Below are 72,089 nucleotides of genomic sequence, written 5' to 3'. Positions count from 1 at the left end.
AAAGATTCTATGTGGCATTTGTCACTTTGCCAAGCTTACACCCAGAATTGAGCACAGAGGTTTCAAAAATCACTGGCCGAAAGTTTTAATCAATCAGTTGTTGATTTTATCAATCAGGTGCTGGTTGATTAAACCCTATGAACCATGATTTTCAGTATTTTTTTCAAACACAATTCTACTAACTGTAAAATCCCACTGGTATTCTATGAGGTATCAATGGATATTCCATAAAGCAAGCAAAATAAAACACTCTCAGCATTAGCAATATTTCCTCTAAAGTTACTCTACAACATGTATGAGAAAGCTATCACACACATAGGTATGGCTCCTTTTGTTTTTTGTAATAATATTCCTTTCAAAGAGTTGTAGTGAAAATGTCAAGTAGTCACTTGAGGGATGATATAACACAGACCATGTAATTGCTAGGATTTGAGTATTTGTCCCACCAAACTCAGGAATTTAGTCCCCAAAGCCTTATGTAAATGTTACTAAGAGGGTGGAAATTTAATTCAATTACAGTGTTTAGAGGGGAGGTCTTTGGGGAGTAACCCCACTGAATTAGGCCTTTAGGGTGGAGGTTCATGATTGAATCCTGGTGGCTCTGTGAGGAAAGCGATAGAGACATAGACTAGTGTGTGCTGGTTTCTTGCCATGTGATGCCCTATGTCACCTCAGGACTCTGCCAGCAAGAAGGTCATCTCCACTTGAAGACCCTAGACCTTGGCAAAATAAACCCCTTTTCACTCACTGTGATCATTTCTGACTATACAGATTAAGACTCATGCTTCCCAACTGACCTGGATGGTGTAGGGTTGGGAACTATGTGAGGTTCACCCCTTTTCATCTGTTCTTGTTGGCCTGATCATTTTCAAGTGCCTGTTATCTGAGACAAGATAGAGGATTCTAGCAACAGCTCCATTTGTATAGTCTTATCTTAGGGACATATGGACTCTTTCACACTTGGTTTTCCTAAATAGACCTTTAAAAGCAATGGCAACTTCTGTCAACATCCCACACTTGTTTGGTATCATTTTCAGTAAAAAAAAAAAAAAAAAAAAATGTGTACAATAGCATGCAGAAGTTCACTATACTACTAGTCCACTTCATGCCAGCTTCTTTTGGCTCTTTATCCATTTCCTTCCTGAAACAATGTCAAGACATATTTCCAATGAACTTTCCCACTTGAAATTAAAACCCTCTATCTACTGATCATGCTTGTCTTTTGGCCCATACATCTCATCTGAACTCTAAGGAATAGATTTTCTATATCCAACCCCTTGTTTATTCTTTATTGATTTATTGATTTTAAGATGATCATAGGCATTGCTATCATATAAGGTTATTAAAATTTTGAGTGTTGATTACAAAATAAGTAATTTTTAAAGATTTACTTATTTATTTGAAAGGTAGTTACAGACAGATGGAGAGAAATGTTTTCTATTTGTTGGTTCATTATTCAAATGGCCACAACAGCTGGAGCTCGGCCGATCTGAAGCCAGGAGCTTCCTCCAGGTCTCCCTTGAGGGTGCAGATTCCCAAGCATTTGGGCCATTCTCTACTGCCTTCCCAGGCCTTAGCAGAGAGCTGGATCAGAAGAGGAGCAGCTGGGACTTGAACTAGAGAAGAACTTGTACCTCAAGGCTCATCTAAGTGAGTTGACCATCATAGTAGCCAAGGAAATTGACAATCTTTGTTCCCATTCTACAACTAAAATCTTTCCAGTAAACCAGTCTGCCTAGTACATGAATTGGAGATAAAGCTTAGTGGCAAGCATGTTTTCATTATTGCTCAGAGGAGAATTCTGCCTAACCCAACTTGAAAAAGCCATAGGAAAATAAGCAAAAGTTATCCCAGGAGCCACAGTCTGCCAATCATACCTGATGCAACCCTTAAGGACTTGGTCTTCCCAGATGAAATTGTGGGCAAGAGAATTCACATGAAGCTGGATGGCAGCCACCTCATAAATGTTCACTTGGACAAAGCACAGCAAAGCAATGTGGAACATACTTGGTTGAAACTCTCTCCAGTGTCTATAGGAAGCTCATATACAAAGATCTTAACTTATAGTTCCTAGAGTTTCAACCATGAATGAAAATGACTAAAATATGGTTCACGGTAAACAAGAAATATATTGACACTTGAGTTTAGGAGGATTGGAAGACATACAAATAAGACAAACTGAAGTGGATTTGGTGTTTAGTGATCATTCTAAACAACCAATCTGAGCCATTCATATGATAGACTCAGCATTTATTCCATACTATAGGGAAATTTTGTCTTGGTTATCCTGGTTATGTTAAAAGATATTTTATTAATTTATATCTGATACAAAAAACTCTAAAATAAATTTGAAATAAATCATGAAAATGTAACACCAAAGTGGAATAGTTATTTAATAAGCATACAATATGAAAAGGGGAAATAGAAATTATTATTAAATTTCATAATAAGAGAGGAACAAGTGAAACTTACACTGAAATGCTGTTTTTCAACTAGAAATTTGGCAAAACTCCAAAGGCTTGAAAATACACCTGTGGAGAAATACTAACTCTCCTGCTAGGACTGTAAAATTTGACAACCCCTAGGATGACAATCTGGCAATATTAAAAATCAATCACACAGAAATCATTCCAACAATTCTATGTTTGGGAATTTATTCTACTAATATAAGCAATTTTCAAAATGGCATTTGTACAACTTTATTCCTTGACTCATTGTTTATAATAGTAAAACAATGGAAACAATCCAAATGTATACCTGCAGAAGACTGTTTATATTAATTATCTCACATCCTGACAACCAAACACTCTGCCTATAAAAGAAAATGAGGAAATTCCATACAAACTAAAAAGATTTCCAAGAAATATTTAGAGGGGGAAAAAGTGGGATAGAGACAGTCAAGGAATCAAGACCAAAGAATTACTGCTGACTAGCTTTTACGCCCTTCAATTTGTGAACCATAGAACTGTATTACCTATTTGAAAAATTTTACTACAAAAAGAAAAGACAACTTAAAGGGCCAGTGCAATTAAGCAGAATTAGGAAAACAGGTTACTTCAGTTTTCAAAGTCTACCTAACATAATACAAGTAGAGACATTGAAAGTTTTATTCCTTTTCCTTTATGTAAAAGATATTATTTATTTATTTGAGAGACAGAGTTACAGTGAGAGAGAAAGGGGGGGGCGGAGAGAGAGAGAGAGAATCCACTGGTTCACTCCACAAATGGATGCAATGGCCAGAGATGAGCTAATTCAAAGCCAGGACCAGGATCTTCTTCTGGATTTCCCATGTAGGTGCAGGGGCCCAAGCACTTGGACCATCTTCTACTGCTTTCCCAGGCCATAAACAGAGAGCTGGATGGGAGTGAAGCAGCCAGGACTCAATCTGAAGCCTGAATGGATGCTGGCACTGCAGATGGCGCCTTAACCCGCTGTGCGACAGTGCTGGACCCTTCCTTTTCCTTTTAAAATTCACTGTAGAGAAATGGTATGGGCTGCTTAATACTGCATCTTGCAATAACGTTAAGCAATATCCCAATGAAGCATGTTCTAACACATTTGAAATATTTTGGCCCTGAATAATATTTTTTGGCATCTTTTTTAAAAATAACTATGTGAGAAGTTTGGAAAATAGCAGTTTATATTTTGGTATTCCGATATTTATCCTACAGTGTCTGAAGAAATAATAGTATTTTTTTCATTTTTTGGTTAGATAAACCATTTCCAACTATATTATTTCACATCTGATAGCTGTTTGGGATGAGGATGGTACTATGTTTCTTTGGAAATTAGTATAGAGTCATATTAAGAAATTTTTTGAATACTAGGCTAGGGATTTTTTTTTCTAATCAGGCTTATAGCAAGAACTATTCAGGAGGGGGAAGAAAGGAAAAGGGAGGACCTGGAAATAAATGGATAAAGTGACAAATGAATAGATAAGTCATGTGTATTGAGTTTCTATCCTGTGCAAAATAGAATTATAGGCAGAAAGAGATAGAGAGAGATTAATTTAATATGGTTCCTGCCTAAAAGAGCTTATATTTAATACACCAAATAAGATATGTAGACAGTTAATCAAAATACAAAGCAGAATGTGGTGAGTCATTAAGGAGCAGATTTATGGAGCACATAGAAACTACTTCCACCTGGATAGCTGCAACGTCAAGAGGAAAAAAAAAAAGAATTACAAAGTAAGAACTTGCCAGCATTCCTTCAGCATTTTGCAAGGAAAAGAGACCTTCTGAGGACTGCTAAGTGACTTCCAGTCACTAATGAAGGCAAGACAATTTCCCTGGCTCTACCATTGCCTGATATATAATCCACAAGACCTGCCAGCTTCCCTTGTATGTGGTCTTTCTTTTCTCACTGAGAAACCTTGTGCTTAATGACTAAAGATGTCTTGAGCCCCAGGAATTTTCTGGAGTGATACAATTTTCAAAATGGTCTATTCTCCATTTCACACTAATTACTAAGTGTCTACAAACAAGTCTCTCATCAGTAGATAAATGTGAAGGGATTAGTCACCTCAAAACCCTATTAACCATATATCAAGAGAAAACATCAGATTTCAGACGTGCTAAGATAAGCACCAGGTGCAAAGCCTGCCGGGATATCATGAACAAGCCCACACAGGAGCAGCCAGAAACAAACAGGAAGCCACTCTCTCTCCATCTCTCCACAAGGTATTTTCATTTGATAGCAAACTTTGGGAAAATAAAAATTGGTGAATCAATAGATAGAAAACAGGAAAGTATTTTCTGAGGCAAATGCATGTTTTTACAACAATATAAATGGAGCAGCTTGAACAAGTCCAGAGCAGATTATCCGATATATATACCAGAAGAAGACTGAAAAACTTGAAAATACCATTAGGCAAAGCTGGATTTTCCCAGTCAATCATTAAATATTGATGAGCCAGTTTCATGTGTCTTTAAAAAAAAAAATCGAAACATATCATCTTAGACATTTTATAGCAGGAGCAGTCATTTCACAGATTTCTGTGACCATGAAGCATTTCTAAAATTATAATATATTGAATTAGACATTTACAGAATTCTTAGGTTAAAGCAGATAGAAAAAAGTTTAATATGAATTAATTTTAAAGTAAAATATATAGCATTATGATGATAATGACCTCATTTAGAAAAAATCAGTCATTCATACAGGTAGTTTTGATGTTTGCTGATCAGTCTGAGTCTTCCTCTCTCCCAGTGTCCCTGGAAGACTCTAGGGTAAAAGATGAACGCTTCCCAAGGGAAATTCTTGCAGATACCACTCTTTCCTCCAGAGAACTCAGGCTCCCATGGGGGCACAGCAAGTTAAGCCACTGCTTGTGATGCCAAGATCCCATATGGGCACCAATTCAAGTCCCAGTAGCTTAATTTTCTATCCAGATCCCTGCTAATGCACCTAGGAAAGGAGCAGAGGACGTCCCAAGTACTTGGGCTCCTGCCACCCAGGATGGTGTTCCAGGAGGCTGGCTTTGGCATTGTCCATCCTTGGTCATTGCAGCTGTCTGAGGAGTGAACCAGTGGATGGAAGATCTCTCTTTCTCTGTCTCTCCCTCTCTCTTTCTCTCTCTCTCTCTCAGTAACTCTGCCTTTCAAATAATTAAATAAATCTTTAAAAAAAAAAAGCTGGAATTCATGCTCCTCCTCTTCCTCCTCACTCTTCTCTTCCTGCCACCCTCTACCACAGTTTCTCACTCCATCCACACTGTTCTTTCAGCAATCAGGGTTATGAATTCTCAATCTAACTCTTGAATTTCTAAGCAATATCTTCATTATTTTGGGGTCTGATTATAGATCCTGTTCAGAGTTACATTTTCATTAAAGAGCAGAGGTTACCAGAGTTCAACATGTGTTTAGCATTATTTTAAAAGAACTTGCTCTCTGGTAAATGACAGAAAAACTTTCAGTCCAGCAGCCAAAAACATACACTACACGGATTTTCTGCTTTCTTGCAATAGAAACCTTGTCTTTCTTACAATAGGTGCATTTTCATCTGATTTTGATTAGATCAGCTTAAAATAGGAGAGAGAGCCTATATATCGCCATCATCAATAGCAAACTTCCGTTGTGAACTGAGTGCTGTGTTAATGCAAGATATGGATTCTGCCCTTCAAGGAGGCAGATGACACCAAAATGCTTTCATCCCATAAAGATTAGAGAAAATCCTGAAACACAGCTGGGAGGAGCTGCTAAGCTGAACCCTAAGAATATTCAGATGAAGGAAGATTTTGATACCAATGTCTAATAGGACACAGAGGGTCAAGTTTAATTCTGGCCCTGGTACTTTCCTTTTTTAAAAAAAAAAGTTTTCCTTTTTAATTGTGTGGCCTTGTATAGTCTCTTTGTTTAGCCAGAGGTAGATCACTACATGATTTAAAATCTGTTTCTCTCTCTGCCTCTGTGTCTCTTTCTCTCTCACTGTGTTAATAGCACTTTGCTACCTCAAAGTGCTGCTGGAAAGATTCATAAGGATGTAAGTGCTTTGAAGATGAAAAGCCATATATAAATACTTAAGTATTACTATTAAAGTTCAAGTAAATGAGCTCATAGCATGTGATTTAAATGGAATGCTTGCATGTGAACACACAATCCACAGATAGCAAACAACTAAAGAAGCTTCAGCTAAGAGCTGTATCCCTCATGACAGTAAGCCTTTAATATCACAGTATGTTCTTAGAGCTGAAAAGTTCTCAGCCGTCCATCATTCAGCATAAGTTCTTCAATTTACAAACTGAGAAAAGGGGGTCAGAAATGACCAGTTCAACAACACACAGATGGATAGGGATGGCCATGGGACAAGAAATCAAATCTCTTTAGTGTTAAGCAGGGCTTCTTACCTTTCTCCTCTTTAACAACAAGATGTCAAAGATGAAAATAAAATGCTTAGGGGTAGGCATTAGGAGTAGCAGTTAATATGCCGTTGGAACGTCTGCATCCTGTATCAGAATACACGGGTTCAGTACCGGGCTCCACTCTTGACTCCAGTTTCCTGCTAATGTAAACTGTAGGTGGCAGCAGCAATGGCCCAAGTGATTGGTTCCTTCCACCCCAGGTGGTAAACCTGGATTAATTGCCAGGCTTCAGCCCCTATTGCAGGCATATGGGGAGTGAGCCAACAGAAGGGAGCTGTGTGTGTGTGTGTGCGTGTGTGTGTGTGTGTGTGTGTATCTCAAATAAGAATATTAAATTTTAAATAAAGCATGCCAAGGTGAAATGATATTTATTGCCACATCTCTGAATGCTGGAAAATATACTGATTCTGAATTCATTTTCATTCAGATTGAATGCCTTTCTTTTGCTATATTTTGACTCATTCATATAATTGAAGTTATTTTCTTTTCTTTTTATTAAGATTCATTTTTTTTTTTGAAATGCAGAGTAACAGAGAGACAGAGGCAGAAGAGTGAGAGAGATCTTTCATCTGTTGGTTCACTCCCCAAATGGCCACAATGGCCCGAGCTGGGCCGATCCGAAGCCAGGAGCCAGGAGCTTCTTCCGGGTGTCTCATGTGGGTGCAGGGGCCCTAAGACTTGGCCATCTTCTACTGCTTTCCCAGGCCATAGCAGGGAACCAGATCCAAAGTGGAGCAGCTGGGATTCAAACCAGCACCCATATGGGATGCAGGTGGCGGCTCTACCGGCTACGCCACAACACTGGCCCTGAAGTTGTTTTCCCATTAGAGAAATAGCTGCCAGGATCTCTATATATTCTAATGGTCCTCAAAAAATAGGCAAGAGCTGTTATGAAAAGTAGACAAGATGGGTGGATGAGAGAGGTAATAATACCAGCGTCATCTGTAATGTCACAGAATGGGAGAGCCCCTAGTGTGGGATGCAGGTGAGGAGCTCATCCTGCTACCAACGCAAGAGACTGGTTCTGCTTTCCACATGCTGCCTTAGGTTCTCCTCAGATAAACTAACGGCCCTCAGACTGCTAGGAGGCATCAGCATCTCACAGAGTAGTTTGCTAAAACACAGATCTCTGGCTCCCAAGGCTTCTCATTCAGTGAAGCTCTTAGTGGCCACAAAATGCCGGTTTCTAACAAGCTCCCAGATGATTCTGCCATGATTTAGGACCACACTCTGAGAACCACGGAGCTAAAGAAAAACCATACAAATGAGAATCGACAAATTGTCAGGCTCTGGTCTGATTTGCTACCTGAGCAGAGACCTGGCCAGAGTGCAAAAAAGGAATTGGTAATTAACCAGGTCAACTTAGTCCCTGAAGACTGGAATTTACAGGGCCAAATCTGACCTACAAGTGTTTTATTTAATTCACATAGTATTGTTTTTGAAAATTGGATGGTTGGCCTTAAAATTCATGACACGTTATAAAAATCCAACCTCTGGTTTCTCTTGATAAATCCACCATGGGACAACATAGGCTGCTGTTGCCCTCTTTAAACATGGAGCCAGGCCCACAGCCTCCACCTGGCTTGCATGTTGACTCCGACTACCTCTGCTTTTGACTTTGTGTTTCTGTGTAGATAACGAATCTAAAAATTTCAAGTCTCCAAATAAATACTTTTTCAGTTTAGTTATCTTGCTGTATACACTTTTATTAAATAAAACAGGTATGCCACTGCTCATTCCATTTTATTGTATTCTGTTTGAAAGCAGCTTACGTATATAAGGAAGAACGGAATGGAATCTCACATCATTGGCTGCTATCCCAAGGTTGAGCTGGGAAATTTTCCATTTGGACTTCATTTTAGAGCAGCTAAGTGTTATATTACTTAAGTTTCAAATAAGTTTCACAAATAAGAAAAAAAGCTCAAAACCAGAATTTGCTTTATAGAATTAATATTCTCAAATTTATATTTTGATAACGAAATACATTTTATTTTCTTTTTCTTCTCAAAATAGTCACTTCCTATATGGACGAGGGCATTAAGAAAAGCTCATAGAAAATGGAATTAAAGGGTAAGTTTATTTTGATGCAAAATATTTAGAAATTTCTAAATAGTTTTGAATACACAGTTTCTGTGAGCTGTTTGAAGTGCTCTTTCATGTATTGCTCTATTTTACTATTCAATCTTCATTTTTCAGCTGAATTTTCTTACTTAATTTAATTTTTTCAAGATTTATTTGAAAGGCAGAGTGACAGAGAGAGAGAGACAGAGACAGAGGGAAAAAGAGATCTTCCATCCAATAGTTTATGCCCCCAAATGGCCACAACAACCAGGTCTGGTCCAGGATTAAGCCAGGAACCAGCAACTCCATCCTGGTCTCCCACATGCGTGGAAGAACCCCAAGCACTCAAGCCATCATTCACTACCTTCCCAAGCACACTAGCAGGAAGCTGGATAGGAAACAGAGCAGCCAGGCCTTGAACTGGCACTTCAACAGGGGATGTCAGCCTTGCAAGCAGCACTGTAACAGCTGCCTCATGTAATTAGCTTTGTAAAGAGGGGTATTCAAGTTCTTCCTTAGTCTGCCATGGTCCCAGGACCAGCAACATCAGCATGATCTGGGTTGTTGTTATAAATTCAAAATTTGGGGCCTCACCCCAGATCCACTGAATCAGAAACTCTGGGAATGGGCCTAGAAATCTGCATTTTATCCATTTCTCTGGGTAATTTTGATATGTAAAAGAGTTTGAGAGCCTCTACTTTATCAAATAGACATGGGAAATCATTGCACCTGTACCAATGGATAGCAAAGTATAAGGGACTTGGTGAAAGTAATGCATGAATAATTATAAAATAGGCTTCTTTGGTCAGTGTTGTTCTTCCCTATTCAGCAGTACTCATCAGAGCACAGAGACTTGCTTTTTAATCTTTCTGAAAGAACTTTTGTGTTTTAGAATTTGCTTTCATGACTAGCTTGAGAACTGTTTTTAAAGGCCACAATGTTAGTGAGAAAAGGCAAGAAGATAAATCTACACTGCAGGTTTGCCTCATTTCTCTTTGATTTTTATTCTTAAAATCCAAATGTCTGTGGACCAGTGAGGTTATAGAACTGAAGTACTCTCTTGCTTTTTTATACAGATGTTTTTCTGTATCAACAGGGGATTGTCTCTGGGACCCCCATGGATACCAGAATCCATAGATACTGGAGTCCCTGACATAAAATGGCATAGTGTTTGCATATAACTTATGCGTACCCTGCCCCCAGGATAAATCTAGATTACTTATAATGATCAATACAGCATAAATGCTGAATAAATAGTTGTTATATTATACTGGTTAGGGAATAATGATTTAAAAGTCTCTACATGTTCTGTTCAGACGTTGTTCTTTTTCTTTGTTGTTGTTGTTGTTTAGAATTATTTTGAGAGGCTGTCACTTGGCACAGTGGTAAAGATGTCGTCATTTGGATTGTTCACTTCCCACATCGGGGTGCCTGGGTCCAGTCCTAGATCCTCTCCTGATCCCAGCTTCTAGCTAACATGCATCTTGGGAGGCAGCTGGTAATGTCTGAAGTATTTGGGTCCTTATCATTCACATGAGAGACCCATGAGAAACACAGTTTCAGGCTCCTGGTTTGGGCCTGGCTCAGACCTAGCTATTGCAGCATTTGAAGCAATCTCTCTCTCTCTTCCTCTCTCTCTCTCTCTCTACTATGACCACTTTTTTAAAAAAGATTGATTTGTTTATTTGATAGTCAGAGTTACACAGAGAGAGGAGAGGCAGAGAGAAAGAGGGGTCTTCCATCTGCTGGTTTACTCCCCAATTAGCCACAACGGCCAGAGCTGAGCCGATCCAAAGCCAGGAGCCAGGAGCCTCTTCCTGGTCTCCCATGCAGGTGCAGGGGCAAAAGAACTTGGGCCATTTTCTACTGCTTTTCCAGGCCATAGCAGAGAGTTGGATGGGAAGTGAAACAGCCGGGTCTTGAACTGGCGCCCACATGGGATGCCAGCGCTTCAGGCCAGGGCGTTAACGCACTGTACCACAGCCCCAGCCCCCGACCACTTTCAAAATCCAGGGAGCTCTTAACTCTATCCACAGATCCTTATTCAGTTCGCCTCAGATAGGGCCAGGCCATCAACATAATTTTAAATTTTGTATTTATTTATTTTTTATTGGAGGGCAGAGAGAGGAGAGAGAGAGAGAGAGAGAGAGAGAGATCCTCCATCCCCCTGGTTCACTCCCCAGATGCTGTCAACAGCTAGGGCTAGAGGGCTAGGTTGGGCCAAATGGAAGCCAAGAGCCCAGAATTCAATCTGAGTCTTCTATATAAGTGTCAGGGATTCAAATACTTGAACCATCATTTGCTGCTTCCCTGAGTGTGCATAAATCAACAGGAAATTGGAACTGGAAGCTGAGCCAGGAGTTGTACCCAGGCACCTCAATATGGGATGTCATTCCCCAAGGGGCCTCTGAACTGCTGGAGCAAATGACCACTGCCAGTATATTTCTAAAAGCTTCCCAGGTGATTCTAAGGTGCAGTCGTAGCCAAGAACGCCTGTTTGTTTCCTTCCTTACCATTGTTAGTGACCTGAAAACCAAATCTCCAAGGAACATGAAGCTACTTCTCCCTTTGCGAGCAGAGATAAGTCTAGTAACTTAAAAATCTGGAACAATCAATTGAAATGGCCTAAACAGAAAATAACTGTTTATACCAAGCAAAGGTAAAATCTGTGTAAATAATTCAGTCTTCCCAACACTTTTACCAGGTATTAAAGGCAAAACAATTTTGTTTTGGCCAGAAATTATGGCTAATTAGCTAAGCTCTCCACCCTGCTCAGAGGTGCAGATAGAGGCCCACAGCAAAAATAATACATTGTGTGATTTGCTTGGCCTAAACAATAAAGAGTGGGGGAGGGAAGGGGTAATCTGTTCTTAACTTTACATCGTGGGCAGAGCACTGACACAAGCAACTCCGAAGGCCTTCTGTCTTGTGTTAGATTTTTACCTTCTGTCTTGTGTTAGATTTTTACGTCTGAAAACATTAGATTTGGATCAGAGCTCCGAAACAAAATGTTAATCCTTTCTCTCTCCATCCCCACCCCCAGCAAAATTCCTCTTATTTATTTATTCTTTGCAACTCCTGGTGGTTTTGTGACCAGGCTCTCTTCCCACTATTTCTTTGTGGCCAGCTAGGAGATATTTGGGTTTTGACCTTTTGGTATGAAAACATGCATCCTAGCCATGTTTTTGCGAGTCTTTTTTTCTCTTTGATTTAGGGAAGTGGCAAGAATGTGTGGAACGATTGCAAAGTTCACATTTCCTCTTCTAAACAAAAGGGCAGCACAACAGAGTTTCTCATTGACTTTAGGGATCTTTTCCTTAAAAATAAAAGGGGAGAGAAAGAGGAAAAGTAAGAAAAATCAGAAAACATCATTTTATGCTACCCAACACAATGACTTTGGGTAGAAGGTCAAGCAGGAATTGTCAGTTTCAGTAAAAGTGTTGTGAAAATCTGAAATGAAACTCTTACTCTGTCCAGGATCTAACTGTGTAACTTAGGGAAAATTACCTAACATGCCTTAATTTTGTTTTATCGTCTGTAAAATGCTCTCACAGGATTCTCACGTAGATTAAATTAGATAATATATGCAAAGCACTTGCTTAGTTCCTGGCAAGGAGCACATACTCCAACAGTGGCAACTCCTTATTATTACTCTAAATAATCCCCTGAAGGCTAACCTGAGCTACCTTACTGAAATTCTTCTCTGACTGCATCAAACTGAGGTATTACACAATTAAAAACAAATAGTGATTTGGGAGATTTCCTCAGTAAATGTAATTACAAGGAAAAAGATGAGAGTTAGCAAATGCAAAACTCACAGGATATATGAAAATGGGATAAACAGAAATAGCCCAAAAATATGAGGCTCAGGGGCCAGCATTGTTGAGACACCAGCATCCCATAGGACACTGGTTCGAGTCCCAGCTGCTCTACTTCCCATCTCGCTTACTGCTGGTGTGTCTGGGAGAGCAGCAGAAGATGGCCCTAGTGCTTGGGCTCTACATACATGTGGGAGACCTGGAAGAAGCCCCAGGCTCCTATCTTCAATTTGGCCTACTCCTGGCCGTTACGGCCATTTGGGGAGTGAAAAACCAGTAGATTAAAGTCTCTCCTTCTCGATCTCTTCCTCTCTTTCTATGTAACTCTGCCTTTCAAATAAATAAAAATAAATCTTAAAAAAATGTATGAAGCCAATGCTAGTTCCCAGTGATCCAAGTGGACCAATCATTACTGAACATGAGACTTGAGCTGATAAGAAATTAAGGGAGCCACTTTCACACTAACATCATTGAGTAACTAGAACATCAGGGCTGTGACTAACACACTGGAAAGAATTCACTTTAGCCATCAGCACGGGGTAAGCTACAGCCTTCCGGAGTTCTGGTGAACTCTTCAAGAAGCAAGCGCCTGTAACCTGCTGGGTTATTGGCTCTCCGCCTCTGTGGGACCATCCAAGCAAGCAGCAACCCCACTTCCTGCTGCACTCTGGGTTCTTCCCGGGAGGGTTTGCATTCCAAGCTGGTCTCTGCCTCCCCAGGGACTCCTCTAGGCTCACAGCCTGAGGAATTCTATGGCTGTAAGAAGACACTCCAAGGAGATTGAGGATGGGAACTATTTTAACTTACAAACAAATCTGAAAGGGGGATGTGGCTCTGCAGTGGCAGATGAAAGAGATTTCGGCTTGTGAATCACTGAAAATAGAAGGAAATCAGACAAGAAGGGCCTTGTCCCAGAGTCATAGCCTCACTCAGAGATTAAAATAGGGCTGACCTTTGTCTCTGGGATCGCGTTGTCTCAGTCCTATTTAGCTGCTCCAGCGGAGGACTTCTGAGAACCTCCATCTGCATGTTGCGAAACCGCATCTCTGGGTCACGGGGTGGTCTCTCCCTGAACACAGAAGGGCCACTTATTCAGTGAGGCACTTAACCAGGGCTTGTGACTTCTAAGCCAAGAAAATGAAATTCTCATTTTCTTGCTAACGTGAAGTGAGAAAGAGTGAAATTTGACAGTCAGGAAAATTGATGCTCTCGGAGTGCTGTTGAAGTCACATGACCATCATCCACTCTGTCTCTCAGCCCTGCAGGAACCTGAAAGTCCGAATCCCCTTGTGTGGCTTCCTTGCTGGGAGAGCTCAAATTCTTACTGTTTTTTAAGACTTTGAGGTACAGCTTTGCTGAGCCAGATCAGCAGACAGAGGCGAACTATTTATAGCCAAGAGGCCTTGGGCCTAGGAATCTAGAACGTTGTTTTCTACTTCCAACCCTGCCAATGAATCACTAGCTCACACCCAAATTATTCTCTGTGCCTCAGTTTCACCTTCTATAAACTGGAGATAATCATAGCCATTCCTCTCTATGTTCGTAGTATATTGTGAGAGAAATGATTACATATGTGAGCCCCAGGGAGGAAAGGCATAAATCAAAGCACATTACTGTGTTTTCTTACTGCCAAATAGTCTCCATAATAATCATAGCTTTCTTTCATTAATGACCCCTGCTACCTGTGTCCTGGTAACCTAAATATCAATATATCTACATAACAGTACAACTGTTGAGGGTATCTGTTCTTTAAGACTTTGCTTTTAATTCATATAACATCTAATTTTGCTGAGTCACTTATTTCATTTTGCAAAAAAAAAAAAAAAGTTTTTTTCCTTGAGTCATCTTACCTAAGCTGCAGCAGCAGGAGTCAAAGCCTATAGTGCACCTCCCATACAATGCAGGGGAGCTACAGAGGTAGACCTTCAGTCTCAGCACGCATCATCCAATTAGACAGAGGTGCACATTTCACTTCCTTGCTTCTATTTCTTCAATATCCTCCATTGTTCTCTCTGACTTAACACCATTCAACCACATGTCCTGTTTGAACCACCCCCGTCAACCCCAAGGATTTCAAAACCTCTTTGGCATGAGCAAGGTTATGTGGTCCACAGGGCCAGACTAACTGCCTTGAAGTAGTTCTCTGTATGTTTATTAAGACCAGCATGTAACCATCAAAGTTGAGGTTCTATTTTTAATTTTAAAAACTGTAGTAAGATTCATATAACAGAAAATGTTAATGTTAAACATTTTTAAAAGTGTACAGCTCGGCAGTAGTAGTACATTCACATTATTGTGTAATCAGCACCACCATCCATCACCAGAACTTTTTCATCTTCTCAAACTGAAACTCGATACCCAATTGTCCCCATGCCCTATTCCCTCCAGTCCCCGAAAACTACCATCTCACTTTCTGTCTCTATGAATTGACTATTCTTGGCGCCTCATATAAGTGAAATCATACATTATTTGTCTTTTTGTGCCTGGCTTATTTCATCTAGCATAAAAGTTCATCCATATTGTAGCATGTATCTGATTTCCTTCATTTTTAAGACTGAATAATATCCTATTGTATGTATATACCATATCTTGTTTATCCATCCATCTTTGGACTTTTAGGGTGCTTTTACCTTATTTATTTACTTAAAATTGACTTATTTATTTGAAAAGCAGAATTACAGACAGGCGGGGTGAGGGGGGAGAGAAAGAAGGATCGATCTCCAATCCCCTAAAAGGCTGTAATAGCTAAGGCTGGGCCAGGATGAAGCCAGGAGCCAGGACTCCGTCTGGGACTCCCATGTGGGTGCAGGGACCCAAGCACTTGGGCCATCTTTCACTTCTTTCCCGGCTGCATGAGCAGAGAGCTGGATTGGAAGTGGAGCAGCCAGGACTAGAACCAGCAGTCCTGCCTGCATTGTGATATGGTGGATTATGCTGGCATTACAGCCATTAGCTGAACCCATTGTGCCACAGCACCTGCCCCTGCTTCTACCTTTTGAATATTGCAATACTTCCATAAACATGGATGTGCAAATATCTTTTCAAGATCCTGCTTTCAATTCTTTTTGTTGTATGCCCAAAGATGAAGTTGTTGGTTCATTTGTTAACTTTATTCATTTTTATTTTTTTAAGAACTGCCATATTTTTCCACAGTGGCTGTATCATTTTATATCTTCATTGACAATGCAAGGATTTTGATTTCTCCACATTGTCTCCAGTACTTGTTCTTTTATTTTCTTTCCTTTTCCTTTATTTTCTTTTTTTTTTTTTTTTTTTTTTTTTTAACAGGCAGAGTGGACAGTGAGAGAGACAGAGAGAAAGGTCTTCCTTTGCCATTGGTTCACCCTCCAATGGCCGCTGCGGCCAGAGCGCTGTGGCCGGCGCTCCGCGCCAATCCGAAGGCAGGAGCCAGGTACTTCTCCTGGTCTCCCATGGGGTGCAGAGCCCAAGCACTTGGGCCATCCTCCACTGCCTTCCTGGGCCACAGCAGAGAGCTGGCCTGGAAGAGGGGCAACCGGGAAAGAATCCGGCGCCCTGACCGGGACTAGAACCTGGTTTGCCAGCACTGCTAGGTGGAGGATTAGCCTATTGAGCCGCGGCACTGGCCCCTTTTCCTTTATTTTCTTTCTTTTCCTTCTTTCCTTCCTCCCTCCCTTCCTTCTTTCCTTCCTCCCTCCCTTCCTTCTTTCCTTCCTCCCTCCCTTCCTTCCTTTTATAGTAGCCATCTTAATAGGTTCATTAAAGTTCTATTTTTGATTAGCAATTAGGAGAAGGAGGACTAAACTTTAAACAAGTTATAAGACATTCTTATTTTTTTTGGCAATTGGACAGGATGATGAGGACTAAAAAAGAATGATTAAGAACTGTCTCCAAGAGTTGTACTTCTTGGTTGCCCTTGTTTTGTCTAGAGAGGAAGTGTACAAAAATGGCTGCAAAGGATGGCAGATTTCCTCTGCCAACTCCAAGTCAGCAAGAGACAACTGAGCCTCAGAAGGAAGTTCAGAAACTCTTCAATGCAACCTACCCACTATTTCTGCCACACATTTGATGCAAATGTTCTGGGTGACCTTGGGATGCACTTTAGTGTTCACTGTTTTGCACAGTTTCACTATGCACTATCAGAAGCAGATAAGCCACAAAAAGGAAGAGTAGGAGGGGTCTTCTCAGGAACTGAGCAGAGAAAGGGGAAAACATACATGGCTAACCCTGGTCAAAGGTAGAAGCAAAATGAGTAAGATGGGAAGTTAAGCTTAGAAAAACGGACTTGCTTCTGCTCTTCCACCCCAACCCCAGGACAGTCACTGACAGTTGACATCAGCTCTTTGGTGTACTGCTCACTTCCCTTTCTAAAGTGCTGATGTCCTGGCTCCTCTGCAGTGGGGTCTAACACTGACATGCTACTCCTTCTCACTCCACAGCCCTCTTCTGGGGGGTGCCATCAGTCTTCATTCTCTCTTCTACTTGGGAATTCAAAAAGTAGTTACTGGATACCTACTAACTATGAAAGGCAAACAGAAATGGATAACTTCATTTTTAATTTTTCTCTTCTCAAATTGTATTTAAAGTTAAATTAATCTTTTCCAAAGTGGCACACAAAGAAAAGGGCAATGAGAGTGCCCTGCTTCCAGTACAAGCAATTTATTGTCTGTAGAGAATTTAAAAATTTTAAATAATAAGAATCTTTGAACAATAATAAGCTAAAATAAATAGTAAACTCAAAGTCACTCTGTTTTTTACTTCCTCCATGCTTGATCAATTCTGAACTATGCCAATGATAAAATAACCCCACCTGAAACATCTTGTTGGCCAAGTTTTATGCAATTTTGTGGTTACTATTGAGTTTTAATAATATATATGCATATGATGGATTTCAAAAATTTATACCAAAATAGAGTTCTTTTCAAGAAAAAAAAATGTTTTTAAATATATTAGAGAGAGAGAGAGAGAACCTATTTACTTCCCAAATGCCTGCAATGGCACCTACCTGAGGTAAAAGCCCAGGGATTGGAACTCAGTCCATATCTCCCATGCGAGTGGCAGGGACTGAATTAATTAAAATATGCCTCTCAGGATCTACAGTAGCAGGAAGCTGGAGTCAGAAGTCAGAGCCAGTTATTAAACCCAGGAAATCTGATATGGGATGCAGGCATCTTAACCACTAGGTTAAAAGCCCACCTTATTTATATTTTTGTTCTCCAATTTTCCACAAACTTTTTGAAGTACCCTTGTATGTAATCTTCAAATCATAAGAAATATATTATTCAATAGTAAACATTCTCTTCCATGTGGAAATTGTCCAAGAACCCCCCATCAGAGGCAGCCATCCCCATTCTTTTTGAAACTAAATTGAAATATTTTGGAATCACTTGGGTTCGTCTGGATAACACTCTTTGGGTCCTATGGCTTCATATGTTTAAAACCATGGATTCAAACCAATAACTATGTAACCAAAGGGAAAAATGCTTGAGTTGCTTCCATTTTGCCTCTATGTGACAACATGGAGTTACTTGTATTTAAAAGCTTAAAGTACTATTTTGTCTAGCAGTTAAGATAGCCACATCTCGTACTGGTCAACCAGTGTTCAATTTCTGGCATCAGGTCTTGAGTAGTGTTTCCTGCTAATGCAAACCCTGGGAGGCAATGATGGTGTGGAGACCTGAAGTGGGAGACCTGGACTGAGTTTTTGACTTTGGCATTTTCCCTGCTTAGTCTCAACCATTGTGGGCATTTGGGTAGTGAATCTGCCAACAGGAGGTGTCTCTCTCTCCTCCTTTATGTCTGCCTCTCAAAAAAATGAAAATTATTTAATTTGTGGTCATAGGACAGAGTACACAGCAGTACAAAAATTTTCTCCTTTTCTCAGGAAATCATTATATTTTCAGTGTTTATACAGATAATTAAGATACTTTTGTCCTCTAACATTACTTGATTTTTATTTTACTTACTTTCCTGCTTATGTATATGTTATGTTCAAGAAAACTGTATTTTCTATGCTTCTCTTCCAGTCATTATTATTACTCATTTCATATTATGATTATTACAAAATGGACTTTTCATCTGGCAGTATTAAAAATGATGAGCACTGAGTGTCAACAATACTAAATACATGACTGCTCATAAGAAGCTTTCTCCTAAATAGTATATGATTCATTATTCAGTTTTCCAGACAGTGGGTTATGTGCCAGCAGATGAAAGATCTCTCTCTCTCTCCCTCTCTCTTCTCTCTCTGTAACTCTATCTTTTGAATTAATAAATAAATCTTTAAAAAACAAAGTTATATTTAAAAGATTTGCATCTGTAATTATCATGGTTCTGCTTCAAATAGCCTCTCACACATAATATCTGACAATTTGGGATACAAGACTAAAAGAAAATACAAAAAAATAATCTTTGGCCAATACTTCAAGGCAAGAGTCCTTTCTTTTTTATTATTATTATTATTTTTATTTTTTGACAGGCAGAGTGGACAGTGAGAGAGACAGAGAGAAAGGTCTTCCTTTGCCATTGGTTCACCCTCCAATGGCCACCGCGGCTGCTGCGCTGCAGCCAGCGCACCGCGCTGATCCGAAGCCAGGAACCAGGTACTTATCCTGGTCTCCCATGGGGTGCAGAGCCCAAGCACTTGGGCCATCCTCCACTGCCTTCCCGGGCCACAGCAGAGAGCTGGCCTGGAAGAGGGGCAACCGGGCCAGAATCCGGCGCCCCGACCGGGACTAGAACCCGGTGTGCCAGCGCCGCAAGGTGGAGGATTAGCCTAGTGAGCCGCAGCGCCGGCCCGAGTCAAAGACTTTTAAATGGAAATAGTCTTGATGATAAAACTCAGATATAATTTGTGGTAAGGTGGTCATTTAATAGATATTTATAAATTTATTCAGTGTGTGTGGCTTATTTTAAGATCAAAATTAGAATGTGTTGCATGTGCTAGCCACCATTTCAGTATCTCAGTCCTTGCCATTGATGCAGCTTTCCTTTCAGCCCTGGATATACAGAAACCAAAACCGCTGAAGCCGTGCAGTCAGTGGCTCTGGACTATGACAGATTGGGATGGTCCTGGTTATTGACAGCAATTGAAGCCAGACTGAATACACTGATACAACATTAACTTATTAGAGATCAAATTCTAGGCAGCCCCAGACCAAATGCACCAGATCTCTTATTTTATTTATTCTCCCATAAAGAAGAGGTCTGGTGTGTGTCAAAAACAAAGGGCCTGACCCTTCTCACATCTACTTCAAAAGATATCTGTGAGTTTTTCTAATCCAGTTCTGTGACTATGTTTAAGAGATGTCCACAATCATAAAGCCTCCTTGTGAAATTTTAATAAACACACAATAAATAAAACAAGTCTATTTCTATCAGACAGAAGCGGACCTAATAGTACAAATTGTTTGCTTGAGTATTCTGTGTTGAAGGTGGAAAGTTACATACGCAGAGCTTCTGTTGGTTTCTGCTGTTTTTATTTGTCTTGTATTGTCTTTATTTCATTTTGTAGAAAGAGCTAGTACAGTTTCTTTCATTGGTTGAATGTCTTAGGTAGTCCACCCAAGGACGATCACTTAGTCTAATTTAACGAAGTTCATATTCTTCTTCAACTGACAAATACACTGGCAGCACCAGTTGCTGCCCTATTCCGAGATCACTTACCTGTTTAAGTAGATGCAGCAAGAGCAAGAACTCAAGCCATACTTTCCTTGTGGTTCCAGCAGAGCTGCTGGTGACACACCTCGTTTTAAGAGAAGCAAAGAAGCATGTACACAGGCCATTCAAATTTGGAGGCCTTGCTATTTTGATAAAGAGAAAGATAATAAGTCTAAAGTTTAAAAGGGGACGGGGGAGAAGAGTAGAAGATTCAATGACATCTTGAATATAATTTTATTTTTTCCATGCAAGTTGCACACACACACACATACACACCACCACTACCTCCACCACCACACAGCACACAAATACACACCTTGTTCCTTGAGGAAACCAGGATTCCCCTAACTCTTTGAAAAAAATAATTATTCAATTGAATTTAAAATATAAGAAGGTTGATTATTGCTGGGCAATTAGGAATTCCCTCCTTGGAATTATCTTCTGTAGCTGTGATTAACATGAGATTTCAATCACTTCTTGGCCTTTTGGCTAAGATCAAGTGTAACATGAGACTTCATATCTTTTTTTTCCTTAATGGAATTTGGGAGAGGGTTCTAGTTCCTATCAAATAGAGCACCTTACAATGTTCTCTGAAGAACTTACAGGTGATCCAAGGGATAACAGAATGAAATTGAGCAAGATAAATGTTATATGGGAAATCAGTGAACAAAAATATCTGTAACCAGGCCCATTATTTTGTGAAATAATCTCTCAGGGCAAATGGTAATGGCTCCATCACACATGTAATTTTAAATAATAGAAAAAAAGTGAGAATATTCCATAAGGAAACAGTACATACTGGAGAAAAAGAAGGAAAATTATATAAATTTCCATCTGTTGAAGCTGGTGCTGTAACGTAGAAGGTTAAGCCCCTGCCAGTAGTGCCAGCATCCTATATGGACAGTGGTTCAAGTCTCTGTTGCTCCACATCTGATCCAGCTCCCTGCTAATGCTCCTGGGAAAGCAACAGAAGATGGCCCAAGTCCTTTGACCTCTGCACCATGTGGGAGACCTGGATGAAGCTCTGGATCTGGCTTCAGCCTGGCCCAGCCCCAGCCATTGTGGCTTTGTGGGGAGTGAACCAAAGGATGGAAGATATCTATCTCTCTCCCTCTTTCCTTCTCTCTCTATAACACTACCTTTCAAATGAATAAATAAATCTTTTTTAAAAAGTTACATTTAAAAAAATTTCCATTTGTAACTATCATGGTTCTGTTTCAAAAGACCTCTTCACACATCACATCTGATAATTTGAGACTTAAGACTAAAAGAAAACACAAAAAATAATCCTTGGCCAACCCTTCAAGGCAAAAGTTACAGTTTCATAAGGAAATAGTCTTGATAATAAAAATCAGACATAAGTTATGATAAGGTGCTCATTTCATAGATATTTACGTATTTATTCAGTGTATGTGGCTTATTTTAAGATCAAAATTGAAGGGCCGGTGCTGTGGCATAGCGAGTAAAGCTGCCGCCTGCTGGGCCGGCATCCTATATGGGTGGCAGTTCAAGTCCCAGCTGCTCTACTTCCGATCCAGCTCCCTGCTATGGCCTGGGAAAGCAGTAGAAGATGGCCCAAGTCCTTGGGCCCCTGCACCTGTGTAGGAGACCCGGAGGAAGCTCCTGGCTCCTAGCTTTGGATTGGTGCAGCTCTGGCCATTGTGGCCATCTAAGGAGTGAACTATCAGTTGGAAGACCTCTCTCTCTCTCTCTCTCTGTCTCTCTCTCTCTCTGCCTCTGCCTTTCTGTAATTCTGCCTTTCAAATAAATAAATAAATCTTTAAAAAAAAAAGATCAAAATTCAATTATGTTGTATGCACTAGTCACCATTTCAACATCTCTGTCCCCACAGCTTCACTTGAACAGTCATTCCAACTTTCAGGCTGACACAGGAAATACCATTCAGCATTAGAATACATAGGTCAATCAGGAAAGTTCCAGAGATATAACACAGGAAACCAACCGAATATTCAAATACTCATAATATGCCTAACATTTTAAACATTTTCTTCCTCATTTAAGCAAATGCTGAGCAAAGCTTCCCATGTTTGAAAAGCAACATTGGTGGACTTTCACAATGCCAAGTCCATAATTGTCATTCCTTCTTGTCACAGTGCATTTGTTTTCCTGAATTTATGTGATTTTTTAGGGCTCAAAAACGGCCTCTAATGCACTTCCATGCATTTTTATTTAAACTCCTGTCTTCACAGAGTACATTGAGAGTAAAATCAACCGTTTCATTGACAACATGCTCCTCGGAGTTCCTACCATGCTGGGGAGAAATGGAGACACCAAAATATAAGAAGCCTGTTTCCAGTTCTTATGAGGCTTAACCACAGGCAGGGGAGAAGGAGTGATGCAATTTTAATAACATAAATACAATAAACTTCTGTCCGTGCTTCTCACCTTTGAAGCATGGGTAACGTTACTTACTTGGTGGTAAGAATTAGACCAAATCATGATTTAAAAGCACTCAGGATAGTGTCTGGCACACATTCGTGCTGTGTTAAAGGCCATTGTCATTATGGGCAAATCGCCAGATGAGTAATTTTTTAAAAATCAGACACTGGGGAAAAGCTGCAATCAAGAAGAGGTGAGACAGCCTGTGGCGGCCCAGGAAGATTTCATGGACAAAACAAGACTTAAACTGGGCCTTGAGAATTGAGGAAGAACAGCTGAAGGCAAAAAAAGTCCCTGTTCACTTCCCAAAAATGGGGTTGGTAGGACTATCCCAAGTGATGACATATTCTTTCAAATGCTTTTCTTGGATGATACTGACAGATTGATTTCCCGTGTCTTTTAAACCTGTTTATCCAGGTATGTGCAAACATGGGAATGATCTCATTGACAAGTTAGTTATAATCCAACTTTGTTTCATTCCAGCCTCCTTTGGAGCATAACAAAGTGCTTACTACCCAGTGTTTCAAAAAAAAAAAAAAAAAAAAGCAGACCAATATCCCTAAGGCCTTTGGAGAATGGTGGGGGAAATGGTTTCAGAGCGGAAGAAGCTGCCTCTTCAGCAAAAGTTAGAGATCACTCTGGGGCAGAGAAAGCCCTGCTCATTCCTTGAGTCAATGGAAAGTCATCTCTTAACTCACTTTTGGGAAGCACTACCAGTGATTCAGCTCTGCACACTGTCTCACTGGAGTATCAACAGGATGTTTCCTTCAACAGCCTCCCTACCAATTCGGTGAAAGATGGGTTTCCCAGACTCCAGTGTTACCCTTTAGCATTCCTGCTATAAGAGGAGTATTGAAGGGGCAAGGGCAGTCTCTCCTTTATTAACATGACAGAGACCCTGAAATAGACACTATCACATTTACTTTCCAAATTGGGAACCTTTTGAGAATAAAACATATCATCTCTAATAATTCTGCCATAACAAATATAAATAGGAGATTTTCTAGGTAAATCAAGACATAGGAGTCTATCTTTAGGTTTTAGGTGTTATCCTCTAAGAATAAAGACAAACACTTGCCAAGTATTTGTTAAGCACATACTAAGCAATGGATACCTTGAGATATGTTAGAGATCCTATATTAACTGGACTTAAACCAGGCATTCCAAAATGGGATGGGATACAGATTTTGCAAGCCTCACTTAAGCTCTGTGCCAAATGCCTTCCATGTGACTACTATTAAGTAAGATGCTAAAATGCTTCACAGGGCTAGCATTGTGGTGAAACAGGTTAAGTCATTGCTCCTGACTATGGCATTGCATATCAGAATGCTGGTTTGAGTCCCAGCTGCTTTGCTTCTAATCCAGCTTCCTGGTAATGCACCTGGGAAGGCAGCAGCTGACAACCCAAATACGTGGACATCTATCACCCACATGGGAGGCCTGAATGAAGTTCCTGGAGCTTGGCTTCTCCTTGGCTCAACCCTGGCAAATAAACTGCTTTGCCTTGCTAGTAAATAAGTCTAAAAATAAATAAAATGCTTTATGGCTTTTGACTCACAGATATCATTGGCATAGAATAAGTGATTTTCAAAAAACATAAAAATATGTATGTACCATAAATATTTACTTCAAATTCCATGATAAGAATATTCTTTCAGGAATGAGAGTAAGCTGCTGACTGAGATGCCCACATCCCATATTGAAGCGTTGGTTCAAGTCCTGGCTACTTTTATTCTGATTTGTCTTCTTGCTAATGCATCCTGGGGCACATATGATGGCTCAAATGCTTGGACCTCTGCCATCCATATGAGAGACCTGCATGAAGTTCCTGGCTCCTGGTCAGCCTGGCCCAGTCCTGGATGTTGTGGGCATTTGCAGAGTGAATCAGCAGAGGAAGCTCTCTCACTCTCTCTGTTTCTGTCATTGTCTCTCTCTTTCTGTATGTGTGTGTGTTTCCCCTCTGCTATTCTGCCTTCCAAATAAATAAATCTTTTAAAAATAAATAAAATAATAAAAATATATTCTTGTTAAAAGAAAATCTATATTACACTGAAATAACAGTTACCAAATAGTAACTCATTGCGATAATATCTTGAGCAGCCAATTTCTCACTAATTCCAAACAGATATTTGAAGTTATTGTAAATGTATCACTTACTAATTCTTGAATTTTTTATAAATTCAGGACTACATGCAAAATATGCAAAAGTATAAATTCAAGATATTAATTCCTAACTATATGAATTATAAGCTTCCTTGAGACTGCATATTAAAAAACAAAAACAGAAATAAGTTGGATGGTAAAACTGGCATAACCCTGAAATATTTCCTGACTTTTAATTTTGAATACCAGTGTTCCTAGTAAATCTTTGTCAACATGATTGACTATAATAAACAAATACTATAAACCCAACCTTACAAACAAGTGTGTTAATTGAGTACCATTTTCATCTATTTTACATGATGATTTTGTCAAATAGATGTGTAGGGAAAAAAGATTTTTGTTAAAAATTTGAAAACTACTTGTGTATGATATTGCTTTACAAATAAGTGTGAAATAAGACACTATACATATCCTCTCTCATTGTTAAATGATCTATAAGAAAAAATATAAAGGCAGTATAACTAGGAGAATTGTAATCCTAATCCTTTAAATAGAATACTTAGCCAGATAACCTGGAAAAGGATAGAATTAGAGTGTGGGGAGCAACTGGGAGCAATTCGGCCTAGACTGTTACTGGAATTAAGACTTATTCTATGCATCTGCTCTCCCACAATATGGCGCTGAGAAGGGAGTAACAACTTCTACGCAGCTGCCTCTCGCCAACTTGAGTGATGACCTCCAGGAGCTGATCCTGCTCCTGATTGGAGGAGAGCAGCGTACTTGGCGTGTGGGTAGCAGAGTTGGGATTGGTGGAAGAGGACTATAAAGGAGGAGAGAGACAACATGCACCAGGAACATCTAAGGGGAACATCTATCTGAAGGAACACCTGTGCAGCCCCCGAGAGAGCCGGCCGGCGGTGTGCCGCTCCCCTGCGGAAGTGGGGAAAGTGGCAGGGGGAACCGCCCTTCCACGGAGGTGGAAGGGACAGTAGCCAACCCAGGAAGAACCAGCAGCAAACCCGGGGAGGGCCGAGCAGATGAAAGAACAATGCAGGGTCCTGTGTCGTTCCTCCATGAAGACGGGGAGCGACATTAGAGACTGATATTGTCATTTGATATCTTTAGATTCCTGGTGATAAAATAACCTGCATTTTTTTTTTTTTTTGCATCACATCAAAAATCAACTGATTAACTGAAAACACTTCTTTAACATTTGAGAATCATGTGTTCAATGAAGTGGTTTCTCCTACATTTGAAGAGAAAACACCACAAAAGAAAACAGTAAGGATCAAGGAAAACAGTGGGTTTTTTGTTTGTTTGTTTTCAGGAGTTCTGACACATAAAGTTGTCAGTCATTAGAGTATTGGAGAACTGGTTTTCAGCCAGGGAAATTTTGATAACTCTTTAGTCATCTCCAATAATCAGAAACGTTGAAGACCCTAATTGTCACCATTGGGGAGACACTGCTGGAGAAGGTATTGTCCAGGGATGCTGCTAAGCACCTTAATACGCACAGGACAGCCCTCTACAACAAAGAAAATATCAACAGCACCGAAGGTCAGAAACTCCATTCTAGAAAGTTAATGGTAAATTTTAGATCATTTTAGATTCATTTCTACACTTTTTTAAAGATCTTTTTATTTATAAGAGTTACACAGAGAGGCCGGCGCCCCGGCTCACTAGGCTAATCCTCCACCTTGCGGCGCCAGCACACCGGGTTCTAGTCCCGGTCGGGGCGCCAGATTCTGTCCTGGTTGCCCCTCTTCCAGGCCAGCTTTCTGCTGTGGCCAGGGAGTGCAGTGGAGGATGGTCCAAGTCCTTGGGCCCTGCACCCCATGGGAGACCAGGAGAAGTACCTGGCTCCTGCCATCGGATCAGCGCGGTTGCCGGCTGCAGCACGCCAGCTGCGGTGGCCATTGAAGGGTGAACCAACGGCAAAGGAAGACCTTTCTCTCTGTCTCTCTCTCTCACTGTCCACTCTGCCTGTCAAAAAAAAAAAAAAAAAAAAAAAAAAAAAAGAGTTACACAGAGAGAGAAGAGGTAGAGGTATTCCGTCTGCTGGTTTACCCCCAAGTTGGCCACAACTCTGCAGCTGTGCTGATCTGGAGCCAGGAGCCAGGAGTTTCTTCCAGGTCTCCCATGCGGGTGCAGGGGGCCAAGGACTTGGCCCATCTTCTGCTGCTTTCCTAAGCCATAGCAGAGAGTTGGATTGGAAGTGGAGCAGCCAGGACTTGATCTGGCGCCCATATGGGATGCCGGTGCTTCAGGCCAGGGCGTTAACCCACTGTGCCACAGTGCTGGCCCCTCCTATACTTCTAACCTCTTTCTTCACCCCTCTCTTCTTTTTCACTGTTCTCCAGTGGGATTATCTTTCAACTTCACTTCCTGATCTGCTTAAAAATAGGAGTCATTATGCTACCATGTTTAGTCTTTTTATCTACCTCCACAAAATTCAAAACTCTAAATTATTTACTCTTTTTTAATTTAAAGAGACAGTTAAGTGGAAAGCTCTTCACAAAACAAAACTATACACAATGCAACCTTCAGTTTTAGAGGTCAAGAGACTTGGCATGGGGGCTGGTATTGTGGTACAATGGGTTAAGCTTCCACCTCTGACTCCAGCATCCCATGTGAGTTTCAGAGTTTCAGCTGCTCCACTCCCATCCAGCTCCCTGCTAATGCACCCAGGAAAGCAGCAGAAGATGGTCCAAGTACTTAGGCCCCTGTCACCCATCTGGGAGACTTGGGTGGAATTACCAGCTCCTGGCTTCAGCATGCCATAACCAACTATTGGGGCTATTTGGGGGAGTGAACCAGAGGATGAAAGATCTCTCTCCTCTTTTCTCTCTCTTACTCTGCTTTTCAAATAAATCAATCAATCTTTATTTTAAAAGAAGAAGAAACTTCGCTTTACTAATTAAACCAGATTCTATCTGTTAGGACAACAATGATTTCCATCTTGTTTCCAAAATTTCTGTCATTATTTTCTTATATATCTTCCCTCATTCACAGACTCTGTATTCTAAAATACTTTGTCCAACAAACTGAATGTAATCATCTATTAATCAAAAACATAATTTCAAGGACCACTAAATAATAACCAATGTTATTGTCCTGTGACATGATGTAATTCTAGCAAGGATTCTCTGGCTAGAATAATTGCCTAGTACAACCCTACTGATATTAAACATATGATATCTATCAAGTTTGTTGAAACATTGACAACTGAAATTTTCATTTATACTATCCTTTGACTTCCCTTTACCAGACTCTTAAATTAGTGAAATGACTTTATGATTAATTTATTTAAAAGCCCTAGAACTGCTCCAAGAGAATAGAGCATATATGATATATTTGAGATTTCTTTCCTGTTTAGATGGAATTTCAGTGAGGAACAAATTAGGGCAAAGTAAAGTTGGAAAGTTTCCGAAGGAAAATTCCATGAAACTCATTGTCATATGGGATAAGGCAGGTAGTTAGACAGGGCCATGAGCTGGAAGTCACGCCTCATACCCATCCCACTCCACCCACTATGTAGTCCCATCCACCTACCTGTTAATAAGAACCTTCTCATTCCCATATATCTCCTTTACCTAGGATGTGGGGAAGGTGCCCTTCAACCACTCCTCTTCCAACCTCATAAAAGAGGCCAGCTACTGGAAGGTTCTCTCTCTCTCTCTCTCTCTCTCTCTCTCTCTCATTCTCACTCTCTGTTTCTGCAGATGAGGATGAGATAGGGTTCTGAGACACTATCTCTCTACTTCCCTCCCCCAACACTTTCCCTCCTGGTCCACTTCACTCCTCAACTATGCCTACGTGTGTGTGTGTGTGTGTGTGTGTGTTTGCTTTCTTACTTTTAAATAAGCTTTAGCACCTTGTGCACTGTATATGTGCCTGTACTTTGAATCTTTCTCTAAGTAGAACACAAAGACCTGGAATAGGAAACTAGCTCCCTCTTCTCACACAACAATTAGATAGCACTATCTCCAAGACAAATGTAGCCCAAGGGAATCAGCATTTCATTTAGAATATTTCTGGTCCCTGACACGGGAAATTGGGAGGCAGATTGGTTCCAACAAACCGTTGCCTTTAAGTCACCCTTACCTCAGACAAATTGAGCTAGCTTCAGTTTCTCTACATCATCACATTCCTGTCACAAACTCTCTGGGAACACACCCAGTCTGAAAATGAAAACTTGGGAAACACCCTCTATTTATCAGGAAAGTGGATTTCTCTTCACTTGAATATTCTCATCCATTTTTACTAAATTGTTGATTTTTACTAAATTCAACCGCACAGAATGTGAACTTATTTTGACCTGATTCCCACATCTGGGGACTATCTTTCTACAGCCCTCTGTGTTTAACTTAAGTGCACTGACAACATAAAAAATTCAACGAACAATGCCATTTTATGTGTAATTCTACAGATAAGTACAACTGCGTGATGCCCAAAACAAACATCTGTGCCCCCAACTGTAGGTGTTCTTTCCAGATCCTCAGTTTTAATAATAGCAGGATGGATGGCTTTTCCTTTTCAGAATTTATCAGTGTTGACCAGACAGAACAGAATTCACTTTAATTAGATGTCTCTGAATCCTCACTAAAGTGAACCTAGTGGTTTTCCACCAATTTCCTTCTGAACTGTGTGTGACCTGAATGCACTTCTCAACAATACACAACACTGGCATGCTTCGCTGGACATTTCTTCTAGCTTAGCGCTGAGATGTAAGGGCTAAGATTTATTGACCATAAGTCTCACAGAAACTGTGCTGGATTTTATTATCTATCTCTTCCCTTTTTCACCTTTGCCCCAAACAGCTGGAGATCACTTTGAATTTCTGAACCTAGATTCTTCAGTCATTAGAACAAAACTCATGGCAGTCAGAACCTTCAGTTACTTTCCATTTAACTGATTTTTTAGAGGTTTTTTAAAATGACAAATAATGATCTTTATTAAATATGGCAGATTAAAATAGCAATTACCCCAAAAATGCTTTTTAATAGAAAAGTTTGGTTTGGATTGCCTGAGATATCTGAACGCTTATAATTTTTTTTATTTCCACAGTAATTAAAAAATTATAGTTATCATTCCCAATTTTAAAAATCATTAATACATTTAACGATGGCCATGATTCTTTACCAATGAATTCTCATTAATCAGGTTTGGCAGCCTAGGTTAATGGTGTGGTTCTAGTTAACGGAAGATTAATTCTGAAAAAAGGTACTCACCTACAAAAGATGATTCTAAGGAAGAAATTCTAATTTGATTACCTCATATGACACATTCTGATTTACCCAATGTTAAGAAGCCATTATCCCCAAAAAGTGACTAAATTAAAACAATTTCTATCAACATAATGTAGTCCACAGGATCTACATATATAGTGTAGTTCACTTCATTAAGACCTAGTTAATATCCTAGTTAATACACATTATAAAACAGAATCTTCACCCATCATTGAAAGCAGAGAATCCAATAGGTCAAGCCCTCAGTGCTCAGATTCTACAGGGAAGTATGCAGGAGTTTACAATCCATCCCCAGTGGCTGGAATTGTAGGAAGAGGTGCCACCAGCTATTAGGCAAGAAGACCTGAATGGATGCAGGAACTGGCAGGAACTGAAAATAGAAGAAATAAGTCTAAGATAAAAGCAGTAGCTGCGAAAACCATTCTAGTAGAAGAGGCCACTTCAGATCTTTCCAGCTATTGACAGAATAGGTCCTAGGAAGCAGAGCCAGGAATCAACTTGCAGCAGTAGCTAAGCCTCCTGGCTGTGGAAAGGGAAGAGTTAACAGGACAGCATAGCTGGTAGAAAAATTACAGCATGGAGGTTGTGAACCTTAATTCTGACCTCTGTTCACTCCATGTATAATCAAACAATTCTTAACCTCTCTGAGTTTAATTCCTTCCCTATAAGATGTGAATCATAACAGCATATTTCAAAAAGTTCATAGAAAATGTAACTAAAAGGTAAGTTTATTTGGTTGCAAAAAGTTTTAGATCCATGCATAGTATTTTTTATTACAATATACATTTCCTATGATATTAATATGAACTTCATGTTATTGTGAGTCTTAAATGAGATGATACATGTAAACAACCTGTAGAGGACCACAGAATACATCATAACTGTCCATGATTATAGTAATAGTGTTGCTATTACTGTTTTTATTATGGTCTGATCCACAAAACAAATAACTATAGAAACCATAGCTTAGGTGTGAAAGAATGTGCACTGTAGGCATATTCATGAGTTGCTTTGTCTAGAACCTTTGTAATGATGATGAACCTCTTTTCTGTGTGTTATTTTCTTCACCCAATTAAGCTAGTTGATTTCTAAGTTCATTTCCTTAGACACTTAAAAATTAGAATTCTTTGAGTCTAAATTAATGTGATATCATCATATGCTAAAAGTATTTAAGAATCTCAAATGGAAATTTCCAGGTCAACAATTTGGGTATATCTTCCAATATGCACCATGAGTTCCTGACTCCTGGCTTCAATCTGACCCATTTCCAGCTGTTGCAGACATGTGGGGAGAAGACCAGTAGATGAAGATCTCTGCCTAAGATACATAAAGAATTTTTAAAATAACATGGAGAAAGTAGTACTGCCTAGATAGTAGTGAAAGTAAATACAATAAGATGTGAAATAGGTTCTAGAATAATTCTTGCTCACAATAGTGGTTGTTTAAATGCAATTATAAATGTAGTTTATCATTCTTAGCAAAAATATTCACATTTAACCATTTAAGGTGTAAATACTTCACCATTAAAAAAGAATCAAAGGGACATTGTTTTTCAGGGAAGAATAGGCTGGGAGATAATGAGAACTCCTGGAAGATAGCACAGAGTAGGGTGATTCAGAGCTTAATCTACTTTCCTTGATGAGGTCATTTGTACAATAAAGAAAGCATCCATTTGTTTGTAAAGCAATCAGACTGAAAACAACAGGCATTGTTTCTTGAAGTATTTCTTTTCACTTGTAGATCTCCAATCATTGCTGTTATATGCAGGCTGACAAGTGAAGTGGAATGCCAACAACTTTCCCTTAACAAACTAGGAGGGTGGAAAAAGGAAAGCAAAGAAAGCACTTAGTGAAAATGGTCTAGTACTTCACACAGATGACACCCTTAGAAAATACAAACAAACTTTAGCAGAAGTAAGACAAGCCCGAGATCTTGCCACAGAAAAATTAGTATCTATCTACCCCAGAGTAGAATCAATTAATACGAACATGTTAATTGTGATCAGTCCACTCAATTCTAAGGGCACCAAGTACACCAAAACCTGAAGTGCAGGTGTGTAATAGAAAAGGAGCAACCAGTAAGATTGTTAGATAAGTTGTTCATACTTCCTTGAGATAGAATTTCCATTTCTTCCTATAAACTTGTATTCTGGCACTGCATTAAAAAACAGCTAGCTAGATACCTTTGACAGACTCTAAATTCTGATAACCCTCTCCTGCCTTGCCCAGATTCTTATCTTTTTGGTCTTTGTGTTTCCTTTCCCTTTATTACACAAATGAAGAGATTCTGTACAGCAAAGTGCATTGAAAAGAATTCACAAATGCTGTGTGACCTTGGGCAAATTTCAAAACATTCATTTGAAAAACAAGTACAATTCCTACCTCATAAGAATTTAGTGGTTTATTACATAAAAGTGCTTAGAATAGGACATAGCACATGATAGAGGCTGTTGAAATTGAAGAACCACATATCACAGCTTACCCAATGAATTTGGCATTTGTCATTCTCAAAGGGGCTCGATTTTTGTGCTCAACCTATGGGTCAATGATAATGCCACTATCATTGTCGTCCCTATTATGTTGTAAACAGAGGCCAGCCTTGTGGTGCAGGAAGTTAAGCTGCTGCTTGCAACACTGACATCCACTACTGGAGTGCTGGTTTGAGTACAGGCAACTCTGCTTCCAATACAGCTTCCCGCTAATACACCTGGTAAAGCAGAGGAAGATTGTCCATGTACTTGGGCCCCTGCCCTCCACGTGGGAGACCAGATTGGAGTTCCTGGCTCCTGGCTTTCTAAATGAAGAATGGGATGGGAGAGGGAGTAGGAGATGGGATGGTTTGCGGGTGGGAGGGTGGTTATGGGGGGAAAAACCTCTATAATGCAAAAGCTGTACTTTCGAAATTTATATTTATTAAATAAAAGTTTAAAAAAAGAATAATTCTTAAGCTAAAATTTGGCTTTTTTTTCATGTTTCCATAGATGCCATATTCAGGTGGCTGGCTAAACGTTTCCATAAGCCTTCTGTGTACCTAGTTTTAGAGCTGTATTATTGGATTCATAACTTGGGATAGAAAAAAAGCACAAAGGGATCAAAATAACCAGCTGGCTGAATTATGCACTACCTTTGACGGATTCTTTTTCTTTTTTTAGATTTTATTTTTTTTTTTTTTTGAAAGACAGAGTTACAGAAAGAGAGAGAGAGAGAGAGAGAGAGTCTTCCATCCACTGGTTCACTCCCCAAATGACCACAACCGCCAGAGCTGAGCTGATCCTAAGCCAGGAGCCAGGAGCTTCTTTCAGGTCTCCCATGTGAGTGAAGGGGCCCAAGGACTTGGGCCATCTTCTACTGCTTCCCCAGGCCATGGTAGAGAGCTGGATGGGAAGTGGGAAGTGGAGCAGCCAGGACTCGAACCGGTGCCCATATGGGATGCCAGCTCTGCAGGCCAAGGCTTTAACCCACTGTACCAAAGCGATGCCCACCCCTCCTTGACTGGCTTTCGGCAGTTTAATAGGCAGAACTGAATCAGTAGTTAGGTACCTGCGTTCAAGTCTGCTTGGCCATTAATGAGCTGGGTAGCATTAAACAACTTCATGAATCTAAGTCTACATCGTGGTAACACCACTATTGTACAAAATCATTCTAAGATATAGATGAGATCATGATTATGAAACTCAGCACAGTGAAATTCCTGCAGCTGATACATACATAATACAATTTGAATAATTAGCTATTGTATATAATTTTTAAAAGTTCCTAGCAAAGCACTGAGGGGAGTTCTTATCTCTATTTTAGAATATATTTTTATCATTGTGGAATAGAAAGAGATCAACAAACAGATGACTTTTCTCCTGACAGTAAGAAAATTCTAAACTTTATCTTGAAGTTGTCAGGAAGGCAGCTGTTGACCCAGGTCAACAAATATTTAGAAAATAATTGGCATATGCAAATTAATCTGCTACACACTGTGGGATATAAGGAAATACCTAGAGGTTGACAAGTAGCTTATAAAAATAGGAATCTAGTATATTACACAGGCAATAATGCAGAATGTAAGAACTGGTATTTAAAAAAACTATGATAAATAATATTGGCATTCAGTGAAGATTATAATATTGGGGTCGGAATTTTACACCTTTTCAAATATTTATTTATTTGAAAGGCAGAGCCACAGGAAAAGAGAGATAGAGATAGAAATATATATATACATATATATATAGAGAGAGAGAGAGAGAGAGAGAGAGATTTTCATCTGCTGGTTCACTCTCCAATGGCTGCAACAGTCAGATCTGGGCCAAGCTGAAGTCAAGAGCCAGGAATTCCATTCTGGTCTCCCACTCGCATGGGTGACAGGGACCCAAGGGGGCCATCTTTGTTTGCCTTCCCAGGCACAATAGCAGACAGCTGAATGGGAAGTGGAGCAGCCAGGACTTGAACTGGCATTCCAATATAGGATGCTGGTGTCACTAGCAATGGCTTACCCCCTTGTGTCGCAACGCTGACTCTACTTTTTTCACTTTAAAAAAGTTTTATTTATTTGAGAGAGAGACAGAGTGCTCCCATCCTCACTACTCAAATGCTCATAATGTGAGGGGGTAGAGCAGTGGTGGAGGAGGCCAAAGCTGAGAGCTAAGAGACCAGTCCAGATCTCCCATGTGAGCAGCAGGAACTATACTACTTGAGCTGCTGCCTCCCAGGGTCCACATTAGCAGGAAGTTGGAATCAGGAGCCAACGTAGTCTGATTTGGAATAAGGGCATCCTAAGTAGAGTGTTAACTTCTTGGCTAAATACCTGTTTCTGTGGTTGGGATTAAAGGCCTCATGAAGATAGACCTATGGATTGTGACAATTTCAGTAGTTTTGAAGGTATGGATAGGCAGAGACGGAAGTAAGAACATTCGATGTGAAGTTGAAATAAGGACTTAATTCTAAACATTCAGCTCTTGGAAATAACCTGAAAACTTCTTTCTAAAAGATTCAGTAGATGTCTTAAAACAGGACAAAGACATGAGCCGGTGCTGTGGCGCAGCAAGTTAAAGCCCTGGCCTGAAGCACCGGCATCCCATATGGGCACCGGTTCTGGTCCCGGCTGCTCCTCTTCTGACCCAGATCTTCTGATTCAGCTCTCTGTTATGGCCTGGGATAGCAGTTGAAGATGGCCCAAGGCCTTGGGCCCCGGCACCCACGTGGGAGACCTGGAAGAAGCTCCTGGCTCCTGGCTTTGGATTGGCGTGGCTCCGGCCATTGCAGCTATCTGGGGAGTGAACCAGTGGGTGGAAGACCTCTCTCTCTGTCTCTATCTCTCTCTGTAACTTTGTCTTTCAAATAAATAAAATAAATCTTTAAAAAAAATAGGACAAGGACAATCCTTTGGTGCAGCAGTTAAGACATCCCATATCAGGACAGCTGGTCTGAGACATAGCTGCTTCACTTTCAATTCCAACTTCCTGCTAAAGCGCATCCTGGAAGGCAGCAGATGATGACTCAAGTACTTGGGTCCCTGCCAACTACATGGAAGATCTGAATTGAATTCCAGGCCCTGGCTTTGGTTTGACCCAACCTGGGCTGCTGTGGGCATTTTGGGGAATGAACCAGTAGATGGAAAATCTCTGTCTCTCTCTGTCTCTCTCTGCCTCCCAAGTGAAATGAAAAATAAAAATAAAATTTTTAAAGCAAGAAAGAGAGAACAAATGACTTAGCACCCAAGTTGTGTTTTTTCACCATTAAGAATTTACTTTCCTCCACTGTATTACTATGAGTGAGAATATTCAACACCTAATTGTCCTTTGCTCTTACAGTGTTAGAACAGATGACCTCTTGAAGTTCAGCTCTGCTGAACGAATATGCCACAGGCATTTTCTGGAATGAAAAGAACGTAGAGTCTTGCTACTACTCCTTCCAGCAACTCTGTAACCTACACAGTACTCCAGCTTACGATACTTTTCTCTCCATTTCAATGGCCTGCACATTCGAGAGGGGTGGGTACTGACTGCCACTGTATTTTCTCCCCTCTATTATCTTTTCCTTTGCTGAAAGGGAATGCTGGAGACATCCCTATCTGACTAAATCATTTCTATATCCAGGAAAATATGCAACTACTGTAAGGAGAAGATAAAGACCCTATTATGCCTCTATTTTTTTTTTCTAAAATCTGAACTGTGCAATTGTGAAAGTAGGAATTCCAACATCACATTAATTCTATCATTTTATTAGTGCTCCCCTCCCCCGAGGAATTCAAATTTAGCATAGTTTACCCCTTAAAAGCAATGTAAAATGAAACTTCAGAAAATGTCATGGCAACACATCAAACATTTAATGTCAGGATCCCTTATGCTCATTGCATTGCAAAAGGCAACCACCAATTATGCAATTTTGAAATGATATTTTACTTCGTAATTAAAAGTCAGGTTCCTTGTGCTTGGTGTTTGTTGAGCATATGTGCATCTTTCCTGGGAAGGAAAGATGCTATCTCTGCACTTTGAAAGACCTTTGTCTCCAATGCTCTTATAACTATGCTCCCCCACTTTGTTAGTATCAGGCACCTAACATCACACTTAGATATGTTATTGAGTAATCACTTAAGAGCATGTAAGCAAAAGCCAGTTGTTCAGAGCCTAGTGTGTATTTTATGAGTTTCTTTGTTCAATATGACTAGCATTGCCCTTATTTATTATAATGCTGAAAACTTTAGCCAATAGATTCTCAGTAAACTGACATTTTTGGACTATTTAAATATGCCTTGAATAACAATGTACCAATTGATCTGGTACTAAGGGATGAAAACATCTATAACATGGCCAAGAATACATCATCTTGTTTATGGTCTCTCCATTTTTCTTACAGGTGTCCTACAAATAAGTGAGAGGAATACATTTTAATTAAATCTCTCCACTGATGTCTGTTCACCTTAGTGACACTACCCTCTATGCTAATATTACAAGGTTTTCCTTATTCTGATACAATATAGCTTTCTTTTTGCCTAAATAGAATACTACGTACAAGTAACTGTTGTTTTATAATTCAAAAACAATCAAAGGAATAAGTGTTTTATCTTACTGAGATCCAACAAACAAAGGTATAATCATAAATGTAGTCATTTTTACAGATTAAATATTTTAATTGGGATAGTAATAAATTCTTGGAGCTGATGTTGCTGTGCAGAGGTTTAAGTTACAATTTGCAATGCTGGCTTCCCACATTGAAGGACCTGTTTGAGTCCTGTGCTACTCCACTTCTGATCTAGCTCCCTGCTAACATTTCCTACCATCTTATATATGGCATACTGATCCCAATACATGTTTCCAAAAAAACTCAGGTTCATTTTTCAGCATTGCTTATTAATAATTCTAATACAGGAATGATCTCAAGACATAAAGAATCAGGTGGGACAGTTTCCCCTGTTACCAAATGTTCCAGACAACTGTTTTCAAATTCTTGTAGCATTTTATGGTCTTGCTTCCCTCCTACCTGAGAGTTTAAATTTTCCTTCTTAGTCGTCTTGGAACCAATTATGAATCTTGAAAAAAATATGAATTTTCAGTATATAGACAACAAGGAAAGGCTGAGGAAGTCTGAAATCAACCTGAGAGCCTTCCCAAAGGGGTTTTGTAACATTTAGTTAGCCTATTCAGAAATACTAACGGCTGAGATCCCAGTTTATTGTTTCTGGTAGGTGGACTACTGATTCATTGAGTTGTCTGTATAAAGAATATTACCTCTGGAACCATTGTTGTGGCCAAGCAGGTAAAGCTCCCTGCAATGCTGGCATTCCATATGGTGCTAGCTCGAGTCCCAGCTGTTTCACTTCTGACACAGCTCCCTGCTAATGTGCCTGGGAAAGCAGGGGAGGACAGCCCAAGTCCTTGAGTCCCTGCACCCATGTGGGAGACTCTAAAGAGGCTCCTGGTTCCTGGCTTTGGTCTGGCCCAGCCCTGATTGTTGCAGCCATCTGGTGAGTAAGCCAGCCAATGAAATATTTCTCTCTTTGTCTTACTATCTCTCTGTATCTCTGCCTTTCAAATAAGTAAAATAAATCTTAAAAAAAAAAGATTATCACTATGATATAATTGATTCAAATTTTACAAAAGACAGTTAATTTATTGTTGGTTTCTAAAGAAGAATTATTGACAAGAACAGTTAGATTTTTTTCCCTCAGATTTATTAAGGAATAATTAACACATGAAAATTATATGTATTTTCAAAGTATAGCATGATGCTTAGATCTATTAAAATTATTAAATAAAGTTAATTAAAGTATTCCCCACCTCATCTATTTATCTTTTTCTGTGCTTGTGTGGTGACAGCATTTAATACCTAATCCCTTGGCATACAATACATTAACTACAATCACATTCAATAGATTCTAGAATGCATTCACACTAAGTTTCTAACTGAAACCTCATGCCTTTTAACCAGAATTTCTCATTCTCCCCATCCAAGTTTTTCTTTCCTTAACTATAAAAATGTTTAAAATACTAAATAGAAAGAAAAACAGGAAAAAAGTACAGCTAATGATTGATTTAAAAACATTCTCCCATGATGAATAATATACTAAATTCTAAACATCTGGCCTATTTTAAGATAGAATTGGGGTAAGTGTTCCGTATAGTGGTTAAGATGCTGCTTATGCCACATACGATGCCATATTCCACATCAAAGTGCCTGGGTTTGAGTCCCAGGCCTGCTTCTGCTTCTAGCTTCCTGCTGGTGTGTATCCTGAAAGGTAGCAGGAGATGGCTTAAGTAGTTGCATCACTACTACTCATGTGGGAGACCAGGATGGAATTCCTGGCTCCTGAATAGCCTAGCTGAGCCCCAATGTTGCAAGTATTTGGGGATTAGATCAGAAGATGGGAGATCTCTGCCTATCTTTTCTTCTCTCTGCTTCTCTGTCCCTCTGTCTCTTGGCCTTTCAAATAAAAACCAAACAAATAATAGGCCTGTTTTGGAGACTATCCATGGTGCTGAGATAATAGAAATGTAAATTCTCATTTATATCATAGTTTCCCAACATGACCTCGAAAGGTGATATTTTGGCAAAACTCCAGTGTCAGGCTAGGTTCTTGTTCAAGTCTACACAGTGCAGAATTAAGAATATAGCAAGGGCCGTTGCCGTGGCTCACTAAGCTAATCCTCCGCCTTGCGGCGCCAGCACACCAGGTTCTAGTTTCGGTTGGGGCGCCAGATTCTGTCCCGGTTGCCCCTCTTCCAGGCCAGCTCTCTGCTGTGGCCAGGGAGTACAGTGGAGGATGGCCCAAGTCCTTGGGCCCTGCACCCCATGGGAGACCAGGATAAGTACCCGGCTCCTGGCTTCGGATCAGCGCGGTGCGCCGGCCGCAGCGGCCATTGGAGGGTGAACCAACGGCAAAGGAAGACCTTTCTCTCTGTCTCTCTCTCTCACTGTCCACTCTGCCTGTCAAAAAAAAAAATAAAGAATATAGCAAGCACTACAGGGGTCAGCATTGCCACACAGTGGGTTAAGCTGCTGCCTGCAAAGCCTGTATCCTTTATGGGGGCTGTTTTATGTCCTGACTGCTCCACTTCTGATCCAGCTCCCTCTTAATGGCCTAGGAAAGCAGCGGAAGATGGTCTAAGTGTTTGGGCCCCTGCCGCCTAAGTGGGAGACTTGGATGAAGCTCCTGCCTCCTGGCTCCTGGCACCTGGCTCTGGCCTGGCCCACTTCCAACCACTGCTGCCATCTGAAGAGTGAACCAGCAGGTAGAAGATCTCTCCATCTCTCCATCTCTCTGTAACTCAATTTCAAATAAATAAATAAATAACTCTTTTAAGGGGGGGGGGCAGTGCTGTGGCAGAGTGGATAAAGCTGCTGCCTGCAGTGCCAGAATCCCATATGGGAGGTGGTTCAAGTCCTGGCTGTGCCACTTCTAATCCAGCTCTCTGCTATGACCTGGGAAAGCAGTGGAAGATGGCCCAAGCCCTCGGGCCCCTGCACCCTTGTGGGAGACCTGGAAGAAGCTCCTGGCTCCTGGCTTCAGATTGGCACAGCTCCAGCCATTGTGGCAAATTAGGGATTGAACCAGCGGATGGAAGACCTCTCTCTTGCTCTGCCTCTCTTTCTCTCTCTGTGTAACTCTGACTTTCAAATAAATAAATCTTTAAAAAATAAATTAATAAATAAAGAGAGAGGGAGAGAAGAAAGAGAGGATATGGCGTATAGCACTATAGGAATTGGTATTTGTTCTAGCTGTTACAGACACTGATTTGAATACCTATGTTCCATATAAGAGTTCCTGGGTTCAACTGCCAGCCTTAGCTCCTGATTCCAGCTACTTGCCAATAAAGACTTTGGGAGGCAGCAGCTGATGGCTCAAGTAACCAGGTTCCTGCCACCCATGTGGGAGACCTAGGGTTTCCAGTGCCCAGCTTCTACCTGGCCCATTCCCAGCTATTGCAGGAGTGAACCAGTGGTGGTGGTGGTGGTGGTGGTTGTTCTTCTTCTTCTTTTTCCTCTTCCTCCTCTTTCTCCTCTTCCTCTTCTTCTTCTTCTTCTCCTCCTCCTCCTCTTCCTCCTCCTTCTTCTTCTTCCTCCTCCTCCTCCTCTCTCTCTCTCTTCTCAGTAAATGAAAGAAAGCAAGCTAGATGGAAGACGGGAAGAAAGCAAGCAAGGAAGAGAATCTAGCTCTGTAGAAATAAAATGCTAAACTCCAAACACTTAACTGCTCTTGTGAAAAGGAAAATGAAGTGTGACTTTTATTTTATATTTGACTTTATTTTTTTAAGATTTATTTTTTATTTGAAAGTCAGAGAGAAAGTTACACAGAGAGAGGAGAGGCAGAAAGAGAGAGAGAGAGAGAGAGAGAGAAAGAGAGAGACAGAGAGAGAGGTCTTCCATCTGATGGTTTACTCCCCAGTTGGCCTCAAAGGCCAGAGCTGCACCGATCCCAAGTCAGGAGCTTCTTCCAGGTCTCCCATGTGGATGCAGGGGCTCAAGGACTTGGGCCATCTTCTACTGCTTTCCCAGGCCATAGCAGAGAGCTGGATCAGAAGTGGAGCAGCTGGGTCTCGAACCAGCAACCATATGGGATGCCAGGGCTTCAGGTCAGGGAGTTAACCTGCTGCACCACAGCACTGGGTCCTTATATTTGACTTTTAAAACAATACATGTGATTATGTAAATTTGTATTATTCTTCAGTTAAAATTTTTTGATTATAAAAATTAAAATCACAAAAAAATTCATATTTTTTTGAAATAAATAAAATTTCACTTTATTCCAGAGGATAGCTCAAACACAATTAGAATTTTTGCTTCCCACTCATTCCTTAAATTTCTTTAGGTTGAATGTTGTGTTGGTCTGCTTAGGCTATAGTCAGAAAACACCACAAACTGGATGACTTCAGCAACAGAAATTTATTATGCCACAGCTTGGATGACTACATGATCAAAATCAATGTGGTGACAGAATTGGCTCCTTCTGAGGGCTGTGAGGAAAGTGTCTATTCTGGGATTCTCTTTGGCCAGTAAATGGTTGTGTTTATGTTCATACACTGTCTCCCTTTGTGTCTGTATTCAAATTTCACCTTTTTATATGAACACAGCCATATTGGAGTAGGCTCCACTCTAATGACCTCAGTTTTTCTTAGTTGCCATTAAGAAAAAACCACATACTAGGAGTTGGCATTGTGGTACAGAAGGTTAAGATGCTGTTTGTAATGCAGGGATACCATGTAAACACCAGTTCGAGTCCTGGCTGCTCTGCTTCCAATCCAGCCCCGTTAATGCATCTGGGATGGTATCAGAAGATGCCCCAAGACTTTGGACCCCTGCCACCTCTGTGGGAGACCCAGATGGAGTTCTTGGCTTCTGGCTTCAACCTGGCCCAGTCCCAGCCATTGTGGTCATTTGGGGAGTGAACCAGCACGTGGAAGATCAATCTCTCCTTCCTTCTCTCTGTAACTCTGCATTTCCAATAGATAAATAAATTTTTTAAAGCCACATAAGGTACTAAGAATTAGGATTTCAATATATGAATTTTGGAAGGACTCAGTTCAATCCATAATACAATGTCAGTCCATTTGTGTTGTTATTGACAAAATACCATAAGCTGAGTATCTTATAGGCAAAATAAATTTATTTTCCACAACTCTGAAGGCTGGAAGTCCAAGTCAAGTCACTGGAAGATCTGATGTCTGGTGAGGACCCATTTTTTTGCTCACAAATGATGTCTTCTTATTGCACTTCACAGGAAGGGAAGGGGCATGGGTATCTCTTTAGGTTCTTTTATTGGGTGCCAATCCCATTCATGAAGGCTGTGCTGCCATACCTGATCACTTCCCAAAGGGCTGGTATCCTGATACCATCAGATATGACTCATCAATATATGAATTACCTACATTATTAGCATTAGAATTAGAATTAGCATTCCAACACATGAATTTTGGGAAAACACAAAGTGTCAACAATCTAGGGTCTCCTGGAGACCTGGTGAATCTGACCATTTGCCGAAGCAACTCCAGGGCTACTAACCCCCAGCCACATGTTTACCTTCTCGGTTTTTGCTCTTGCTTCTTCTCTCAACTCCTGCAGGATAGCAACAGCCACAGACCACCCCTGCCAACAAAGGAGTAGTTGTGATAATCCCATTTTCATTGTCTTTTCCTTGTTTTCAGGGAATTAATGCAAGGAGTATCTGGAAAGTTTGTTTCTATGAAGACAGAAATATTCCTGAAAGTTTAATCCTACCCACACATTTCCTTCGTAGACAAAACCAAAGCTTCATGTTTTTTCTTGGAAAAACTTGATTGCTTGAAAACTAATTTTGTTAGGACTGGCACAACAGTGTGTTAAAAGATATTAAAAACAAAAATTCAACACATGCACATACTGATGGTGAGATTCTCATTTTACTTAGTTGGTAATGAGAATTGGTATAATGGAAATATAGAATTTTAGTTAGCATCCACTTATAATTTCTTGATTCCTATTTTATTAAGTCCTTTTAAAAATTATTTAGTTATTTATTTTCACTTTACTTGAAAAGTAGAGAATCCAAGAGAGAAACAGGAGAGAGATACAAAGAGATGTTGTAGGGCAGCTTTGTCCAGGTTCTTGTCTTTGATACAAGAAAAGATTTTGAAGACTAAGCACTGGTTAAGGTCAGCAGACAAGCGGGATTTCTTTGTATGCAAAGTGAAAGTACACACTCAGAAGAGTATGTGTTTGCTCAAGAGAGTCATACTCCTGGAAGTTCAAGTACATCTCTTTATATCAACTGAAAGGTGCTAGTGTTTGGGATGAGGCTTCATTGAATATTCACAAGCAGTGGCTTTTGGGGTGGGGCTTGAATATCACCCATTTCCTTGGCTTTTTTTTTTTTTTTTTTGGAAATTTCAGAAGTGTCACTGTATCAGGTGCATGATGGGAGTAGTTGTGTCAGCCATGGTCAGTTTACTACAATAACCTTATAATGAGCTTAAGATCACTGTAGGGATGCAGCCAGCAGCCATGTTTGGTTATGTTTAGCCGGAACCTGTTGTAAGTGGTGAAAATGGGAAAGCCGATGTTTTCTGATGCGTGAAAAGGTGGGGGAGTTGGGCGATGCAGGCAAGGCTGCAATGTAGGGGGCTCTGTAGCACAGGTAGAACAGTAGAGAGAGGCTGGTAACCTCAGCTCTTCTTTGCAAGTAACCATCCTGCTTACATCAGAGAAAAATCTTCCATTCCCTGGCTCACTCTCCAAATCCCCAGAACAGCTGGGGCTCAGTTAGGCTGAAGTCAGGAACTGAAAATTCAATCCAGATCTCCCTTACGGGTAGCAGGAACACAACTGCATTAGCAGGAAGCTGGCTGGGAAGTGGGGCGAGGACTCAAACCAGACATGCTAATGTGGGATGCTGGTGTCCCAAGTAGCACCTTATGTGTTGAGCCAAATATTGATCCCCAGATTTTCTTAAGTTCTTATACTAAAAGATCCCTACCTTTCCATACATCTTATTTTAAAAGAAAATTTCAAAACAATTGCTTTTATAAAATCAAAAATAAGAAAAGGATCCTTAGCAATTAGTCTGCAAGCCTTCATTTCACAAATAAAGAAACAGGATCCAAAAGGTTTCTAAGTCCTGCTTGGTTTTTGTTGCTAAATAAAAGCCTGGGAGCTATTGGTCAAAGGAAATATCTTTATACTGCATGCTATCGTAGTATTTAACATTACAACTCAGCTCATAAGAAGGAACACTTACACAGTACTTAGAAAAGTAATCAAAATGTGGACATCGTCATGCAGTGTTAGAATTTGAGTGATGTGCCTTACACTTAGAAGTTAGCAACAAACAAAAATATTCACAACACCCAAGGTACATCAAAAAGTTTGTGGAAAATAGGATTAAAAGGTATCAGGTTTGGTGCAAAATAATTGAACTCCATCATAGCTTTTTTTTAATATATATATTGAATGAACTTTTTTGAGAACCTTTCATGTATACCCAAAATCCACTTTAGTTTTAAGTAAAGCCAGGTATAAGAGGGAGATGTAATTTAACACAACTAAGTGCACATTTACATACTGAACACATCCATGAAAATAGGAGATTGCCAAAGAAAACAGAGCACATTAAATATTGAAATATTAAATATTAATACAGATCTCATATCAATTTAAATAAATAGCTCCTTTTTAACACAATGTTTTTTATCAGCTTTTCCTATAAAAAATCTGTTTTAAGTATCACTCTTTAAATAAGCTCCTCACTTTGATATTCTACTCTTCCATCTTTTTTCCTGCCAAACCTGTGATCCACCTCAACTGTGGAATGGGATGGGTGGCCAAATTTCCCTTGTTAGGAATATTACAAAACCAGAAGATAGTATTTTTCCAGGCAATTTGGGACCTTCTTATTGAGCAAATAAAAACTGAAAACAGCGAACAATAAAGCCAAACAACAACAAAAACCAGTACCTACACTATGATAGAGCACTTCCTAGAAGATTTGAACATTTCTCTATGTTTTTCCCTTTGACTGCTAATGATTTAAGGAAAGATAGCACTTTTTTTCCAATGTCAGAAATAATCTATAATGTATTTTAACATTTAAGGAAGTCCAGGTATATAGGAGGAGGTCAAAAGAGTATTCAGGGAAAGAATGCTTGAAATAAACAAGATGTAAGAGATATTCCATGTGTACAGATCTAAGTGAAATCTAATGACATTTATTGCAATGGATACATATCTATCTATTTAAATACATACACACACACACTTAAAGATTTCCCCAGAGAAACTGTTTCAAATAATTCAAAACACAATTAACTGTCCCCACTAAACATCTGGAAAGAACTGAAGAGAGCTAAAAGAAGTTTCCTGAAATATTGTAAAGAGTGTTCTGAGTTATTGATAATAAAATTTAGCTAACATTGCAAACAAATTATTTTTTTAAGATTTAATTTATTTATTTGAGAGGTAGAGTTACAGATGGAGAGAGGGAGAGATAGAAAGGTCTTACATCCACTGATTCACTCCCCAAATGGCTACAATGACTGGGGCTGGACGAGTCCAAAGCCAGGAGCCTTGAACTTCTTCTACGTCACCCACATGGGTGCAAGGGCCCAAGCACTTGGGCCATCTTCCACTGCATTCCCAGGCCATAAGCAGAGACCTGGATTAGAAGTGGAGCAGCCAGGACTCCACACAGGTGGAGGCCTAGCACACTAATCCACAGTGCCAGCCCCAATAAATAGTATCTTAAAAGACAACAATTCACAAGGGCCAACATTGTGGTGCATCAGGTTGAGCCACCATCTGCATGCTGGCATCCCCATATCAGAGCACCTGTTCAAGTCATGGCTGCTCTGCTTCTAATTTGTCTTCCTGCCAATGTGCCTGGGAAGTTAGCGCAGCAGATAGTGGCCCAAGTACTTGGGTCTCTTTCATGTAGAAGACCAGGATGGAGCTCTCTCCCTGTTGCTCTGCCCTTCAAACAAACAAACAAATAAATAACTCTGTTTTCAAAAAAGATAATCATGTAAGGTAGATGTCCACTGGCTTCATTCCCCTGATAGAGAAGGGACAAAAGCTTTTCCTTCTTTCTTCCCTTGGCAACAAGGTACACTGACTGCAAATAGACTATGCGTGGACCCTGCCTAAAGAAACACACACACTGGTCTGGCAGGGCCTGCAACACCAAAGCTGGCTCTCAGGAAGGCAGGCACTGTGAATCCAGCAGTCACATGTGTGAGGGCTGCTTCAGTCCATGGCCAGCAACACATTCTCAGGTCTCCTCCTGTGCTTGGCAGGAGTAGAAAAGTCTCCAAGCTGCTGTCATCTATTGTTTATCTCTCATCCAGCTCCACTTGTGTCCAGTCTCATAGATTTGCAGTGTCAATAACAAACATGTTCCAAACAGTAAAAGATTTCAGAGTCCCCAAATCAAATATTATTCAACGTCATTTATAAACTTGATGAAAATTCTCAGCCACAGAAAAGGCAGAGTTTTATTGGTGCTTTGGAAAGGATTCGTGTTTTCCAAAAAGCTATTTTCTTCCAAGGAGTAAAATAATATCTTCTTTGCTTAGTTACAGAAAGTTAGACTCAAATGTCCCTTTTTACATTCATGACTTCCCACTGGTCCAACTTTTTATTGCAAATATGTGCCAAGAACACCATAATATGTTATCTGGCCAGGTATTTTAGGGATAGTCAGTATCTTTCTGCATGACTTTGCTTAATCTGTGTCTTTGTGTTTCCAAAACCCTTCTATTTCTGTTATTTATAGCATTTGCCTGTCACATCAAATCTTCTCTTATAGCTACAGTAATATACTAAATAACATTTCAGTCAATGATGGACCCCATATACTGCAGTGGTCTCCTAAGACAATATTGCCCAGCGATGTCATAAGGATCTTAGTCTGTGTAAGTAAACTCTTACAATGTCACAGAGTTAAAAATTCCCAAGTGATGTGTTCCCTAGAACATCTCGCTATCATCAAGCAATGCTTGACTATTTGTTTACAATTTTTTTCTCCTTTACTAGGTAGACATTTCCTCAAAACAGAAACAGTCCCACTCATTCTTGTACTTGTAGATCTTTGATAACTTAGAAGGTTTTGTTCAACCTTGGTCCTCTGTGTCATGCGATGTCTTTAAAAAATATTTATTTATTTATTTGAAAGAGAGAGAGAGAGAGAGACAGAGAGAGGTCTTCCTCAATGGCTGGAGCTGGGCTGATCCGAAGCCAGGAGCCAGGAGCTTCTTCTGGGTCTCCCACATGGGTGCAAGGGCCCAAGGACTTGGGCCATCTTCTGCTGCTTTCCCAGGCCATTAGCAGGGAACCAGATCAGAACTGGAGCAGCCTGGACTTGAGCTAGCGCCCATATGAGGTGCTGGTACTGCAGCCGGTAGCTTTACCTGCTATGCCACAGCACCAACCCTGTCAGGGGATATCTTGTCCTGCTCACTGTCAGGGATGCTGCAGAGATCATATGAAATTAAAGATACAAAAGTATTTTTGAAAACAGGAAAAAACATCCAGTCTGAATGCAAGGCAGATTTACTAATCTTCAGAAAATAATAAAAATGCCCTTTTTGAATGATGTTTAATTTGTCAGGATGGTTTCATAAGTCAATTATGATAGCTTTGCATTAATACCTTAGATATTACTCAATACAGAGAAAGGCATGGACATTTCAAAAATTTCTCTAAAAAAATTACAAAGGTTGTGGAGGAAAGACTCAAAATTGATGTATGACAGAGTGTGCATGATTCATGTTAAGTGAATCTGAAACGCAAAATTAGTACAAAAGAATTCTGTTAACCAGTAATGGACAGGTGATAGTATGGAGAAATCAACTTTAGAAGACAGAGTTTCAGGAAAGAACGGTTCTGACTTTACAAGTTCCAGGCTGTTGCAAGCCTCTCTGATTATAGAACAGACATTCAAAAATTCTGAGTTTTAGAAATTCTAAGTGGAGTCCCCCGATCCTATTTTTTCTCTTCTACTCCAAATCTAAACCACCAAGCTGGCTGCATCTTCAACACATAAACAACATCCAGTCTCACTCACCACGGCCATCACTTCCATGTTGGGTCTAAGCCACCACTGTCTCTTACACAGATCCACCAATGGCCTCCATACTGGCCTCCCTGCCTCAGCCCTTGTTCCCTTTTAGTGTACATCGGATCATGTCACCCTCTGCCCTAAACCCTCAATGGTTTCCCATGTCGCTCAGAATCAAAGCCCTAACACAGCCCTTGTTAATTTTCTGAGTATACCCTCTCGTGATGGCTCCATCCACCCTTGGAAAACCCTAGCCTGTTGCCGCTTCAGATCCCTTATACTTTTTTTTTTTTTTTTTTTTTTTTTTTTTTTTTGACAGGCAGAGTGGACAGTGAGAGAGAGAGAGACAGAGAGAAAGGTCTTTCTTTTTGTCATTGGTTCACCCTCCAATGGCTGCCGCGGCCGGCGCGCTGCGGCCGCCACACTGCGCTGATCCGAAGCCCGGAGCCAGGTACTTATCCTGGTCCCCCGTGGAGTGCAGGGCCCACGCACTTGGGCCATCCTCCACTGCACTCCCGGGCACAGCAGAGAGCTGGCCTGGAAGAGGGGCAACCGGGACAGAATCCGGCGCCCCGACCAGGACTAGAACCCGGTGTGCCGGCACCACAAGGCAGAGGATTAGCCTAGTGAGCAGCGGCGCAGGCCCCCTTATACTTCTTGTCCTCTGACTGGGCTCTTTCTCTGTTCTACAGTGACCATACAGGAACATCTCACCATTCAGGTTGCTACTCTAATGTCACCTCTCCCAGGAAGCCTCTCCTGATCCCCTAGCAACTTCTCACCCAGTCATCCTAAATCCCACCAGGTAGTTTTATTTTCTTCTCAGCACTTACCAGGTTCTTATACTGTTTTTATTACTTGTTGGATTGTTTGTTTGGAGGGGATTTTTTTCAGGTGTTAATATTTTGTCTTTTCTGCTAAGATATAAGCTTCATTGCGCGAGTGATCACGTCTGTCTTATTTATTATGCAGTCCAAGGATCTAAATCATGGCTGTTGTGAAGGCTTTGTGATAAAGCTATAGTCCCCTGGGTTTCCTTTCTACCATGTTTCACCACAGAGAACGCCAAAGGGATTTGCTCTTATAGGACTTGGGAAATGAAAAGGGGGAAGCATCTATTTTGCAGTAGACACACACTATCTCCCAGTTATTCAATCAAACATTAATCTAGAAGCTGCTAGGAAGTAATTTACAAGTGTAATTAAAGCCCCAAATGAATTGACTTTAAATTAATCTGAGGAGAGATTAGGTTTGTAGGCCTGACTTAAGCAGTGACAAGACCTTTAAAAGAAGACTCAGCACATCCCTTAGCTAAGATACTCAGAACCACAGCACCACAGCTGGATGTGCAGTTGTTCCCTACCTTCTGCATCTCCCTTCCTAGCCACTGCTGCCTATGGACTCCAATCCTCAGCTCATACCTATGGGACTCTAATTTGCTCACTGCCTTTCTTTCCTAAATGGCTTCCCTGTGGACTTCAGCCTTGCTTAGTGAGCCCCCAGACTCAACTGACATTGGTCAGTTCCCTATAATGATTTCACATTCCTAAATACACACACACCCCACATCTATATACCTACATTTCCTTTTGCTTCTGGCAACCCTGACTAAGACAGCAAGTGTCCAATGAACATCCATTTACTGAATGAAGAAACACATTTAATAAAAAGACAAAGATTGGAAGCATATTCTAGTGACTTAGCTTTTGCCAATAATGAATCATCTCTGAACATAGTGGTTACAAATAATAATTATTTATTATTTCTTATAGTTTTTATAGGTCAGGGATTTGGGAATAGTTTAGCCTGACAGTTCTTACTTGGTTCTCTCATGAGTTTCTTTTTTTTCAATAGATATTTATTTATTTGAAAAGAAGAGTTATAGAGAGAGAGGGAGAGACACATAGAGAGAGATCTTCCATCTGCTGGTTCACTCCCCAAATGGCCACAACAGCCAGGGCTGGGCCAAGACTAAGCCAGGAGCTTCTTCCAGGTCTCCTATGTGGGTGCAGGAGCTCAAGTGCTTGGGCCATCTTGTGCTGTTTTCACAGGCCATTATCAAGGAATTGGATTGGCAATGGAGCAGTAGGACTCAAACCTGCACATATATGGGATTCAGCGCTGCAGGCTGAACCTTGACCCACTACATCACAACGCCAGCCCCCTCTCAAGAGATTGCAATAAAATGGTAGCTGAGGCTGTAGTCTCCTGAAAGTCTGACCAGGGTTAGAGGACCTAGTTCTTCCTTTTTTAAAAAATTTTATTTATTTGTTTGAAAGTCAGAGTTACATGGAGGAAGGGAGAGACAGAGAGAGAGATTGCTCTTCCATCTACAGGTTCACTCACCAGATGGCCACAATGGCCAGGTACTTGGACCATTCTTCTGTTTTCCCAGGCTTGAGTCCTCATTATTCTGCTTCTGATCCAGTGTTCCTGCTATTGCACCCAGGAAGGCAGCAATGGATGGCCCAAATGCGGGGGCCTCAGCCACCCTTGTGGGAGACCAGGATTGAGTTCCTTGTTCCTAGCTTTGTTATGACCCAGCACTGGCTGTTGCAGTTATTTGGAAAATGAACGAGTGAATGAAAGATTTCTCTCTTCGGGGCCGGCACCATGGCTCACTAGGTTAATCCTCCACCTGCGTAACCAGCATCCCATATGGGCACTGGTTCAAGTCCTGGTTGCCCCTTTTCCAGTCCAGCTCTCTGCTGTGGCCTGGGAAGGCAGTGGAGGATGCACCCGCATGGGAGACCAGGAGGAACCACTTGGCTCCTGGCTTCGGATCAGCGTAGCTCCGGCCGTAGTGGCCATTTGGGGAGTGAACCAACAGAAGGAAGACCTTTCTCTCTGTCTCTCTCTCTCTCACTGTCTAGCTGTCGAATAAAAAAAAAAGATTTCTCTCTTCAAATAAATAATTAAATGCATAAATAATGTCTTTTTAAAAAGTATGTGTATGGGGCTGGCACTGTGGTATAGTAGGTAAAGCCGCTGCCTGCAGTGCCAGCATCCCGTATGGGCACTGGTTCAAGTCCTGGCTGCTCCAATTCCCATCCAGCTCTCTGCTATGGCCTGAGAAGGCAGTAGAGGATGGTCCAAGTGCTTGGGCTCCTGCACCCACATGGGAGATCCAGAAGAAGCTTTTGGCTCCTGGTTTCTAATTGGTCCAGCTCCAGTCATTGAGGCCATCTGGAGAGTGAACCAGCAGATGGAAGACCTCTCTCTCTCTCTTTCTCTTTCTCTCTCTCTCTCTCATAGCCTCTGCCTCTCTCTAACTCTGCCTTCAAATAAATAAATAAATCTTTAAAAAAGTATGTATATGGCCCTGTGCACAAATATCTTATTAATATATGTAAAAGTATATTTAAATAAGTAGACATTTTCTGTAAAAAGTGTTGCCAAGTTATATATTTACACTTCAGTTATTATTTTTTAAAGATTTATTTTTTTTTGAAAATCAGAGTTACAAAGAGAGAGGAGAGCTAAAGAGAGAGGATCTTCCATCCACAAGTTCACTCCCCAAATGGCTGTAACAGCCAGAGCTGGGCCAATCGGAAACCGGGAGCCAGGAGCTTCTTCTGGGTCTCCTACATGGGTGCAGGGGCCCAAGGACTTGGGCCATCTTCTGCTGCTTTCCTAGACACATTATCAGGGAGCTGGATTGGAAGTGGATCAGCCAAGGGTTGAACTTGTGCCCACATGGAATGTCAGCATTGCAGGCAGCAGCTTAAACCATAGTGCTGGCCCCTGCTTTTATTACTTTTTATTTCAATGACCTTCTCTGAAATTCCATAAAATTCTCCAAATTGATGTGAATAACTTGTCATTTCAATTTTGTGATTATTTATATAGTACTATTTGTGTGCTCATAAAGGACTTTTTTCCTTGTAGGGGTTAAACATTGATATCATAATCTTGTACTCCATTCTTTATAAACTTGTTTTTTGTAAGAGCAAGAGTAGATATCAACGTCTATGTGTATATTACAAATGGAGTCAAAATGAAAGCAGTTTTGCTGTAACATAGTATTATGCCCAAAGAGATAAATATATACTGAAGAAAGAGGAAGGCAAGCTAAGAATCAACAGTAAAAATGTATAACTCATCAGTTTCGATCACAGAAGTGTCACATAAAACTTTCTTCTCTGTTTTGAATAGGTTTTGGATTCTGACTTTCGCTTGGGGTATAAGTTTCAGTCTGAAAGATCACATACCAGTTCTCTGGGCCTGACTTTCTCGCTTTGACAGAAATACAAGACAGCTTAGACAATTCAACTGAACCAACATTAGGCAAACGCTGGAAAACTCTCAACACACCTGGCCAATGTTTTAGCTGTGTGACAACCTGGGTTTCAAGCTTCACTGCTTGGGAAGGCACTGGAGTAGGGAAAGGTATGGAGGAATGTGGGGAATAGGACAGAGAGAGCAGCTATTGTTCTTCAGATGGGCTATGTAATCAGAAAACTTTACTTTCACTGCTAAAACTACTGTGCCAACTGAAATGACATCCATGTGTCAATTGAACATGAGTAGAATATTAACAAGCTACTGCATGGGAAGCAGTGTTGTCTTAAAAGCGTATCTAACAGAAAGGACCTGGTGACATGGAGAAAATAGCTAATAAATTCTGAGAGGAAAATAGGAGTCCTGGAAAAGCCATCACAAAACTGCAAAATGACTGCTTGGGACTGAGAGATTTCATGTGGAAACTTCTGCAGCTGTGGTCATTTGTCTGTATTAACAACAGACCTGTTTTGTTTGGGGTTTTGACAAATGACAGTATCCTGAATTGTTCTTTTGCCTCCTGGAAAGAGAGGAAACTGTTACTCTATCGATTCATCTTGTAGTTTTATATTTTCCCCAAATTCTCCTGAGCTCACCCGTAGTTGCAGACTGGATGAGAGAGGCTTTACTTTTCAATGGTAAATTCAGAGACCTGGGTCGGGTCTTAATGATTCTACGTCAGTCACTAATGGAAATGAAAGCTGGACCCTCTGGCAACGCTGACTTAGGAGCTGGAAGATCAAGTGCAAATACCGGAATAAGTGGCCGGATAAGCTGGAACAGCTTTCCCATCCCTTTGCCCAGTCTCCCTTCTCCACAGTTTCCATAGCTGCTTATCCCAACCCCACTTCTCGGCTTGCTGTCATCCAATACAAATGAATACTTTCACCAAAAGTATTTGCTAAGCACCTACTTGATGGAGAAGGCAAGACACTATATCAAGAAGTTGAACAAATAGTTTCCTCTCCTCTAGGACCCATGGAAAGCTGTAAAGCAACCAAAATCAATTCACAAATCATTCCTTTTCAAGGACCAGTAGATGAGATCCTCCTGTGTTTTAAGCTTGAGGAGGAAGATTTGGCATAATTCCAGCAAAAAAAAAAAAATGAGAGAGAATATTCCTTATGCTTAATACTTGTCCTCTACCCCATGCAATTAATATTGATTTTGTGTGTGTGTGATAGGGAGACAACTGAATTAAAGAGAAATCACTTACTAGTGCATGTCTATCACCTTCTGCTCAGTGTTATTACAGGGCATCTAGAAGAGACAGGAGAGTTTCTGCTTATTTTTACCTGATGGATGCCACCTTTGTTTTTTTGATAGTCACTCTACTGAGCTGAATGATGGGCCCCAGCAAGACATGTCCCTATCCTGACCACCAAGGCTGGGGATGTGATTAATTGAGAAAAGAGATTTTTGCAGATGCAATTAAGTTAAAGAACTGTAGTAATAGTTATCAAGATTACTCAGAAAGGCCCTAAATCAATGTCGAGTTTTCCTTATAAGGATACAACAGAAGACCATAGGAAGATGGAGGAAGAGGTTAGAATGAAGGGACAGAATTCCATGAACAACCGAAGCCAGCAGAATCCCGAAGCGTAAAGGAAAAGGTGATCTCTTAGGGTCTCCAGAGAGTGTGAGATACTGCCAACAGCTTGATTTCTGACTTCTGGACTCCATTTTCTGGTGTTTGAAGTCACCAGTTCCACTTGTTACAGCAGCCTCAGGAATACAAGAGTATTTCAAAAGGTTCACGGAGAATGGAACTAAAAGAGTCCTTAAAAATTTCATGAAAACATAAATTTTGAAAAAATTATACATGGAATCCAATTTTTTGTACCAAAATAGACATATTTTTTTTAAACTTTTATTTAATGCATATAAATTTCCAAAGTACGACTTATGGATTACAATGGCTTCCCCCCCATACCGTCCCTCCCACCCACAACCCTCCCCTTTCCCACTCCCTCTCCCCTTCCATTCACATCAAGATTCATTTTTGATTATCTTAATATACAGAAGATCAGCTTAGTATACATCAAGTATGGATTTCAACAGTTTGCTCCCACACAGAAACATAAAGTGAAAAATAATAGATGATTTTTTTTTAAATGATGATGAAATCAGAGCAGACCTATTGTCATGTTTAATCCCAGTGAGAGTCAAGTTGGGAATTGATAATTTCTTTTTCTTTCTTTTTTTTTTTTTTTACAGAGGATCAGTTTAGTATGCATTAAGTAAGGATTTCAACAGTTTGCACCCCCATAGAAACACAAAGTGAAATATATTGTTTGAGTACTTGTTATAGCATTAAATCTCAATGTACAGCACATTAAGGATAGAGATCCTACATGAGGAGTAAGTGCACAGTGACTCCTGTTGTTGACTTTACCAATTGACACTCCTGTCTATGGCATCAGTAATCTCCCTATGCTCCAGTCATGAGTTTCCAAGGCTATGGAAGCCCTCTGAGTTCTCCGACTCTTATCTTGTTTAGACAAGGTCATAGTCAAAGTGGAGGTTCTCTCCTCCCTTCAGAGAAAGGTACCTCCTTCTTTGATGACCTGTTCTTTCCACTGGGATCTCACTCGCAGAGATCTTTTGCCAGAGTGTCTTGGCTTTCCATGCCTGAAATACTCTCATGAGCTTTTCAGCCAGCTCCGAATGCCTTTAGGGCTGATTCTGAGGCCAGAGTGCTATTTAGGACATCTGCCATTCTATGAGTCTGCTGAGTATCTCACTTCCCATGTTGGATCACTCTCCCCTTTATTTACTCCATCGGTTAGCGTTAGCAGGTACTAGACTTGTCTATGTGCTCCCTTTGACTCCCAGTCCCTCCACCATGACCAACTGTGAACTGAAACTGATCACCTGGAACAGTGAGATGGCATTGGTACATGCCACCTCGATGGGATTGAATTGGAATCCCCTGGTATGCTTCCAACTCCACCACTTGGGGCAAGTCAGCCTGAGCATGTCCCAAATTATACATCTCTTCCCTCTCCCATTCCCACCACCATGTTCAACAGGGATCACATTTCAGTTAATTTTCAACACTTAAGAATAACTGTGCATCAATTACAGATCTAAACCAGTCATATTAAGTAGAACAGATAAAAAAACTACTAAGAGGGATAATGTATTAAGTTGTTCATTAACAGTCAGGGCTATGCTGATCAAGCCACCGTTTCCCATAGTGTCCACCTCACTCCAACAGGTTTCCCTCTTGGTGTTCAGTCAGTCGTCACCGATCAGGGAGAACATATGGTATTTGTCCCTTTGGGGACAAAATAGACATATTTTAATTCAATTTCCTAGAACTTTTTGAACCACCTTCATAAAGGTTATTTAAGGGCTTTATCAGTTTCTGCTTCCACATTTTTTGTTACTCATTCATTTGCTGAGAAAAGAAACAGGCAATGAATGTGTCAGGCACTGAACAATGCAGAAGGCACACAGAGGAAAAAAAATCTGTCAGGAAGTTTATAAACTGGTAGAGAGAATCAGACATGTAAAATTAGAAGTACAATAAAGTATGACAGTATGATGATTATGTGTGGGCATGAGAAGAATGTGGTTGCTGCTTCCTGGGATGGTCACAAATGGATTCAAAGAGGCAAGGCACAAGGAAGGTGAAAAGGTGTTTGCTAGCCAAGTGGGTTGAAAATGGGACAGAGAAAATTCCTGGAAGAGAAAGCAGCATGAACAGAGATACGGAGGTCTGAAGCCATGTAGCCCCTTTGGGAATCGACATTTTTAACTAAGTCTGGTAAGATTCCAGAGTAGACTCAGTGAGAGAAAATGCTAAAGGGTAGGAAGGCCAATTTATAGAGAACTTTGTTAGCCAAGCTAGAGGGTGGTAAATGTGCAGTCACTTGGGGGTTTCAAGCAGGGTAACAAGGTGATTGCACTGTGTTTCAGCAAGATCATTCTGGAAAGAATTGGAAGGATGTATTGAAGACACAAGATGGAGACAGGGAGATTCATTAGAAGAAAGTACACCAAGAATTTTTTGAACTACCTTCATAAGGGTAACTAAGGGCTTTATCAGCATCTCATATAGGCTCCAGTTCACGTCCTGACTGTTCTTCCAATCCAGCTCCCTGCTAATGGCCTGGGAAAGCAGAAGATGGCCCAAGTGCTTGGGCCCCTGCACCCGTGTGGGAGGCCTGGAAGAAATTCTTGGCTTCGGATCGGCTCAGTTCTGGCTGTTGCAGCCATTTGGGGAGTGAACCAGCAGATGGAAGACCTTTCTCTCTTTCTCTCTCTCCCTCTCTCTCTGACTCTGTCTCTTAAAGAAATAAATAAGCTCTTTAAAAAAGAGAGAGAGATTATGCATTAAACTAAGTTACACTTTTGAGGCTGGTGCAGAGGAATAGCAAAACAGAAACTTACAAAGGAGTCTGGAAAATACAAGATTTCAAAGGTTTGTGGAAAACAGAATTAAAAGATGAGTTTACTTTTGTGCAAAAAGTTTTGAAATCTGTACACACATGGAATGTTCAAAAGATTCATGGAAATGTGTGTTATGAAAAAATTATCCATGGATTTCAGAAAGTTTTGCACCAAAATGAAGTTATCTTTAATTCCTTTTTCCCTGATTTTTTTTTTTTTTTGACGTGTCTTTGAACAGGCTGAGTTAGAGAAATAAGAAGCAGAGTAAATCTTACAAGTTTAGCAGCAACCAAGCGACATGAGGGTATCCAGGAGGGAGTAAGAGCAGACAGAAGCCACTGAGAAGCCAAGTGATGTGAGAGAAGTCCATTGGGTTAGTCAATAAAGCAGCCACTGGCCACGATGTGGGGGTAGTTAGAGTGGTGCAACTTGCTGATGGATCAATTAGCATCAGTAAAACAAAGGAGCTGGTCCACCCAGCAGCAGTTGTCAACATAGGTTCCCACCACTTTCCCAGCATTGTCTGGGAACTTAGAAATGCAAATGCTTAGGTCCCACCGCCCCAGACTGAGATACGCTGGGGTGCCTCTGATGCTTGCTGAAGCTTGAGAATTGTCTATCCACATTGCACAGGGCCTTACTACTGAGGACATGATTCACGGACTTAGATTGTAGATATTTCCCGGAAGTTTGTTACAAATTTGGAATTTTGGACCCCACACCTGACCCTCTGAACCAGAGCCTGCATTTTAACAAGGTCCACAGCGATTCCCATGCACACTGAAGTTTGAGAAGTACTGGTTTGAGCATCAGAGAGCCCTCATATAAAATACGTCTACCTGCATTGTCTTCTCTTTGAATAAATTGCCTTTTTCACTCTTTTCTCATTTAAGTGTTTTTATTTATCTTTTATGTCCTTTCATGGCTCCCTCTCTCCCCCTTCCTCTTTCTTCTTCCTCTATCCACCTATGTCTTTCTGTTCTACTTTTTCACTTCCTATTTCTTTCCTAGCTCACTGTAGCTTTGAACCGCCTCCGCTCTCGGAGATGAATACAAATCTAGCACTTCTGCTCAAAAGTTTGCCAGCCTAAGCAAGTCTATCAGATACCCATGCTCAGCAGTACAAGGGAAACAAAACAGTACATCAGCCGCTTTGTTCTTCAAACAATGCAGCTTGCGAGAACAATGGTATAGGCCCAGTCATTGCACAGTTCCGTGGTATTAATGGAACTTTAATGATCAAGAGTACTCATGACTATCATGTGGTATTCACAGAAAGTCTGCTGGCCTGGGAGAGCACAAGATTTTCAGTCTACAGGAATTTACTAGAACATTTAGGCCCTGTATTGAGTGTTCGTTCTTCACTGTCAAGGGTGGATAATAACCACAGTAGAAACCAGCATTAATAACATTGATAGTAACAGAACAGCTTTCTTTTGTTTAACTGGAATAGTTTGTCTACCACTAATAATGTTGATATTTACTTATAATTAGTACTAAATATGACCCTGAACTTTTTCTATGAACTTCACAGTTGTTAATGTATTTATTTATTTATTTTTTCACTGTTCAAGGTTTATTTGGTGATTTAGTTGGTATGACGCATGGATAGCTGGTTGCATTGCTATATGTAGATCTTTCTTTTTACATTATGTGCAGTGTACACTACTCATACATACAATACACAAAATAAGATCCTTTAGAACAGTTATGCACAAGACATGCAATATTGAGTTTATACAATATTGGATCCCAGGTTGTGACTGACTGGGAAGAAAAGTTGGACTAAGCACGTTTGGTGAAGGGAGCAGAAGTTACGTAGCACACAGTAAACGCACGTCTAGTCGGAAGGGCAACTGGAGCTCATGCAACACAGGCAGTGGCACCTCAGAGGTGGGGAACTCTATCTTAGGCTGACCAGCTCAGGAGGACATAAAGTCAGTGTCACCCAGTACCTGGATGTAGCTGTCAGATTTTGTAAACCATTCTATTTCTAACTTTAGGAAACATGGCTTTTTCCCTCCCTAGGCCATTATGATCTCACTGCTTCAATCATGGATCAGATTAAAAAGGACTACATGCACAACCTCCAACTAAAACCCTGTTGTAGCCTAGACAGTGAAGTGGTAGGATATTATCCAAAGACTTTAAAACTGCAGCTCTTTTTGGATTCCCCACAGCGTGTCCGCGCTCTTCTTCAAGTGGGCCTCTTCTTCAGAGGTCAGAGTCACCTCACAACGTCTGAGATCCCATTTTGTCCCAAGACGCAAGGAACACTAAGGAAGACATCCTCCTTTATTCCATAGAGCCCCTTAATCATGGTGGAAATCGGATGCACCCTCCTGAGATTCTTCATTATGCTTTCTGCCAGATCTGCCACAGACAGTCCAATGGCCCAGGATGTGTAGCCCTTCAGCTTGATCACCTCATAGGCACTGTCTACCACTTGTTTGTGAACCTGTTTCCACTGTTCCTTGTCTGCATGGGTGCCTAACTCCGGGTGCAGAGTCTTCAGGGAGACACCAGCAACTTTCATGCCGCTCCACACAGGCACACTTGAATCTCCATGCTCGCCAAGGATCCAGCCGTGACAGCTCAGCGGGTGAACTCCCAGCCTTTCCCCCATCAGGTAATGGAAGCGGGCTGAATCCAGATTGCAACCACTTCCAATCACACGGTTTTTGGGAAAGCCACTTATCTTCCAGGCCACATAGGTCAGGATATCCACTGGATTGGAAACAACAAGCAACTTGCAGTGGGGGCTGTACTTGACAACATTGAGAATGATGAATTTGAAGATGTTCACCTTACGCTGGACCAAGTTCAGACGCTTTCTCCCTCTTGCTGCCGTGCCCCAGCCATGATGATCACCAGCTTGGAGTTGGCCGTCACACCGTAGTCCTTGCCAGAGACAATTTTGGGGGTTCTAAGGAAAAGGCTGCCATGCTGGAGATCCATCATCTCTCCCTTCAGTTTATCTTCCATGACGTCAACAAGAGCAAGTTCATCCGCCAAGTCCTTCATTAAGATACTGATGGCACAGGCCATGCCCACAGCACCAACCCCCACAACCGTGATCTTATTTTGGGGGACATGTTCTTCCTTCAGAAGGTTGTGAATCAGCTGATCCTTGAGAGCTGCCATTTTGGACCTGGAACCAAAAGGAATTGGGAGTGCACGTCGGACAGGCGCTCGGGGCGCTCGGTAATGGTACCCGGGCTCGGCGGCAGCGACTCCAGCACTCCTGTTAATGTATTTAAATCTCCCCACAGCTTAGATCTCTTCACAGTTAATGTTTTAAAATCTCCCCACAGTTCTGCAGGATTTTAGTCTCCACATTACATTTGGGGTCTAGATCACCACTGTGTTACACTGCTTCTCAAGTGAGAATGAGTCGAATTATACACAGTGTACTTGAATTTCACATTCCTTCACATTTTACACCCGGAGTCGAGGTTCGTTTGATATTTCTATGTTGCAACACTTTCAGTTGCAAACGGTATGGTGTGGTGAGATAAATGCTAGTCTGGGAGATCGAAGTCGTTTATTTTAATCCCAGTATCATAGACTACTAGCATGATAATTATGGGGAAGATCATGGGTTTAATCTCAACAGGTCACAACTTCTCTTACACAGAGACAATGTTAGACTTTGTTGGAGTGTATACTGTGATTCTTTCCAGATCCAATATTCTGTGAATTCTAAGAATGAAACAGTCCCATGAAATAATTAGATCTAAGACTATTACAGTATATGGAAGCATAACTAATCAATTTTCTAATTATGCCTTTAGCTATAATACAAACAAATAAAATGGAATAATATTTGGTTGTTAAGACAGAGGTGTTCACTACTATGTGAGCAACATGCATAGAAATGAAATAACTAATATATATATATATATATTTGTTTTATATAATAAAGGCCGGAGATGAATGACTGGTTTAATCTCTTACTTTTGTTCTAACAAATTATCAGATTTGTGGCTTAAAACAATACAGATTTATTATCTTCTGGTTCTGGAGGTCAGAAATCTAAAATGTGACTCAGGACTGAGATCAAATGTCAGCAGGTCTGCACTTTTGGAATCCTGGGAGAGAATCCCTTTCCTTTCCTCTCCCAGCTTCTGTGGGCTGTCTGTATCCTTTGAATGAAGATACTCTTTCTCCATCTACAAAGCCAGGAACAACAATTTGACCTTTTCCACCTCCCTCTTCTATTTTTAAGGACCCTTGTGATTAGATTAGGCTCACCTTCACAATCAAAGTTAACCTTTCTATCTCAACATCCTGTTTTGTTTTGTTTTGGTTTTGGTTTTAAAGATTTATTTATTTATTTATTTATTTGAAAGTCAGAGTTATGGAGAAAGAGGGAGAGAGATAGAGAAAGAGAAAGAGAGAGGTCGTCCATCCACTGGTTCACTCCCTAGATGGCCGCAACAGCAGACTGGACCAGACCAAAGCCAGGAGCCAGGAGCTTCATCTGGGTCTTCCACATGAGTAGCAGGGGCCCAAGTACTTGAGCCATCTTCTGCTGCTTTTCGCAGGCCATTAGCAGGGAGTCAGGTTGGAAAAGGAGCAACTGGAAGATGAACTAGTGTCATATGGGATCTGGGCATTTCATGCAGTGGCTTTACCCACTAGGTCACAATGCTGGCCCCCTCAATGTCCTTAATTTACCATATCTGAAAAGCCCTTTAGCCATGAAAGATAACTCAACAGAAGGTTTCAAGGATTAGGACACAGACATCTTTGTGGGGCTCTTATTCTGCCTACCATGGCTATCTTTTAGGATTCTCCCAGAACACTTCTATTCCATAAATTTAAAAACAAAACAATATTTACAATAAAATGAAGAAAGATTCTGTTTGAATTATTGTTAAGACCTCTTTCAGCTTAGACAATGAAGTTCACACTAAACATAATAACTCCACAAGTCCTTTTATTGAAGAGTGTCTAGAGAGGATACTGCTCAGGGCAGATGTGTGGCCTGGCAGGTTAGACCCCTGTGTCCCAACTTGGAGCATGTGCATTTAATGCCCACCTCTGGCTCCTGACTCCAGCTCCTTACTAAGGCGATCCTAGCAGGAAGCAGGCTCCAGTAACGGAGCCCCTGCCACCCGCATGGGCGATTTGGATTCAATAGCCAGCTCTTGGCTTTGACCTCAGCCCCGCCCTGACCATTGTGAGCATTTGGGCGGTGAACCAGCAGATAGAAGCTCTTTCTGGCTTTCTGCCTCTAAATAAAAATTCAGAACAATGAAAAAGATACGGTTTAAAGCACAAAAGAAGTGAGAGCCAAAAAAAGAAAAAAAAAAAAGAGAAAACCCGGACAGACAATGTGGTGAAGTCAAGCCTCCTCATTTTCCGTATGAGGAAACAAGACCCAGGGAGGAGCAAAACAGAGAGGTGAGCAGAAAGCCTCTAGGCTTGATTCCCAGGCCTGGGTGTCTCCCTTTCTCTAGGCTGCCGCCCATTTTTTCACTCTACCAATCATTTCTACATCTTCTCTGTAGCTTAATGGTTAAGGAGGAATCTTAGCTAAACGTCCTTCGGCATTCCAGGCAACTCAGACACTTTCCACAGCTAATACTAATTACTGAAGCAGGTCTCTAGCTCTTCCCTCTTCCCTGGGGAGGTACAGACAAGAGCCAGATGCTGCAGGAGAGAACAATGCTTCTGGTTCTTTGATTGCCATGAGAGGATGATGAAGAGTAGGGGGAAAACTATGCTGTGGTAAGGAAAGTAGCTGAACCACAGATGAGGTGTTCATTGGAAAAACATTTTATAAATTCTATTTCTTCCCCTTAACGGGTGTCAGATGCAATGTGTTTGATGTCATGAATATGGAGATTGAATTTCAATTGGAATTTTTACAAAGCAAACATTATATAAAACACAAAAATGTAAGGGTAATGTTAAAACTTGATTAAATCCTTAAAATATGTCATAGGCTAAATTGGAGTCCCCTGGTATGTTTCTAATTCTACCATTTGGGGCAAGTCAGCTTGAGCATGTCCCAAATTATATATCTCTTCCTTCTCTTATTCCTACTCTTATGTTTAACAGGGATCACATTTCAGTTAAATTTCAACACTTAAGAATAACTGTGCATGTACCAATGCCATCTCACTATTCCAAGTGATCAATTTCAGTTCACAATTGATCATAATGAAAGGACTAAGAGTCAAAGGGAGCACATAAACAAGTCTAGTACCTGCTAACACTAACCGATAGAATAAATAAAGGGGAGAGTGATCCAACATGGGAAGTGAGATACCCAGCAGACTCATAGAATGGCAGATGTCCTAAATAGCACTCTGGCCTCAGAATCAGCCCTAAGGGCATTCGGATCTGGCTGAAAAGCCCATGAGAGTATTTCAGGCATGGAAAGCCAAGACACTCTGGCAAAAGATCTCTGTGAGTGAGATCTCAGTGGAAAGAACAGGTCTTCAAAGAAGGAGGTACCTTTCTCTGAAGGGAGGAGAGAACCTCCACTTTGACTATGACCTTGTCTAAACAAGATAAGAATCGGAGAACTCAGAGGGCTTCCATAGCCTTGGGAACTCATGACTGGAGCATAGGGAGATTACTGATGCCATAGACAGGAGTGTCAATTGGTAAAGTCAACAACAGGAGTCACTGTGCACTTACTCCTCATGTAGGATCTCTGTCCTTAATGTGCTGTGCATTGAGATTTAATGCTATAACGAGTACTCAAACAATATATTTCACTTTGTGTTTCTATGGGGGTGCAAACTGTTGAAATCTTTACTTAATGCATACTAAACTGATCCTCTGTAAAAAAAAAAAAAAATTATCAACTCCCAACTTGACTCTCACTGGGATTAAACATGACAATAGGTCTGATCTGATTTCATCATCATTTTAAAAAAATCATCTATTATTCCTCACTTTATGTTTCTGTGTGGGAGCAAACTGTTGAAATCCTTACTTAATGTATACTAAGCTGATCTTCTGTATATTAAGATAATCGAAAATGAATCTTGATGTGAATGGAAGGGGAGAGGGAGTGGGAAAGGGGAGGGCTGTGGGTGGGAGGGACGGTATGGGGTGAAGCCATTGTAACCCATAAATCGTACTTTGGAAATTTATATTCATTAAATAAAAGTTAAAAAAAAATATGTCATAGGCTTTCTAGGCCAAATCTTTGTTTTGCAAAGGAAAATCTTAACCTCTACAGAGCCCAAAGCAGAGAAAGCTTCACTTTAACCTATACACAGGCAGCAGGAACAGCATTGTCAGCTGTCCCACTCCAAATTTTCCCTTTTCCTAAAAATTAGAAAATTTCAGCATCTCCTTAGAGAAGGACAATCAGCCATGCTAAAATATTCCTGTTAGAAAATGCCTACCATTCAGAAACTACACCAATAAATTATAAGTTTAAAAGTATATGATGAGTTCAATAGGTGCCAAGGAAGCATTTGTTGAAATATAAAATCTGTTCCTGTTTTTTTGTTGTTGTTGTTGCTTGTTTTATAATCCCTTTTAGCAAGCTGGTAATGGAAAGAAGTGTGGTGGTCCAGCTGGTAATGGACCAGTGTGGTGATACAGTGGCTCTCTGCTAATACTCCTGGGAAAGCAATGGAAGATGGCCTAAGTACCTGGTCCCCTGAAACCCACGTGGGAGCCCCAGATGGAGTTCCAGGATCCTGGTTTCAACCTGGCCAAGCCATAGCAGACGAAAGAGCTTTCTCTTTCTCTCTCTCTCTCTCTCTCTCTCTCTCTTACTCTGCCTTTCAAATAAATAAATCCTTTTAAAAAGAAACATTTTTTAAAAATTATTTATTTGAAAGGCAGAGTTACAGAGAGAGACAGGGAGGGAAAGACAGAGAGAGCTTCCATCCACTGGCTCACTCCCCAAATGGCTGCAACAGCCAGGACTGGGCCAGGAGGAATCCAGGAGCCAAGAACTTCATCTGAGTCCTATGTGGGTGCAGGGGCCCAAGAATTTGAATCAGTTTCCTCTGTTTTTCCCAGGCACATTAGCAGGGAGCTGGATCAGAAGTAGAGCAACCAGGACTTGAACTGACATCTATATGAGATGCCAGTGTCACAGGCAATGGCTGAACTGACTTTGCCACAAAACCAGGCCTGAAAGAAGCATTTTTTTTTTTTTTTTTTGGCAGGCAGAGTGGACAGTGAGAGAGAGACAGAGAGAAAGGTCTTCCTTTTGCCGTTGGTTCACCCTCCAATTGCCTGATCCGCGCTGATCCGAAGGCAGGAGCCAGATGCTTTTCCTGGTCTCCCATAGGGTGCAGGGCCCAAGCACTTGGGCCATCCTCCACTGCACTCCTGGGCCACAGCAGAGAGCTGGCCTGGAAGAGGAGCAACCGGGACAGAATCTGGCGCCCTGACTGGGACTAGAACCCGGCATGCCGGTGCCACAAGGCGGAGGATTAGCCTATTGAGCCGCGGCACCGGCCTTGAAAGAAGTATTCTTAAATACAAACAAGTAAACAAAACCAAAAACTTGTTGTAGAGGACCTACCATCTTCCTAAAGCAAAAACCACAATGGTGGAACCCATACTCCCAAAGATTCAGTCAGCTTTTTAGTACCTCGTTCATAATACAAACACATAGCCAGCTGCATTTGGTTTAAACCTGTAAGAAGAGCAAAATAAACAAGCCCGTAAAGGAAATACTGGGAGCAGAAGAATACATGAAAAGAGTTTTAGAAAAATAGAAGAAAGGAATGAAGGAAGAAAGGAAGAGTGGGAGGGAAGGAGAAAGGAGGAAGAGAAAACATTCAGAGAACATAAAGTTGGGAAAGTAAAACAAAGCAAAAATAAGCTTTGTTTTACTTTCCCAACTTTATAAAAAAAGTTACATATAAAGATAAAGTTGAGAAAAATCTCCCAGAAGGTAGGACAAAATGATGAAGAGACTGAAAATAATGAAGAAAAGATAAGGAGAGGGTCAATCCAGGAGAACCAGTATCTGAATATCAGGAATTCTGCTTAGAAAGCTCAAAGAAAATGTCAAGGACATTACTGAAAAATGATATAAGAAAACTTCTGAAACTAATAATCCTGAGTTTCCAGATTTCAATTACAAAGCACAAGGACACATCACTACGAAATTTCAGAGCACAGAGAACAAAGAGAAGGTCCTATAAACTTCCAGAAAAAAAAAAAAACAGATCATATAATAATGACGTTGGAATTCAAATCGTGACAATTTTTAGAAGCAGTATCTTCAAGATTTTTGAGAAAAATACTTCTGCCATAAATTCTTTATTTTAAGATTTTATTTATTTTATTTGAGAGGCAGAGTTACAGACAGTGAGAGGGAGAAACAGAGAGAAATGTCTTCCTTCTGTTGGTTCACTCCCCAAATGGCCCGCGGGAGACCTAAAAGAAGCTCCTGGCTTCTGGCTGCGAATTGGTGCAGCTCCAGCCATTACGGCCAACTGGGGATTGAACTAGCAGATGGAAGACCTCTGTGTGTGTGTGTGTGTGTTTGTGTAACGCTGACTTTCAAATAAATAAATAAATAAATCTTTAAAAAATTTAATTATGATTCCTATTTATATAAATTTAAAAAATACATAGGTTGAAAAAATATTGATCAGAGTAATATCTTGTATGACAAGCTAGATGGAGTGCACACAATTTTTTAAAATTGATTCACTTATTTATTTGAAAGGCAGAGAGAGATAGGGAGAGACAGAATGAGAGAGACCTTCCATCTGATGGTTCATTCCCAAAGTGGCCACAACAGATCTGGGCCAGGTCAAAACTAGAAGCCCGGAACTCCAACCTGCTTTTTCTTTTTTTTCTTTTTTTTTTTAAGCTTTTGGTGTTATAGTTTTTTTGTTTGTTTGTTTTTAAGATTTATTTATTTATTTGAAAATCAGAGTTATACAGAGAGAGAGAGAGAGGTCTTCCATTCGATGATTCACTCCCCAGTTGGCCACAACAGCCAGAGCTACGCCAGTCCAAAGCCAGGAGCCAGGAGCTTCCTCTGGGTCTCCCACATGGGTGCAGGGATCCAAGGACTTGGGCCATCTTCTACTGCTTTCCTAGGCTATAGCGGAGAGCTGGATTGGAAGTAGAGCAGCTGGGTCTCAAACCGGCGCCCATATGGAATGCCGGCACTTCAGGCCAGGGGTTACCCTGCTGCGCCACAGCACCTACCCCATCCTGCTCTTTCATGTAGGTGGCAGGGGCCCAGGTGCTTGGGCCATCATCAGCTGCTTCCCCTACACATTAGCAGAAAGCTGGATAGGAAGCAAAGTAGCTAAAACTTGAATCAGCACTCTAGTAAGAGATTCTGGCATTGCAAGAGATAGCTAAACCAACTGTGCCACAAGACAGGTCCCAAGAAGTATTTATTTATTTATTTATTAGTTATTTTTTCATATTTTGCATTGAACTTCTATCCGTATTTTTATTAAGAAAAAGTTGATAATATTTTGTTTGAGTTTGAAGTAGAAATAAGTGAGTTCTTAAATACAGTTATATTAAATCAAAGGGTTTTGATGTTATCATTCAAAGTTTTTCTTTGTCTCTATCTCTCCCCTTCTCACTCTCTCTGTAATTCTGCCTTTCAAATAAATAAAATATATGTTTTTTATTCTTTTTAAAATTATTTTTAAAAAGATTTTATTTATTTATTTGATAGGCAGAGTTACAGACAGTGAGAGAGAGAGAGAGAGAGAGAGAGAAAGGTCTTCCTTCCCTTGGTTCACCCCCCAAGTGGCCGCAACAGCCAGAGCTGAGCCTATCTGAAGCCAGGAGCCAGGTGCTTCCTGCTGGTCTCCCACACAGGTGCAGGGGCCCAAGCACTTCACTTCTTTCCCAGACCACAGCAGAGAGCTGGACTGGAAGAGGAGCAACCGGGACCAGAACTAGCACCCATATGGGATGCCAGCACCGCAGGCGGAGGATTAACCTTCTGCCATGGCGCCGGCCCCAATATATTTTTTTAAAAGTCTTTATTTATAACTTTAAAATTCTACTTATCTGTACCCTCCCAATTTAGAAGACTGAAAAGTATTATCATCTGGAACACTGACTAACAGGCACTCTCTTTTTTGTAATACAGTAACTTAAAGTCATCATTTTTTACCCTGTTTTTTTTCAAAGGATGTGAACAAAACGTTCAAGGTCAGTGAAACAATTTAACATACAAGTATCACCACACAGGGGATAGAGGGCAGGGAGAGGAAAAGAGAAAGATATGTAAGGCTTGATTTCCAAAGAGCTTCTGATATAATGAAATGTATTTGGAAAATTAGTATCCTTACAAAATAAACTCCTCAGAAATCACTCTCCCTGTGGGTGTTGCATAAGCCAAAGACAGAATGAAGGACAGGGAGAAAGGAAACCGCCCAGCGGAAGCTTCAACGTCTTTTCAGATTGCGATTCTCCTTCAACATTATACATCTAGAAGACAAACTCTAGGCAAATGAAACTTACTGTCACAAAAATGTACCTTTCTACCAATAGCTGTAGTGACGTTACTAGAGCACTAATGGTGACAGATTCACTTCAGCTGAAAACTCCCTCTGAATAACTTTGGAATAGTGAAATGTCTCCAGCTTCAGCATGGTATGAACCATTGATCTACAAAACATGCTACAACGTTACTTGAAATTCTTACATGGGCATTGGTTAGTTTATGTCGTTTTCTTTTTTAAAAGATTTACTTATTTGCAAGTTGGAGTTACACAGTGAGAGATGAGGCAGAGAGAGAGAGAGAGAGAGAGAGAGAGAGGTCTTTCATCTGCTGGTTCACTCCTCAGTTGGCCGCAATAGCTGGAGCTGCGTCAATCTGAAGGCAGGAGCCAGGAGCTTCCTCTGGGTCTCCCACATGGGTACAGGGGCCTGAAGACTTGGGCCATCCTCCACTACCTCTCCAGGCTATAACAGAGCTGGATTGGAAGTGAAGCAGCCCGGACTTGAACCAGTACCCATATGGGATGCTGGCACTGCAGATGGCTGCTTTACCTGCTACACCACAGCACCAACCCCTAGTCTATATGTTGTAATGTTTGGTTTGAAGGTATTGTTTTGTTATGGAGCCTTGTAGAAACTGTCCATTCCTGCGATATCAATTGACATTTTCATTTCACTATATTATTTATCCATTCAGACATAGCTGACTCACCCAAATAACCCTTAATAAGATATGTCAGTATCATTACTTAGTTACCTTTTTCTACCCTTTATGTCCAGACCTGAAGTTCAGAAAAGCTTGGGTAATAAATTGGATATTAGATAAATTTCATTTGTAGAGTCAGTTCAAAATACACTCCTTAGGCCGGCGCCGTGGCTCACTAGGCTAATCCTCCACCTTGCGGCGCCAGCACACCGGGTTCTAGTCCCAGTCGGGGCGCCAGATTCTGTCCCGGTTGCCCCTCTTCCAGGCCAGCTCTCTGCTGTGGCCCAGGAGTGCAGTGGAGGATGGCCCAAGTGCTTGGGCCCTGCACCCCATGGGAGACCAGGAGAAGCACCTGGCTCCTGCCTTCAAATCAGCGCAGTACCGCTGGCCACAGCACGCCGGCCACAGCAGCCATTGGAGGGTGAACCAATGGCAAAGGAAGACCTTTCTGTCTCTCTCTCTCTCTCACTATCCACTCTGCCTGTCAAAAGAAGAAAAAAAAATCCACTCCTTAAACCCTGAGCTTTTGTAAAACATTTATTGTCATGCTATTTCAAAGCACCAAGAGCCAAAAATCTGCTTTTAAAAAATTGTGTGATTGCAATTTCTTATCTATACTATGTCATAAACCTCAAATTAAAAATTCATGTCCCTATCTGTTTTAGCCTTTGTTTTTTTCATTTCCATGGCTAGGGTGTCTGTTTGTAAATATTTGTGGAGGCAAAGATAGTTTACTGCCAGAGGGAGACTTCCTGGTTCGCAGTAAAAACTTGGGGCTCTCTCCTGGACGGCCTTGGGCCGGGAAATGCACATGCTTCAATGCAGAGTTATCACTTTGGGATTTCATCAGATTTACTCTGGTTCAGCACCTTTCCTATTCGGTTGTCCCCTTTATGATGCAAAGGAGTGCCTCTTGGGAAAATCATCAGCACTTTTCCTGTTAATGGTTGTGTCCTTTCTGTCTGGCTAGTTGTCACTATTCTGACCTTTAAAACTGAGAGTAAACAAAACCTGAATCTGGAAAACCCAGCAGTGTCCTTGCTCTCTCTTGATACCTGTTAGGAAACAGAAAGAGCTAAAGGAAGAAAGAACTAGTCCTCCAGTACCTCAGAACTGTACAGTCCCTGAATTGAAAAGCAATTTCACCTCCTTGAAAACATCTGCCTAAGCAGGCATCACACTTACACTTCATTGGTCAACCTTTAATTTCAAAGATTTAATTGTTCTAAAAATCAATGGGTGGGCCAGCCCCATGGCTCAATAGGTTAATGCTCCACCTGCGGCGCCAGCACACCGGGTTCTAGTCCCTGTCGGGGCCCTGGATTCTGTCCCGGTTGCCCCTCTTCCAGGCCAGCTCTCTGCTGTGGCCAAGGAGTGCAGTGGAGGATGGCCCAAGTGCTTGAGCCCTGCATCCACATGGGAGACCAGGAGAAGCACCTGGCTCCTGGCTTTGGATCAGTGCAGTGCACCGGCGGCAGCGGCCATTGGTGGGTGAACCAAGAGAAAAGGAAGACCTTTCTCTCTTTCTCTCTCTCTCTCTCTCTCACTGTCCACTCTGCCTGTCAAAAAAAGAAAAAAAAAATCAATGGGGGAACTTTAGCTGTCAGTCCATCTGAAATAAACTGTTTGGAAAAAAACAAGTAATAAGATGAAGCAAAGATATGAAGTATATTTTCTGGAATGCTTATATGTTCTAGTATAAGTTAGACCTCCTTCTCTTAGAAATTGCATTTTAAATGGTGAGATTTCAACTAGACACCAAAGGGGAAAGAAAGTGAGACCATAAGGTAAGGTATACAAGAAGCAGAAAAATTAGGATACCTCATTAATCTACCTTTGCTGTACACATAAAATATACTCTTAATTTACACTGATTTTTGAATTGTGTTAGTATTTAGAAAGATTACATGTGATATGAACCAATTTTTATTTTTTAAAAATCTATATTTAAATACACAGAAAATATGCAAATATTTACTAAAATATATATTAAAGGGATATATTTGTTTATATGATTGTATATAGATGTATGTGATAATAAAAGTTGTATTTTAAAAAAATAGACATTGGTCAAGTATTTGACACCATGCTTAAGTCTTCACTTGGGATGTCCCCATCCCACATCAGAGTGCCTGGTTCAACTCCTGGCTTCTCCACTTCCCATGGCACTTCTCAACTTCCTGCTAATGTGTACTCTGGGAGGCAGTGATGACGGTTCAGATACTTGGGCCCTGCCAACTATATAGGAGACCTGCAATAGTTCTGGGTTCTTGGCTTTAGCTTGATCCTGTGGGCATTTGGGGTGAACCAGAGGGATGAGCCCTCTCTCTCTCTGACAGTCTGTGTCTTTCTCTGTATCTCTACCATTCAAATAAAATGAAAATAAATGAATAAATTACATACAACTTGTATGTAATTTAACAATATGTAGGCTTACCAAATACACTGCTTTATGTAAGCATTTTTTGTATATACACACATATGGTTTTACTAATAAAAAAGGTGATTTTTAACTTAAAAATAAATTACATTTTTTATTTCACTGTGCCCCAAGAGGTTTACAAATTAAAACTCAAAAAGTCTGAGCTGATGCCGTAGCATAGTGGGTTAAAGCTGCCGCCTTCAGTGCCAGCGTCCCATATGAGTGTCAGTTCAAGCCTCAGCTGATCCAGCTCCCTTCTAATGTGCTTGGGAAAGCAGTTGAAGATGTCTCAAGTGCTTGGGCCCCTGCATGCACATAGGAAACCTAGAAGAAGCACCTAGTTCCTGGCTTCAGATCAGCCCAGCTCCAGCCATCACAGCCACTTAAAGAGTGAACCAGTGGATGGAAGACCTTTCTCTCTCTCTCTCTCTCTCTCTCTCTCTCTCTCTCTCTCTTTGCCTCTGCCTCTCTGTAAATCTGCTTTCAGATAAATAAACAAATCTTTCAAAAAACAAAACTTCAAGAAGTCCATTTATTCAATAAATCTTTCGGAGCGCTGACCCTGTGTCAGGCCTCTTCTAGGGCTGGGGTAGAGTATAGCTGTAGCACATATGATGTTGTCTTGATCTGTTATAAGACAACAAAAGTCAAAATCCCAAATCCATAAAATCCCGCTTTTTTTTAAAAAAAAGATTTATTTATTTATTTGAAAATCAGAATT

At 40.8% G+C, this 72,089-nt stretch overlaps 1 pseudogene; it reads right to left on the bottom strand.

Annotated features, from left to right (window-relative positions):
- Positions 1-58,948: 58,948 nt before the first annotated feature.
- On the bottom strand, positions 58,949-60,072 carry LOC100351519 (L-lactate dehydrogenase A chain pseudogene; annotated as a pseudogene).
- Between the last annotated feature and the right edge of the window lie 12,017 nt (positions 60,073-72,089).

Source organism: Oryctolagus cuniculus, chromosome 5 (genome assembly GCF_051225735.1).
Source record: "Oryctolagus cuniculus isolate XC-2025 breed Fujian yellow rabbit chromosome 5, ASM5122573v1, whole genome shotgun sequence".
Lineage (NCBI taxonomy): Eukaryota > Metazoa > Chordata > Mammalia > Lagomorpha > Leporidae > Oryctolagus > Oryctolagus cuniculus.
This window is presented reverse-complemented; position numbering and strand designations above follow the sequence as displayed.